Here is a 72,089-nt window from a genome sequence, read left to right as displayed (position 1 = left end):
CCCTGCCTCCAAAGACTTCTCCCCTGTCACGGGTTTTCATTGTGGGGAGGAGGGGGTGTAGGGAGTACCTGGCTATATCAGACGTGTGCACCACCCGGTCCGACCATCTCTGCTACCGTTCTCTGTGCACCTTTTATCTCATAGCGCTGTGAGGGAGCATTGACGCGCTATGTACGCATCTCAAAAACCCAAACAACTGCATTGTCACTGCTGGGTAATGTGAACCATCTTTGTGCACACGGTGACGTACAATGTTAATCACTTGAGTCTCTGTATGAACGGACGTGGTCTCCTTGTGTGTCCGGTCCTGGACCTGTGGAGGCTGCTCTGTAGGGGGCGGGGAGGGGGTGATATGAACTGTCCCAAACGGGGGGCGACCCCTAGGAGGTGTTTATTGTACTTAACCTCCAGGCTTTCCTGACTTCGGAAACAAAGGCAGTGAGTGGAGCCCCCTGCAGGGCCCAGGGCAGGCGTTACTTGAAGGGAACCCCCATCTCCAGCCCCCCAAAAGACTGAACTTCATAGTGGAAAAGTCAAGGTCATTATGGGGGATTCCAGCAGGACCCCCTCCTCGCAGACTCCGGGCCCCAGCATCAGAGGTATGACATCACAGGTTTCCAAAAAGAATCACTTCCTCTTACTGTTTAAAGCCGTTTCTTATTAAGAAGGCATTCCAACAATTAAACCACAGAAAAATATCAGTTGTTTTAATGTATTTCTGATGAAAAAAAATATGTATTTTTACCTCAAATTACGAGTGAGATTTGCGAGAGTTATTCAATTGTTCTTATGTGTCAATGTAACCGTTCGATTGTAACTAAAATTGCAGTTTCATTTATACATGCATATATGCTCAGATTTAGAAGTATACAGAAGAGGAGCTATACATCTCAGCGCGCGCACACGCCTTCTGACATCACCGTCACTATTATCTAAGTCCATCCGCCATCCTGGGAAGCCAGGGGAGGGCTCGCGGACACTTCCAAGCACTCTGGGATGTCTCCTGGGGTTTCCCACAGGCCCCTCCCCCACCTTTGTTCTTTTCTCCAGTATATGGACTGCAGGAATTTCCAAGAGGTCTTCCTGGTCTTTCCCAGAGGGTGATGCCTGGCCCAGGTTACACCTCGCCCCGCCCCTTTTAGTGATGTCACTACGTAGAGCTTTTCTAGGGGAGGTCACTTCCCGCTTAAGCGTATATAACCCCTGGCTGGAGAGAGACACAACACCTGTCAGCACTAGAGGCACAACCTGCCCCTTCCTGTCAGCACTGGAGAGAGAGCGAAGGACTGTCCCAGGACAGGGACAGGAAAGACCCCTCCCAGGTGGACAGAGAACATCTATCTCGAAAGACAGCGACTGATTGAGACCTCTCTTGGAAGTAAGACTGACTGCAGAGACAGAGGAGACCTCTCCAGAGACTGACTGACGCACCAGAGAAAACTTCACTTAGGACAGCAGCAGACATCAGTGCACAACATGCTTCAAGGCGCCTTCCAGGTGAGCCCCTGCTACAGCCATCGGGGTTTCGCAGCTGTAACCGCTGTATTTGTGTATTTTGCTTCAGTTTGGGGGCATCATTTGTTTCCATTGGTTGAACGCCTATCTCTAGATCTCGAAATTCAATTTGTTTTCATAGAGAGATTTATTTTAAAATAGAGCAGAGAGTGAATTCACTTATTAGAAGATGTGCATGGCCATAATACTCCTTTCACACGTTTACTCGTCTCTTATTTCACGTTAGCATTCTCGTAATTTTAAAATACTTTTTATACGGATATTTTTTTAATGCTTTTCCGTTTTTAAATGAACCTTTGTGAATAAAAGGATGGCACCTTTTATCCTTACCTCGTCATGTGATTTTCTATCGTGTGCTCTGAGTCCATTAGTCATGTGTTTCTGTGCTGTTCATGATATGAATGTGCATGTCTACCGTGAGCAGAACAGGAGCATTTTAGGTAATTAAGGTCTGTTGTAAGAGGGGTTTGGGACTGGATTGTAAGTTCTTCTTTCACAACGTGTAATAATGCACGTTACACAACGTTTTCAAATAGCCATTGTCTTCACAGGCAGCCCTGAGGGGAATTTTCAAAATAACACTGTACTTTAGCCGATCCGAAGTCTGTGCCAATAGATACATGGGGTCCCAGATGACATGGTTGTGCCATTTGGTAAACACTGGTGCTACACTGTGCCCTAGGGAACATTGTCCATTTTACGCCCATGACAGGAGCAAGATGAACAGTTTCATACTGTGCAAACTGATATCATAAGCACACTGTGCCGGTGCCAACATCTCACCAGAGTGCCTGCACCAGAACAAAAACCACCTCAAGTGCTGACATGATGTGCCAAGGTGCTGGCAACATCTCCCAGCGCGCTGGCGTCATAGGCCAGAAGACGAGCATCCTTTGTGAGAGTGCTGTGACCAGATGTATGCCAACTTAAGGTGCTGGCATAACACCCCAGTATGGTTCCTATAGTGCCGGGTACTTTCATTGTATACCAGTGTGCTGACTTCATTTGCCAAGGTGCTGGCATAATTTATCAGAGTGCTGACATCACATGTGTGTCCAGATGTTGGCATCATATGCCAGAGTGGTGCCTATAAATCCCAGGTGCTATTCAAAGCGCTAGCGGCGCTGTTTACATAGACCAGGTTTGATCCTTGAGACAGAGTGTCTACGGTGCCAGCCTGCAGCCAATATGCAAGTCTAGGGCTGTTTATAAACCAGGCGTTAACTGCTGATATGGCAGGCAGTGATGTCTTATGTGCCATGCTGGGAGAGGGCAGGTGCCCTCCTCGGATTGCTTTTATGCAAATCTGGGACTGCCCATGGGCCAGCCGGAAGTTTCTCATTTGCCAGTCTTGTACTGCAACTTGACAGACTGGTGCCTCTAACAGTGACCACCCTCAAATCTCCCCTCTGTTATTTCTCCTTCTCTGTCCTCTTTCCCTTCTCAGCCTCGTTGCCCTCTGCTCTTCTAGCCCTTTACTCTCCTTTCCATGTTCTGATGCACTGCAACAACTCAGCTAATGTCACTCTCTTTCTTCTTCCAGAAGCCACAGGCCATCCTCAGGGTGTCTAGGCGGGTGCACACAGCGGCAGTGGAAGGTAAGTGTCTCTGCACTCACAACCCCTGGTATGAGGTCTCTCTGTATTTTGTGCCCAGTTACTGGTTCTGGTGTCCGTCCCCCCGGTCTGAGACCTCTCTCTATGTCCTGGGTCCGGTTACAGGTTCTGATGTCACTGCCCCTGGTCTGAGACCTCTCTCTATGTCCTGGGTCCAATTACAGGTTCTGATGTCACTGCCCCTGGTCTGAGACCTCTCTTTATCTCCTGAGTCCAGGTACTGGTTCTGGTGTCACTCCTCCTGGCCTGAGACCACATTCTATGTCCTGAGTCCAGTAACTGGTTCTGGTTTCAACCCCCTGGTCTGATACCTCTCTCTATGTCCTGGGTCCAGTTACTGGTTCTGGTGTCACCCCCCCCCCCCGGCCTGAGACCTCTCTCTATGTCCTGGGTCCAGTTACTGGTTCTGGTGTCACCTCCCCCCCCCCACGGTCTCAGACCTCACTTTATGTCCTGGATCCAGTTACTAGTTCTGGTTTTACTCTCCCTGCTATGAGACCTCTCTCTATGCCCTGAGCCCAGTTGCTGGTTATGGTGTCACTCCCCCTGGTCTGAGACCTCTCTCTATGCCCTGAGCCCAGTTGCTGGTTCTGGTGTCACTCCCCCTGGTCTGAGACCTCTCTCTATATCCTGAGCCCAGTTGCTGGTTCTGGTGTCACTCCCCTGGTATGAGACCTCTCTCTCTGTCCTGAACCCAGTTGCTGGATCTGGTGTCACTCCCCCTGGTATGAGACCTCTCTCCATGTCCTGAGCCCAATTACTGGTTCTGGTCTCACTCTCCCTGCTCTGATGCCGCTCTGTATCACTTGGGCCCAGTAACAGGTTCTGGTGTCACTCACACTGGCTTGAGTCTTCTATGGGTCTACACTCCAAGGGTCCTGAGTAATGATTGTCCCATATACACATGATCTGGTTCTGGTCCGGACACGCTGGACCCTTGTCTCATGTCAACCCTGAGTGCCAGTAGTTCTGATCCTGTCTCTTCTTCTCATGTAGCGCTGGAGGGGAGCCCCCTGGAGAAGGCGGTCACCAGCAGCTTTGCTTCCTTCATACATGGAGTCCAGGCAGATCACCTGTCCCAAGCTGTGCGGCACCGAAGCAAGCGTATGATCCTGGACAGCATCGGGGTTGGACTGGTGGGAAGCACGACCCATGTGTTCAATATCGCCCTGGGATACTGCCAGGTAAGAAGAAACATGGAGCACACCAAGTAACATACCATGCAACACACGTCTGTTAAAACCCCCTCTAGAAAAACAGTGTGAAAATCAGCCTGGGATACAGCCAGGTAAGAGAGACATGCAACATACCAAGCAAGGCATTATGCAACACACATCCATAAAAACACTTAAAGGCCAACAGTGTGGCCATCGCCCTAGGATACTGCCAGACAAGAGGTGACATGGTACACATCAGGCAACACACGTTGCAACACACATCCATAAAAATCCCTTCTAGGACAACAGTGTGCACTATCTCCCTGTAATCCGGCCAGGTAGGAGGAGACATGGAAGACACCATAGACCACACCATGCAACACACAGCCATTAAAAAAACCTTTTTAGACCAAGAGTGTGACCATCTTCCTGTGATCCTGCCATGTAAGTGGCAACAAGTACCGCACCATGAAATACACCATAGAACTCCAAAGCAACAATCATCAATTAAACCCCTCTAGACCTATGCTGATCACCATCTCTCTCTGATCCAGCCTGAGACATGGGCCACAACAAGCACACCCACTATCCACCACCCAGCCATTAAAAACCAACTATGCCATAATGTCCTCGGGAGTCCATGTTTTAAAGGGAGGCAGGGTCCAAACCAGAAAGCACACCATGAAGTACATGTCCTCTAAAACCCCATATATCAGAAGAGGGGACCATCTGCCAAGGGCCCTCTCAGTTAAAGTGAGACTGGGAGCAAAACAAACACTACAACCTGTAACACACCACCATTAAAACATATTATCAGGACCCAGAAAGTTAGCATGACCTTGAGATACTCAAAAGGAAAAGGCAACTTCGACAAAAAACGCAACGTCTCATGAATCAAACCATCCCTTAATCAGAATCTCTTCAGAGTTTAGTTGTTCAGTATCACCATCAGATTTTACCTGCTTATCGGAGTCTTGGATCTAACCAAGCATCACACCATGGACTCCCCACCCATTAAAAGCCCTCCCACGGGTATTCATAGTACGGCCCGCGGGCCGCCTGCGGCCCGGTAAGCCTTCCTTGGCGGCCCGCGGACCTTTCAGACATCGTAACTGTGTGTTTTAAAAAAAATAATTAATGAGTGTTCCCAAACACTGTCAGTTGCACCAGCGCGACTCGGACTCTGCTCTGTGGGGGCCGGGCGGTTCCAGGGATAGTCAGAGTGGAGCTGCGGGGCCTAAGAAGAGGTGAAATACAACAAAGCCTCATTAACATGCAAATGGTCTTTTAAAGACCTGTGAAGTACTCAGGGGCGTTTGTGCCCGTCTCAGCCCCGGCTGACACCCGTGTGAGATGACAGAGGGAGGGAGACAGAGGGAGAGGGAGGGAGGGAGAGGGAGAGGGAGACGGAGGGAGAGGGAGACAGAAAGGGAGAGGGAGATAGAGACAGAGTGAGAGGGAGATAGAGACAGAGTGAGAGGGAGATAGAGACAGAGTGAGAGGGAGATAGAGACAGAGGGAGATAGAGACAGAGTGAGAGGGAGACAGAGACAGAGTGAGAGGGAGACAGAGTGAGAGGGAGACGGAGTGAGACAGTCAGAGGGAGAGGGAGGGAGGGAGACGGAGGGAGGGAGGGAGGGAGGGAGACGGAGGGAGGGAGGGAGGGAGATGGAGGGAGGGATACAGACAAAGGGAGGGAGGGAGGGAGACAGACAGAGGGAGGGAGGGAGACAGACAGAGGGAGGGAGACAGACAGAGGGAGAGAGGGAGACAGACAGAGGGAGGGAGGGAAACAGAGGGAGGGAGGGAGACAGACAGAGGGAGGGAGACAGACAGAGGGAGGAAGACAGACCGAGGGAGGGAGACAGACCGAGGGACGGAGGCAGACAGAGGGAGGGAGGGGGAGAGAGAGAGAGATGTGTGTATGCCGGGTCTGGTGGCTCAGTGGACGAAGGCGTCCGCTGCAGGGACCTGTGCTCAACCTCATGGTCACAGTTTTTTGTGGCTCCAGCCCTGCCCCCCTCCCCCACTGACCCCGCCCCACCCCGAGAGGAAGTTTGTGAGTACCCATGCTCTAAACCAACAGTGTGACCCGCTACCTGAAATAATAGGTAAGAAGAGAGAAAGACCAAGTCATAAAATCCATCTTGAGTTTTCACAAATCACACCCTAAGCTCCCTGCAGATGTTAAGAAGTTAATATCTCGAGAGAATACCAGGAGAGAGAGTATCATCTGGGGTAAGCAGATAAACATGGGGACCTCTGATCTCATACACAACTGTCCTTCAGGAACACTACTCCCTCTCATGGACATCCCTGACCTGCTCCTGTCTTTCTCCTAATACACCCCTCCAGGTATGAGATGTCCCATCCTGTGTTTAGACTTGAGTAACCCATCCTCTAACAAGCTACCTTCTTCCTCCACTAGGTGTCTAGGAGCACGGTTCATTCATCACTTTATTCTCTCTCCAACAGGACATGTTCTCCTTGTCTGCGATCAGCTCTGTGTACGGAAAGAAAAGAATGAGACTCCCTCCCACGCTGGCTGCATATGTCAATGGAGTGGCGGTAAGGAATTTGACAGCTGCTTATGAATGTATCTATCAATCGTAGACTAAAAGTGGTGACATTCTGAGAATTGTTTTAATGCTGTCTACTCCAGTGTTCAATCTTGTCTGTTTCCACTTCTGTAAAGAGACAGTATTGGGCAATTGTGCAGTCAATAAACAACATTTTAAAATATGGATCCTCCATGTCTGTAAATTGTTTCCATAGGTTGATGACACGATCTCTCTGTTTAACATCACTTCCTGGTCCTCTTCTTAAAGAACCTCCTAACCCTCTTCTCCTCTTCTACAGACTCACTCCATGGACTTCGATGACACTTGGCACCCTGCCACTCACCCCTCGGGGGCTGTGCTGCCGGCTCTCATGGCGGCTTCACAGATGCTCCCCGTGGGCTCCCGACCGAGTGGCTCAGACTTCCTGTTGGCATTCAACGTAGGCATTGAGGTGCAAGGAAGACTAATGCGTTTCTCCAATGAAGCCAGCAATATCCCCAAGAGGTATGTGTGATGCCCACAAAGGACATTAATACCCTATGACTAACACAGAATGCCCTCAGGGGGCTGCAGGATGTGAAGGCCATGGTTATGATGCTAACATAGGGTAGAAATAGCTCTTGAGTTATGAGTGAGATCCCTAGAGGGGGTAATGTTATGATCTGTGCCTGATGTGCACAGAGGGCAGAAATATCCAGAAGAAGAGCCTGTGATGCAAACAGATTCATGTATGTGTATAGCACACAATGTAAACATGGTAAAGATAATTTTTTTGTTCACTGTAACTGGATTATATATTTATGTTGAGTGCCTGATTAGATCTTAGCATATTGTCAATGCCTCCTCACTGCATGATGGCATTAATGGTACATGTCTGACATGCTCCTAGCATATTTCATTACTTCACACTTATTATTAGTACTATCCATAAAAAACTATCTTGCTATTGTCCTTATTCCATGTCTGACACTGTTCTTTGTATCTCCAAACAGATTCCACCCACCATCTGTTGTTGGCACCATGGGCAGTGCTGCCGCTATAGCGAAACTTCTTTCCTTGAATGCAGACCAATGTGCCCATGCTCTGGCGATCGCCGCCTCTCTGGCAGGGGCACCTATGGCCAATGCAGCGACTCTTGCCAAGCCTCTCCATATTGGCAACGCCACCCGCCTTGGCATGGAAGCAGCACTTTTAGCTGCCCGTGGAATGGAAGCCAACCCACTCATCTTGGACGATGTGCCCGGCTGCTCAGGGTTCAGTGCTTTCTATGGTGACTACCAGCCCTCGCCCCTGGCAGTACCAGATCAAGATTACAGCTTTCTGTTGGAGAAACAAGACATCGCCATCAAGAGGTTCCCAGCTCACTTGGGCATGCACTGGGTCGCAGACGCTGCCATCTCAGCCAGAAACCGAGTCATCAATATAATGGGCTCCTTCAACCCCGCTGCCATCCGCTCTATTCTTCTGAGGGTCCCAGTCTCCAAGTACATCAACAGACCCTTCCCAGAGTCTGAGCACCAGGCACGACACTCCTTCCAGTTCAACGCCTGCACAGCCCTCCTGGATGGGAATGTGGGCATCTCTTCCTTCAGTGAGGACAGCCTCAGGAGACCTGACCTCATCAACCTGCTGAAGAAGGTGGTGGTGGAGCACCCTGAGGACAATGTGGCTAACTTCGACAGGATGTACGGAGAAGTAGCGCTGCTCCTGGACAGCGGAGAGATCGTGACAGGAAGATGTGACACCTTCTATGGACACTGGAGAAAACCCCTCAGCCAAGAATCACTCCATGAGAAATTCCGCTCCAACGCTAGCTATGTGCTCCACCAAGACCAGGCAGAAGCCATTATTGAAGTGGTGGAGGAGATTGAGAGCCTGGAAGACAGTTCACAACTAGCATCTTCTCTGTTGTAAAGGTGTAGACAGCTCACATTTGGTAGCCTCCCTGCACTAAAAGTGTTTAATCAAAATACATCCCTCTCACAAACTTTAAATGACCTACCTGGTGCACTCATCTTTAACTTAAGTTGTTATACACAAAATTGAAAATCGCCTCAAGGAGAGGAACAGTACCTAAACATTGCATAAAACAATGAGTGACAGCCATGTACTCTCCTCTCATGAAAAGTGCTGTCATGTCTCACAGTACAACAAGGTCCTATTTTGATCCGTACAAACACAGAAGCATCTGGCTGGCCAAAAACAATAGGATTAATATTCCTAGAACCTCATTAGTACTTTCTAAGGACTGTAAAATGTCATTTTTATTTATTGTTATTTAATGTTTGTTTATTGTTTAATAATAAGCCCTGATCTCACTGAAATATCATCTCTGCTTCACAATGAATGATCCGCCCCATGGGGGCCAAAGTAAGGGTCAGCTGGATGTTCAATTTTATTCCAGTATTGAATTCCCCGTGTCCCGCTCTATCACGTGTACTTTTCTAAAGCCACGGGACAAATTAGGTCAATGCAAGGACTTTCTATTCGTCTCTCATGTTTTATTAGTGAAACATATTTTGTGCTTTCTGTTGTTATTTATTTAATTTTGAATAAACGCTCTGTATTTATTTTACAATGATTGTAATTTTTGATATAAAAATAAGTTGACATTTTAGATGCAACTTACAAGGGAGCAACAGCTTGGTGCAGAGAGAATGGAGCCTCTCACACAAACTCTCATTTCCAGCTGTTCCTCAGCATGCTGCCCCCTTGCTAGAGTTTCACAACCTGTACCAAAAAGCTTCCCCGTTGTAAGAAGCTTCCCTCACATGCACAACCACACAAATAACAGCTGAATATACACACCTGAACAAGTACTTAAGATTGATCAGGTCATGGCACAAACTTAAAATGTTAACATTCTTCGGCTGATGTCATCCAGTTTGCACCACTGTGGTCATTCTCCGCTCTCGACAATCTGCTACGTGCGCTGGAAAGCAGAGCATATTGTGAAGTAATCATACGTGTGGGAAATACCAAAGAGATCATAGATTTAACAGCCAATTCTGTTACCCACTCCACTTACTTAAATGCACCCACCATATTTAGAAACACCATTAGGGAAACCTACTTAGTAGAGTCTTTCGATATTAATTTATTGATGAAGATCAGTAAAAGTGACCATCCCACATCCTTTAGGATGCCATATATTCCCAAATAAAGAGCTGATTGAGTCTTGCAAGGGTTAGCAACTCCAGCTGGAATGTCAGGTTGAGCAAGACACTCTCCAAGTGCATGGTTTGTGGTCTGATGACACCAACCGCTCCCTGTATTTTGACCAAAGTCCACAGATATCTTTCCAAAGGAGAATGACATGATTTTGAGTCCTTCAAATAATCTGTGCACACATTTTAGGGTTTCAAGGAGCTTGATGCATTTTACAAATAAATCACACACTGATATCGCTTTTCATTCACAGAGGTTTGAACAAACGCTTTAGTGATTTTAGTGCTGTTTAATTAATATTAAAGGTCAGAGACCCCTCATTCAGAAATAGCCTGGTTTTGTGTCAGAGAACATAATAAACTCTGTTTCATTCAAATTGGAATATATTCCAATTAGTCCCCTGTTCCATTCTCAATGTATGTAAAGACAGGTCATTTTTGGTCATAAAAAACATAAATTCAAAATCAAGAATTCATATTGTAAGTAGGATATTTTGTGACAAGAGAAGGACATGGACATAAATGATAAGAATGAAAGGGTTTGTACCATGAATTAAGATAATTAAATCTGGAATCACTGACAGAATCTTGAAAGTCAGTCATTAGAAAAAAGGTTGAGCTTCGGGTTGGTGCTCGACATCCAGCTCTGGATGATGTGCGGGCAGTATCTGAGACGTTGGGTGTCTGAAGCAGACTTGACTTTCAAGCAGAGATGAGTGTCTTCATCATAGTGGTGAATCTTGATGCTGTTTTCTGTGAGTTGAGCACCAAGCAGCTCCATGTAAATGTTGAAGAGGAGAAGAGATAGTATGAAACTATGGGAGACTTTGCAGATAATTGGAATCTTTTGTGATTTGGAGGTGCCCGTGTGAACAAGCTGGAATCACTTGGAAAGGTAGAAGGAGAACCAGTGAAGTACATTGCTGGCGAATTCCAACGGGGCTCTAGAGTGTGTACGAGGGTGGGACAGTCTACTGCGTCAAATGCAGCTGAGCGGACCAGCAATATTTGGAGGAAGAGGTCATCTTTATCTTTGTTGTCCATCAATATCTGGAGGAGGTTCAGTTGTGGTCAAGAGGGAATCATCTACAATGTGTAATTAGGCATTCTCTGTGCCGCAGCGTGATCTGAAGCCAGACTGGTAGTCGAGCAGGAGATGGTTAGCTTTGATGTGATCTCGGAGCTCAACATATACTGCGTTTTGCATCTGAATACCTTTATTGAGATTTTTACATTAAACAAGTAATATATCCAATTTCAATCCAAGAGGATTCAGAGCCTGAATTACTCAGGTAGCACTGGCCCAATAGATAGATACAATACAATACAAACATTTTTAAAAGAGAAAATATTAGGAAAAAGAAGAAATGAGAGAGGTTAGGCTTGGTGACCCGAAAAATCAGCGATTTACTTTGCCAGCCTCTCCGTGGTCGGTCCAGTGGTCATAGCTGGCAGGGATTCCCAGAATGTGTAGCTGGAGAGGCCTGAATGAGCCACTGAAGAACAGTCATTAGAAGAGACGCAGTTATATGATCAGCTTATGTCACCTATAGATATGCATCACTCTTCCAGGGATATATATTCAAGTAAGCCCCCCAAATGTCTCCAAATACTTATAGCTGGTCATTCAGCTTATATATCTCTTGTTCATTGTATTGTACCAGTCGTCAGTATCTCATAGTAAGGGCTATTCACAGTGTCTTAGAATGCAAACCATTATAAAGGCTAATGCTGCATCAAGCCATCTTTTCTTGTGGTTTTTGATTCTTATGACATCCTGAGTGCTGTGTAACAGGGCAGGTTGAGCTGTTGACTCATCTAGCGGAGGTGTCACCATACTGACTCCCAGTATGATTGCAGTATGGACAAAGCCATAGGATGTGTATCATGTCTCCCTTGGGGAGTGTGCAACACCAGCATTCTGCAGTTCTGGCGAGTTTTGACCTGCAGTGTTTATAGGGAGACCTGTGCCATTGTTGCAAAATTTTGAAAAAGCTGAATTTCAGCTGTGCTTCTCATAAACATCTCTCATGAGCGCAAATCAGTTCTTTCCAATCCTCCTAATCATAATGCCTATCAAGATTTGATTGCTATCTGTTGTTGAGGTGCTCTGGTGTGTCTCTTGCACTGAAAGTCTTGTGCTCACACACGGGCAAGGATGATATTGCTGTGCTCCCATCTGGGTTCCCAGTAATGCAGCGATGCACACACAGTGTCTTCCACAGTTTCACGGGGCAGTTCTGGGTCAACCCTTGTCGCTTCGCGGTGACCCAAGCGTCACAGCTCAGATTTCTCAGGTGACGCCCCGATCCTCGCAACCACTTAAATATCGGCAGCCTCTCCTGGAATCCGGGGTTGCCACTAGGCTCCACACATGCTTTTGCCCTTCCAATCTGGCAGTAACTTGCACAGCGGTCCCTCCTGGCATTGGGGGTCACTGCCACAAGTGCCAGATGGCTTCACTTGACGTGCATGGTACTCCGCTTATGGCTATCTTCACAGCAGCCCCCTTCTAGCATACGGGGGTCGCTGCCTATTGCACTGGGAGTCCATTTGGCTGAGATCCCCACGGGGCCTCACTTTCTCCCCACTGGTCTTGGCAAGCAAACAGGTGCTGATGCTCCAGGCTCTACAACAGGTGGTCTTGGTTTCCCTTGGTAATGTCGCCTCAACCAGCAGGGAGACTAGCAGGCCTTGGCCCCAAATCCTTCTCTCAGATAGAAGTCTTACAGAGCTTCCCCTCCTCACACAGCCCTTCTGGCTGCTTGGCGGCTGACACATTTTGTGGTCTGAACCTCCTCTTCTTATAATCCATTTCCAGAAACCAAATGTTATTTAGGATATGGGTCTCTGAAGTTTTATGTTAAGGATTCTGCTTCTTTTCAAGTGTACACTTTTCTCTCTCGGGAAGCTGTCTGTCACAGCAGGAGAGACTCTGAAGTTGACACTCCCACAACACAGGCTATGGGAGTGACTAGAGTTCAGACCTCGATGTCAGCCACAGTCATACGTGCATCAAAAGGTTAATCCCTGGCTCACAGCCCTACTCTTTATGAATCCCTTATAAGCCCCATCTCCTTCCTGAGATGTGTTCAGGTCCTTCCCTCGTGATCTATCACCGAATCAAAGAGCCCCCCTTTGAAGTGTACAGGAGGAGTCTCTCTCTCCCTTCCTCCAGTGTGTCCCACTCAACTCTCAGCAATGCAGCACTACACAAATCTGTCTGGAGGGATTCCTCTACTCCTCATGTCTTCACCAGTCAGGCCTGGGTTTCCCAGGATCCTCCATGTAATGTATCTTTCCGACCATACTTGCACTTATTGGACATATACAGCACACACACTGTCCAGTATTGTCATCTCCATGTATCCTTTCTGTATTGTGCAATGGTGTGCTACATGCAAACACACCCATTGCTAGTACACATATTCCCCATACACGCAGTGCACAACACTTCACCCTTCATGTATTGTACTTCTCGCAAGCACACACACACCCAGCACATGCTTTCGCTGCACACACACCGCACTGCATCTCTCATGTAATATATTTCTCTCTGTTATACATACACCCAGTACATGCACTCACCATGCATGTACTGCTCTATACACTCCCCACACACACCCACAGCCCTCAGAGCCCAAGCTTAGTGTGGCCACAGAGTTTACCCATCTTAAAAATTACTAAAGTAGGTAGGGTTTGCCCCAGGAACTTTTACCTCATTTATTAAGCCATGTTCTGGAGTCATTCCCACAGACTAGCTCACGGCAGGCATAAATGTGGCATTGCCAGGCACCCACTACTGAACATTTTCCAGACCTGAGGACAGAAGAGGACTGGGCCCGTTATCTGCGACCTGAGACCATCTCTGAAGGACTGGACCTGCTCCCTCTTGTACCCAGCACAATAAGTGGACTCCAGGGGTCATAAGGCTGGCCTCCTGCTCAAGCTACAGGGATACAACAAGTCACAAGAGGCGGTGGGTGGGCGCACACTGCCTCACATCCCAGCATTTACTTTGCCCCGATGCATCATAGTAAATGCAGTGCATGATAACACTTAATTCGGTGCGTGGGCTTCAGTTTTTCACCCTTGTTGGTGCAGCCAGTGCTGTGTATCTCTAGACACGTGTTTCAGGATAGTTGTCCTTCTTCAGTAGAGAGCAACACATTCTTTTTGGGGGTGCTGCAAATGCTGGTACATCTTTTTTGCAACTGCCCAGCTGACCAGTGGCAACTGGACTTGGAATGGACCCTGCTGTTGGACCCTGTGAGTCTCTAAGTGCCTTCCCTGAGATCCTGGTTGGCTTTAGAAGTGTACTCCTGTGGTGGATTAGGACTTAAAGGACTTAGGGGCACATGCATCAAGTATTTTTGTCTTCGCAAATGGGCCGATTCCGCCCGTGTGCGAATGCAAAAAATGCTTTCCAGAGGCAGCAAACACTATTTCGTAATTTGGTGACCTGTTACCGAATCGCAAAATGGGTTTGCGATTCCGTATTAGGAAGGGGCGTGTTTAGGGCATACCTTTCTAATACCGAATCGCATCGTTATGTAGGAATGTTTTGTGACTGAAATGCGGTCGCAAAACATTCGCATTTTACCACCTACTTTAAGTAGTTGGTAACTCATTCGCAAAGGGACCCCTTCCCCTTTGTGAATGTTTGTAAAAGCATTTTTTAAGAGCAGGCAGTGGTCCCACCACTGCCTGCTCTTAAAAAATGAAAGGAAACTTTTATTTTTTATTTTTGTAAAGCATCCTGTTTTCCTTTAAGGAAAACGTGCTGATTTACAAAAAGAAAGATTACTTTATTTAAAAGCAATCACAGACATGGTGGTCTGCTGACCCCAGCAGGACACCATCTATGTGATTTTTGCGATTCCTAGGGGGTCGCAAATTGCGACCTACCTCATTATTATTCATGAGGTAGGTCATTTGCGATCCCCTAGGAATCACAAAAAGTGTTTAACACACTTTCATACATGCCGTATTGCGATTTCCTAATTGCGTATCGCAATGATTCGCAATTAGGGAATTGCAAAAAGGTGTATTGATGCATCTGGCCCTAAGTCATCAGAATGTAAAATATTTGACTGAGAAAAAACAGGTTGGTGTATCTCACCTGTGATAGATAGCGCCAGCCTCAAATAATGCCTAGGTCCCGTTAACGATGACTATTTACCATCATGATATCTCACAACAATGTCACAAGAGCTATCATGTAAAATAACTAGTTTCTATCATTCGTACAATACTATATATCAATATATTGTGTATATAAGTAAGTTACCAAAAATATATAGCCAACTATAATCCATAATACGTTATTTGGGGAGAGGATGTGGCCCTATGGCCAGAGCTGCCGACTTTGGAGCTGGGGAACCAGGTGCGAGTCTCAGTTTTGGCTCGGCATCTTGTGATTCTGGGAAAATCACTTGATCACCCCGTGCATACCAAAAATGAATGTGTCCTTGTGTAACCTAACTGGGGCCGTATTACAGATGACTGTGCCAGAGCTAATTGTCGCTGTGCACCAGAGTATGCGCCCGACGCCATTACAGAGGATCAGTCTGTAATACCATCGTGATGTTGCGCAGTCTTTGAACTTTGTGTTTATGTACGTTTGCGTCTGTGCGCATATTGTATTAGCGCGCAAATGCACATAAACACAGACATACTCTGGCGCACAGTGACACTTAGCGCTGGCGCAGTCATCTGTAACACGGCCCCTAGTGTTCATCTAAAGCGCTCCAATACCTTCGGGTCGAGTTTGCGCTATATAAATCTGCAAAAAAAAATTTGATATTTATCAATTATATCTATTTGTATATTTAAACTGTGGAAGGTCGAAATGCCATCAACAGATTTCCAGCTAAAAAAATATTTTATTGTGCAATGATTAACATATATGAACCTTCTCATCTATTTATTTTCATGCATAATATTGGACCATCGTTTCTTTTCACCATTGCCTTTGTTTTTGGGGTGTATCACTTTGCGCCATCCACTTCAATTTCACGAGCACTGTGTGTTCACTTTGCACATTGAACATTTTGCATTCACACTTGATGCTGCCATTAATCAAATACATATATAGATATAAATGAAAACTATTAGATAATACCTTCTGGATTATAGTTGGCTATATCTGTTTTGTAATTTACTTACATATGCAATATAGTGATTTATATTAATGTACAAACTATAGAAGCTGGCTATTTTAAATGATGTCCTTTGGGACATTGTTGTGAGATGTCACTATTACCCCGGTCCCTCTGGGTCTACGGGTTGCTCCTGTTGTCCATAATATATTCACTATCATGGGCATCTTGCGCTTCTTGGCGCCATTCCTACGTTAAACTTTATAAATTCATATCTCCAATTCCCCTTTTTGGAATTTTGTCCATGTGGTGTATTTTTGTTTATCAAATTGCGTGCTGTTTTTCTAATTCGATTTGGGATTTTTATTACTTTGCATTTTCACATTATTACTATGTTTGTACTCATTTGGGGTGGGGGTAGTAGTCCCCCACCCCAAATGATCATACAATTTCTTGCAATTGTTGATTACAGAAGCGTGCCTGTAGTTGCTGCAGTAGAGCAGGTCAGGTATGACTCTGATGTAGGCTCTATTGTAGGCATGAGGCATTTCCTCAGCAGACACTATTCCTCTGAACATTTTTCCTGGTGGAGAAGCTGTGAGTGGTGCTGTCAGCTTATAATATTCTGTGGGAAAGCAGTCTTCTCCTGGTGCTTGTCCTGTAGGCATATCACTGAAGGATGTCAGCACTTCGGCATCTATTGTTTCTTTATCTAGTTTTTCTCGTGTTAGTCGTTGTGTGCGAAGCCCTTTAAACTGTTGTTTTGCAGCCTCGTTTTCAGAGCCTCTGATGTGTACAGAGTAGCAAAGAAGAAGGCAGACTCCTTTGTAATGTCCCTGGGAGGGCTGAGTTGACATTCTTGGGGTTGATAATCCTCTGTTGTGCTTCACAATGTCTCACCTTCTTCTGACTGAAGAGCAAGCAACCTGCCCGCCTTTTCTCCTTGTTCATAGTGATGGCTCTTACTTCCCTGAGGACTTTCTTAACCTTCACCGTTAGGGGCGCGTTGAGTTTGTGTTTTGTTTACCATAAGTAAGCGGTGCATGGCATCGCCAGTTGTTTGTGAAATGTTTGTGTTGATTTTAGATTCCAGGTTTAGTTTTTCGCTTCAGCCACTTTGCCGGCCTCGATGAGTGTCTTATTGTTATGCCTCGAATGTATGGTTTTCCAGCGGCTCTCTGGGAGTGGGATGAGGCTACTGAGTTTTCTTGAAAGGCAAGTATTCCTGGAGGTAGCCAAGCCTCTTTTCCTTGGAGAATTTATATTTTTGTATGTCAATCCTCCAGGTCTTACCCCTAGGAACCTTTATTCTGAGATCTAATGGCAATGCAATCGGGGCGTGATTCGAATCCATTGGACACCTATGTCGCACCCTGTGATTGTATCCAATATCGCAGGACTCGTCAGAAAGTAGGAGATTATGCTCTCAGTTCCAAGGGGGCACGAGAAGAATGGATAGTCTTTGTGTGTCTGGTATATGAGCCTCCATGGATCAATAAGGGAGTGATCTGCCTCAAGATCCCACAATAGGCCTCTATCTTTGTTGAAACACTGGTCCGGGTGGCTGGATCCATCAAGGGTGGGGTCGAATGAGGGCTTACAGTCTTTGCCGATCACTAGCTGTGTAGGAACTGTCTCTGTTATCACACTGTTGAATTTGGGAAAGAATTCCAGTTTTCCAGCGTTTGGGGCTTAGATGGATCCAACAGCACAGGTGTGGCCCTGACACACCAGTTTTACAAGGACATATGAACCCTGTAGTTCGCACTATGGGGGATATTCTGAAGAACGTGTGATAATCATCGCCAAAATAGGTTAACACAATTTTTCATATCGCCCTCCATCGCGAAAAAATAACTCTGTTAACGTCGGATTCACAACACGTCGGTAACATGCAATAGCTTCCAGATAATGCGTCAAATGTCAGAGATAAAATCACCTGGACGGCGATAAAAATCTAAACCAAAACATGAAAAAACTTGCGATGGGCACAACTGCGATAAAAAATCCTGCAAGACGCAGCGCCAGACTTGCAAGTCCCACCAGTCGGGTGGCCAAAATTACTATAAAAGTGGCAACCAAAAACACAAACAAGACACAAACAACTTCGAAGCACCATGGAGGTAGCCAGAGCAAGTACAGAGGACAACCAGACCCCACAAGCCCCACGGAGGACCAGCCTGGGACCATCATTGGGGAGACAGTGGCAGGATTTGGGGGACCGGACACTGCACAACATGACATGAGCCAACAGCAACAGTGTGAGTAACGACCAAGGACTGAGGGGATGGGGGTAGATAGGCACAATGGCACACATGCACAATTAAGTATAGCACATCTGCGGACAAACCATGCCCAAGATCCACAACTCCGACCAAGAGCCCAAGTTACCCAAGTCAGCAACATCTCAGCACTGCATAAGCACAGACGTGAAAGGCTCACCGCCTGAAAGGGATAAAGGCCAGCCAAATCAGAGCTGAAGGGACTACTCACCCACAATGCAGCACACACACATAAGAATCAGAGCACCTCTACATTGACAACAATGTGGTACAAACTGCAACACTTTCACAACAGAACAGAGGACACAACTGCTGCTGCTTGTGTTTAGAAAATGGCCATTCGCATTTGGCATAGCAGGAAACTGCGAGATGACAATGTACAAGTACAACCTCAGATCCCTGATGGTGTAGAAATGTCAACTGTCCCGCTTCAAATAGGTATCTCCTCACAAACAGTCACAATGTACATTGCCATGCAGTCTGACAGTAAACTTGTACAATGCGTGAACATATATGTTGTAGGAAGGTGGAATCTGACTATATGGTTGCCCCCACTTTTTTCCTGGTGTTTGAATGGTTTTTGACTAGTCTGGCTGGGATCCTGCTATCCAGGACCCCAGCCTATCTGCTTACTCCCTTAAATGATTGGTGTGCATATTAGATGCACTAGTGATTGGATACTGTGGTACCTTATGAGCCCCTAGTATATGGTACCTTAGGTACCTAGAGCATTGGTACTTCACAGGCCTACCAGGGGCTGCAGCATGTATTATGCCACCCCTGGGAAGCATTCACAATCTGACACCACAGGCCTGCTACTGCAGCCTGTGTGAGGTAGTGTTAGCACTCCTCACTGAGGTATAGGTTCCTATATCTCACCATACACACACATATAAACCTATCAGTCACCCCTCTAGCAGGCCCTAACAATCCTGAGGGCAGGGTGCTTGGTTTACTATGTGAGGGGGTGCTTCTGCATGAGCAGGACCCCTCTGCAGCTGGCAGAGTCTATTCTCTGCTACTGTTTATGGATGCGGTTAAACCATATACTCTTAAGTGCATTATAACCTCGCGGTAAATGCTAACTTTGGAATGACTGCATCAAAACATGGTGTGTTTGGTGTCAAACAACTTGGAATCCTACACCCACACCAGTAACTGGTGTGGGTGTAGGATCCCACCCTTCCAGAGGGGACGACATGTACCCACTGTACTACACGGTAGAAATCTTCTAGAGCCCTAGCATCACAAAATGGATGCCACCAGCACAGACACCGGGCTGCCCTCCTGCTGCTGACCGAAACTCACAGTGGAGGGAGCCCAAAAAAGAGTTTCCTGTTACAGGGAGGTGTCACCACCTCCCAGACAGGATTTAGTGTATTGGAGCTGGGTGGGTGCACTCATAGAGTGCTTTGAAGTCCTGCACTGGGGGAGCAGTAGGCTCCTCTGTGCATATGCCAGCTCAAACCGGTTCAGGGGCTACCTGCCCCTGCTCTGGCGCGAAACTGGACAAAGGGAAGTGGGTGTAACCACCCACTACCCTGACCCTCCTAGAGGAGTGGTCATAAAGCTAGTCCCTCCCATCTTTTCACTATAAGATACCAAACATTGCCAATGCAACTTAGATTACACCTGGATGACGCTCTACAAAGAAGAATCATGGCCCTTCGATGTTCCACTATCTCTGGAAGACTGAAGAATCCCCTGCTTGGCAGGCACCAAAACTCTTCAACAACGGTTGCAAACTTTACCGCTCCCGCCGAAGCCCGAAGTCCCTGCATTCCCCTGAAGTGGATTTCCTGACCTCTCGACGGCCATTTTGAGTCCCCAGTGAATCTGTGGCATCTGGACCCCACGAGTGACGAGGAACAGCAATACCAGGGAACCGTGCACTGATTTCGAGTGCAAGCCCTAATCTACGTTCAACGAAGTTGTGCTTTGGACCATTTGTTGTCCAAGTCCCTAGCAGGTCTAGTACTAAAAATCAGCGGCCTACCCCGTCCTGAGTGACCGTGGGCTCCTGTGAAACTTTTCCTGCAAAGGCGTCTTTGCGGTTGCTTGCCCGTTGGCTAGTAACTCACCTGAAGACTTCCACATCAACTTCAAGGGCTCGCCTAGTTGCTCTGGGCCTGCCCTCACTTACCCTTGCTGGGTAAGTCCATCAGACCTTGCTGGTCTGCACCATTGACAATCTTTACTCCACACGAGACTTGCAGTTGCCAAAGCTTGTTGGCTCCAATCCGGGTGCCGACACTGTCGACAGCTGCAGATGTTGTGGGACCCTCCGAATCCAGCTGCTGGTCATTGTCGATCCCTCCTGGACCTCGTGAGCGAAGAGACAAAACACCATCATTGACCTGAAGAGACGCGACAGCTGTGGTCATCCATCTTGCTGGCCACCGGTTACTCGCAAGTGACTTTGAACTCTGTCCCCTCAATTTCTAGGTCTTCTGCAACTCCAATCCATCTTCGGATTCCAGCAGACACCTCTCCAGTCGTCACAAGCAGCAAGTCTTCATTGATCTCCATTGAAAACAGCATCGCGACCCGACACCAAAGGACACCTATGCACCCGGCTTCCCTGGGTGAGGTAACTCGTGCACTCCGGTGCCCAAGTGTGTGTTGGCCCTCGAAATACTTACCCTGTAAATTGCTTGCTTGTTGACTTTTGCGAAGTGCCCTCAAACTGTAAATTACAAACCGCGACATTTGCCATTGAAACGTATCGGAAACCCGCGTGTGTGTTTAGACACTGCATGCGTCTCCCGTGGGCTGATAACTTACCTGCTAACACTGCAGAAGTGAAGCCCCAGCGATTCCCAAGGCCCCTGGCCTCTTCATTTTGCAAGTCGAGTTTGTTACACCATTTTTTTAGTATATGGTCTGGTACGCCCCTAGGGCTACAGCCATATTTGTGCTTAATTTATTGAGAACTGTTGATCTTTTGAATGTTTACCTGGCTCTAATCTCATAAAGAGATTAGTAGAGTATATTTGGAAATAAATACATATATATTTGATATATATACCTGTGTGGTGTCTTTTCATTTGGTAATTCAATAGATTATAAGGTAAAACAAGCTGCTTTACATTCCTCAGAGACTTAGCCTAAAGGCTGCTCTCCACAGCTACCACTAGGATAGCTTTCTTTAAAAGGTTGTCTTAAACCTATCTACCAAGAGTCGAATTGGACTGGTGCAAGGTGGCCACTATAACTAGTGACCAGCATATGACAGGCCAACTTCTCACATTGGTGGGCAGCGTGTGGGATTCCAGCTTGCCATTGTTTTACCAGAAAATCTCTATTTTGAATTACTAACTGAAAACCACTAAAGGTACTCAAGGTACATATAAAAGTCAAGCTAGTATCAATAAGTTCTACTGAACTTAGAGCTGTTTGTGAAGGGATAAGCACACCCTTGCTACAGCTCAAGCTAGGTCCAGTAGGCCTCAACTGGTGTAGGTAGTACAACACTGCACAACACTAGTATGTCTCACCAAGGTGGAGCCAGTGGGTCCACCCCCTCTCAGTACAAAGATATAGCCTACACTGAACTGAAGGCCTTATGCTTTGAAAGACAACTGAGGGTGGGCAAGAGTCCCTCATCACAACACCTGATAGATCTGTTAGTAGCAGATGACCTGAGACAAGCTCTAGGAGCAAGTGGGTCTGCATCAGGGAGTGGGTCAACCATAGTCTCTGGGTCTGATGATGAAAATCAAGATGACCTGGAGTCTGTGATTGAAGGGCCAGACCCAGAAGGGTCTGAAAAGAACAGAGGAATTCTCCCTAAGAGAACTGACAAAGTGGGAGAAAGGCCTAGGTCCCTTTCAAGGGACTCTGACCATTCATACCACTCTGGAAGAGAATCTGTTCACCAGAGGAACTCCAACTTTCCCAGGGAGTCCACCTCTGAAAGAAGGTTCAAGATGCTCCAGTATGAGGAAGCTAGGCTTGCCCTCAGAACCAAGCAATTGGCCTTAGATAGGGAAGCCTTCGAGCTCCATAGAGCTTCTAAGAAGGAGGGGTTAGATACCCCTGGTGGCAGCAACAGTGTCCCTAGAGGCAGAGATTACATTCCAAACCATAGGAACCTGTCCAAGGTTGTTCCTCCCTACCAGAGTGGGGATGATATCCACAAATGGATAACTGCTATGGAGAGGGCCTGTAAAGTTCAACAGGTCCCCCAGAAAAAGTGGGCAGCAATCTTGTGGCTCTCCTTTTCAGATAAAGGGAGAGACAAGCTCCTCACTGTTAGAGAAGAGGATGCTAATGACTATGAATCCCTGAAGAGTGCATTAATAGATGGGTTTGGCTTAACCACTGAACAGTACAGGTTCAAGTTCAGAGATACCCAGAAAGCACAGACTCAGGATTGGGTGGACTTTGTAGATTGTGCTACCAAGGCTCTGGAGGGTTGGATAGTTGGCAGTAGAGTCACTGACTTTAAAGGATTGTATAATTTGATTATGAGAGAGCAGATCCTTAATAATTGTCAAAACCAACTCTTACACCAGTACCTGGTGGACTCTGATCTGACCTCACCCCAAGAATTGGGAAAGAAGGCAGACAAATGGGTCAGAACCAGGGTTAGGCCCAAGAACCAAGGTGGTGACCAGAAGAAAGATTCCACTAAGCCCAAAGAGAAAGGTGGGGATAATAAAACAAAAAAGTCCTCTGAAGGGCCCCAAAAACCCAGTTCTGGGGGTGGGTCCCAAAATCCTTCCTCTTCCAATAAGAAACCATATTGCCATGTGTGCAAGCAACCTGGACACTGGAAAACTGACTCCAGCTGTCCAAAGAATGGCAATAAAGAAAATGTTCCTCCCACTGTAGCTCCAACACCTCCTGTTACTACCAGTAGTAATCCCCCAGGTGGTGGGAGTGCACCCAAAAACTTAGTTGGGTTTTCTTGGGGAACTCAGGGGGACTCTGGCCTAACCAGGTCCCCTACACAAGCAACTTTAGTCTGTGATGGTGGCATGGGGTTTGCCAACTTTACCATGAGTCCCAATATCTTGGGCAGGTACAGACAAGAGCCCATGATCAATGGTCAGAAGGCTATGGCCTACAGGGACGCAGGGGCTAGTGTCACCATGGTGACAAAGACACTAGTGCCCCTAGAACAGCTTTTACCTGAGTTTAGCTACCAGGTGACCAATATTGATGGAATTAGGACAGACCATCCCATGGCAGTGGTAAATATCAGCTGGGGAGGGGTCACTGGCCCAAAGAGAGTGGCAGTGTCCCCAACCTTGCCTGTGGATTGTCTACTGGGGAATGATCTGGAAATCTCAGCCTGGGCTGAGGTAGACCAAAATGCCCATTTAAGAATGTTAGGCATCCCTGAGAGAGTGAATGAGACCCTGAGGGCCTCACCTCCACCCCAGGAGAAAGTAAGGGGAGTGAAGCCTGAAACTATGGATCACTCCACACAAACAGAGAGCATATGGGGTGAGGAACAGTCCTCCCCCCACCAGACTAAAGGTAAGGGTCAGCTTTCTAAGGGAACTGCCCCTGCCCCTTGTGAAGTAACTGCCCCAGAAGTGGTCAGGCATGTCTTGGCCACAACTCTGATGGCAGGGGATACTTCCAAGGTGGCACCCAGTCTGGAGCAGGTACCCTGCCCCTCTCTACCCTGCCTCAGTCAGCCCAGGGCTGCAGAGGTCAGGGAGGTCAGTGGACCCTTAATGGGCCCCTGTCCAGAGGAACCCCCTCATCAGCAGATTAGGGACACCCAGCAGAGTAGTTCTAGCCAGGTGAATATTCCTCTACAAACTGAGGAATCCCCCTTACCCCTAGGTACAGGTACCCCCCAGATGGATTTTGTTGGGCACAGGGAAACCTGGGGCATAGTTGTCCCAAACATTCCAATGCCCCCCACTACTCCAACCAGAGGGACCCAACCCCCAGCTGTAGGCAGCCAGAGGTTGACCCTTAGGGCCAGATATGACACAGTCATGGACAGAAAGGCTTCCATGGTGACCAGTGTGCTGAGGAAGTTGAGACAACCCCAAATAGGGCCTCACTTCCAGACTCAGACACCCCACCAGCCCACTTCTGTACCAGGAAACAATACAGGTAATTTCCCTAGACTTTGGAGAAACTCCAAAACCCCTTGGGGTAGGATTTCCCAAGTGGACCATGAGACAGGGAGCAACCATGCTAGTGCAGGTTCTTCCTTATATGGCCACTCAGGAAATAAAGGCTTAACTGGGCAAGGTTAGCCTTATCTCCTTTCGTTTGGGGGGGGAGGGGGGGATTATGTAGGAAGGTGGAATCTGACTATATGGTTGCCCCCACTTTTTTCCTGGTGTTTGAATGGTTTTTGACTAGTCTGGCTGGGATCCTGCTATCCAGGACCCCAACCTATCTGCTCACTCCCTTAAATGATTGGTGTGCATATTAGATGCACTAGTGATTGGATACTGTGGTACCTTATGAGCCCCTAGTATATGGTACCATAGGTACCTAGGGCATTGGTACTTCACAGGCCTACCAGGGGCTGCAGCATGTATTATGCCACCCCTGGGAAGCATTCACAATCTGACACCACAGGCCTGCTACTGCAGCCTGTGTGAGGTAGTGTTAGCACTCCTCACTGAGATATAGGTTCCTATATCTCACCATTCACACACATATAAACCTCTCAGTCACCCCTCTAGCAGGCCCTAACAATCCTGAGGGCAGGGTGCTTGGTTTACTATGTGAGGGGGTGCTTCTGCATGAGCAGGACCCCTCTGCAGCTGGCAGAGTCTACTCTCTGCTACTGTTTGTGGATGCGGTTAAACCATATACTCTTAAGTGCATTATAACCTCACGGTAAATGCTAACTTTGGAATGACTGCATCAAAACATGTTGTGTTTGGTGTCAAACAACTTGGAATCCTACTCCCACACCAGTAACTGGTGTGGAAGTAGGATCCCACCCTTCTAGAGGGGACGACATGTACCCACTGTACTACACGGTAGAAATCTTCTAGAGCCCTGGCATCACAAAATGGATGCCACCAGCACAGACACCGGACTGCCCTCCTGCTGCTGACCGAAACTCGCAGTGGAGGGAGCCCAACAAAGGGTTTCCTGTCACAGGGAGGTGTCACCACCTCCCAGACAGGATTTAGTGTATTGGAGCTGGGTGGGTGCACTCTTAGAGTGCTTTGAAGTCCTGCACTGGGGGAACAGTAGGCTCCTCTGTGCATATGCCAGCTCAAACCAGTTCAGGGGCTACCTGCCCCTGCTCTGGCGCGAAACTGGACAAAGGGAAGTGGGTGTAACCACCCACTACCCTGACCCTCCTAGAGGAGTGGTCATAGAGCTAGTCCCTCCCATCTTTTCACTATAAGATACCAAACATTGCCAATGCAACTTAGATTACACCTGGACGACGCTCTACAAAGAAGAATCCTGGCCCTTCGACGTTCCACTATCTCTGGAAGACTGAAGAATCTCCCTTGGAGTCAAGGAGTGACTCCCCTGCTTGGCAGGCACCAAAACTCTTCAACAACAGTTGCAAACTTTACCGCTCCCGCCGGAGTCCGAAGTCCCTGTGTCCCCTGAAGTGGATTTCCTGACCTCTTGACAGCCATTTTGAGTCCCCAGCGAAGCTGTGCCATCTGAACCCCACGAGTGCCGAGGAACAGCAATACCAGGGAACCGTGCACTGATTTCGAGTGCAAGCCCTAATCTATGTTCAACAAAGTTGTGCTTTGGACCATTTGTTGTCCAAGTCCCTAGCAGGTCCAGTACTAAAAATCAGTGGCCTACCCCATCCCGAGTGACCGTGGGCTCCTGTGAAACTTTTCCTGCAAAGGTGTCTTTGCGGTTGCTTGCCCGTTGGCTAGTAACTCACCTGAAGACTTCCACATCAACTTGAAGGGTTTGCCTGGTTGCTCTGGGCCTGCGCTCACTTACCTTCGCTGGGTAAGTCCATCAGACCTTGCTGGTCTGCACCATTGACAATCTTCACTCCACACAAGACTTGCAGTTGCCAAGGCTTGTTGGCTCCAATCCGGATGCCGACACCGTCGACAGCTGCAGACGTTGTATGAAGCCTCCGAATCCAGCTGCTGGTTATCGTCGATCCCTCCTGGACCTCCTGAGCGAAGAGACAAAACACCGTAATCGACCTGAAGAGACGCGACAGCTGTGGTCATCCATCTTGCTGGCCACCGGTCACTGGCAAGCGACTCTGAACTCTGTCCCCTCAATTTCTAGGTCTTCTGCAACTCCAATCTATCGTCGGATTTGAACGGACACCTCTCCAGTCATCACAAGCAGCAAGTCTTCAGTGATCTCCATTGAAAACAGCATCGCGACCCGACACCAAAGGACACCTATGCACCCGGCTTCCCTGGGTAAAGTAACGCGTGCACTCCGGTGCCCAAGTGTATGTTGGCCCTCGAAATACTTACCCTGTAAGTTGCTTGCTTGTTGACTTTTGCGAAGTGCCCTAAAACTGTAAATTACAAACCGCGACATTTGCCATTGAAACGTATAGGAAACCCGCGTGTGTGTTTAGACACTGCATGCGTCTCCCGTGGGCTGATTACTTACCTGCTAACACTGCAGAAGTGAAGCCCCAGTGATTCCCAAGGCCCCTGGCCTCTTCATTTTGCAAATCGAGTTTGTTTTTTTTAGTATATGGTCTGGTACGCCCCTAGGGCTACAGCCATATTTGTGCTTAATTTATTGAGAACTGTTGATCTTTTGAATGTTTACCTGGCTCTAATCTCATAAAGAGATTAGTAGAGTACATTTAGAAATAAATACATATATATTTGATATATATACCTGTGTGGTGTCTTTTCATTTGGTAATTCAAGAGATTATAAGGTAAAACAAGCTGCTTTACATTCCTCAGAGACTTCGCCTAAAGGCTGCTCTCCACAGCTACCACTAGGATAGCTTTCTTTAAAAGGTTGTCTTAAACCTATCTACCAAGAGTCGAATTGGACTGGTGCAAGGTGGCCACTATAACTAGTGACCAGCATATGACAGGCCAACTTCTCACATATGTGAACACAATGTCAATCTGCATCTCCCCTTCACATTGCAGAGGGAGAATCAACACCTCCTGCAGGGCAAACCCAACAACACAGCACTGATGATGAAGAGGACCTCCCCAACATCTACACCGACGCACTCCAACAGCTACCCCTACGCTGGACTGGCGTACGCCGGCCCAGCCCACTCCGCTCACGCTTACAGAGGGGGACGACAAAGCTACATGTCCAAGGTCTTAGCCACTGCCTGAGGTGACATTGTTGCATCCACTGTCCACAGCACAGTGTAATGTGGTAGGGCCCGGGGCCATCATGCATATATAAAGACCGCACAGGCACACTAGATAGATAGTGGAACTGGCAACGGGCACGTGCGCCGGGCCCCTTTTTATTACCAGGGTCACATGTCCAGTGACGCCTGTGCTGGATGGGTGTGGGGTGAGTGTAAGCCAGTCCTCAGGGAGTGGTTGGTGCTGGCAACAACTGGAACAGTGATCTTCGGATCACACACACAGAAGATTCAATCATAAAGGGTCCATGACTTGCAGTGCACTGAGGTAGGGAAAGCAGAACTGGAATCACACACAGAAGATTCAATAATATAAAGGGTCCATGACTTGCAGTGCACTGAGGTAGGGACAGCAGGACTGGAATCACACACAGAAGACTCCAACATAAAGGGTCCATGACTTGTGGTGCACTGAGTTAGGGGCACCAGAGATGTGCGTGCTCATGTGAAGTAATTGTTAATGTGCGTGTCCCTTCGGGAGATTCTTGCTGCAGCTGCAGTGAGGTGTGGTACACCTGCCTCAGCTTCATCATCATTGTCCCAGGTCTTCCCCACTGCCTGACGAGACATTGTTGCATCAGCTGTCCACAGCACCAAACTCAATCATAAAGTCTTGCGGTGCACAGAGTCAGTGGCACCTGAAGAACTCAGCATGTGCACATCCTGCGATGATGCATCGTCCGGGCGGGCCGCACTGGAAGCACTGTCTGTTACCTACTGGCCTGCACCATAAATAAATCAAGACTGGATTCGAATTGTGAGCCCAGCTGACCGCAGTGTAGGCTAGAGGCAGTGGTCAGCAAGGGCCCACAGCCACGTGGCGTTGACTTGAGCTCCACAGAGTTAGTGGCACCTGATGAGCTCAGCCTGTGCGCAGCCAGCGGTGATGTGTCGTCCGGGCGGGCCGCACTGGAAGCAATGTCTGTGGCCTACTTGACTCTGCCATAAAAAAATCAAGACTCAATTTGAATTGGGGGACCTGCTGACCACAGTGTAGGCCGAAGGCTGTAGTTGGCACACACATGACTCCACCGTGCTGTCCCTGAATGCGCTGGGGGCCTATGTCACGAAGGCCAGCGATTGGCTGAGGATGCTGGTGGTCAAGGCGGAGGATTCGTGGCAGGGTGAGGTGCGCCGCCCGGACAGACGAGTTGGCCATACTGGAAGTGAACCACGCCCAGAGCCCCAGCCCATTTATTCATGCTCCTACGCAGGACTGACGTACGCCGGACCAGCCCACTCCGCTTAGGCTTACAGGGGGGGACGACAACGCTACATGACCGAGGTCTTCCCCACTGCCTGAGGTAACATGGTGGCGTCCACTGTCCGCAACACTACAAACACCATCAGTATTTGTCCACATTTACATGTCTGTGCTCTGCATACGGAAGTCTGACCAGCACATTACCGCCACACTTGGCATTGTGTACATTGTTGTTCATGGGTGACTTGCCTCCTTGACACATACTTGGTTCCCACCTCTCCCCAAATTCTGCAATTGTGTGGCTGAGGGGCCATGCCGTTTTGGGAAGGTCAGCTGTCTGCACTGCCTGGGTGGTAATCCGGGGGTGGGGCCTGGGGGTGATGGAGGTGGGTGATGTGGCCCTCTTGGGTCTCCGAGCTGCATGATCAGTAGCTCCATGACATGTGTTGGTCTTCAGATGTGACTCTGGGCTGGGCTCCCTTTCATACTGCAGGTTGTCGTCTCGCTTAACACCAGTAAAAGGCAGGAGTTAGATCCCTGCTTATAACGCGCCTTATCGCCTGTTTTTGGTTCACATCGCAGATCTGGCTGATTGTTGTGAATGTCGCGCAGTGGTGTTTTCCTGTGTTTTTGCACGGGAACACCTACTCTGCATATCATTAGCGTTAGCTATCGCTCTCATCCGAGGCAATGTTTTTTGTGGCAGCTATTGCTGGAAATCTGGGGATATGGGCAGTTTGCACCAGCTTGGGAATAGTGCGACAAACCCATTGCCACCTTTGCGACGCTAAAGTGCAGATACATCGGCGATAAGTACTTGAGAATATGCCCCCATGTTTTTGCAGCTTTATGTCTAGTGCCTTTAGCAAGAGGTTAGCCACACTGCCTTCCCTGTAAGGTGGGCGAACCGTGTTGGGGAAATCAGGGGGAGGCATCCAAGACTGATGCTGCCACCACCTGTACGACCCACCCTCCTTTAAGCTTAGCTACTTCTATGATATATAAATGAGATTCTTGCAGTAAGACAATGTCTGACTTCTGGGAACTTTGGTAAGAAACTACCATTTTCCATCATATGTCGGTTGTAAAATCATTGACGACGAAAGATCAGCCTCTCGTTGAGTGCATCTTTGGTGAATTTTAGGGGGTTCGTTTTCACACTGTCTGTCTACATTCTGAAATTCTTGTTTGCCACAAGTGATGTGGCCGGATATCTCCAGCTGCGCTGGGTGTAACCCATGGGCAATGGTATATAGTTGGGAGGTCTTGCTATGCATACAAAGAGAAAGGGAAACGTGTTCAGGCGATCTAGCACAAGTCTGCGGGGAACTGCCTCGGTGTTTATATGGGTGAACAACCAACTGATCACACTGTGGGTCGCTCCCACTCCTAAATAGTAAATAATGAAGTGGGCAACTTGATTGTAGACTCTGGGCTTTGAGGGGGATCATGATTTATATCTGTTTCTTAAGAAGTGGCCTTTCTGTGATTTGCCTCTGAGGAGAGGATTCCTGGAGGACACAGAGGCTGGTGTACTAGATATTTCAGCGATAGAGTCTAACGCGTGGGACCATGATGATTCCTCACTTAGGAGAGGGGATGTTACCACTTCCATTTAAGTTTTCTCCAGTGTTTCCAATCGGTCTTCGGGTTCTTTTGGGTCATAGTATTCCCATGTTTTGACGAGTATCATAACTAGCATACTTACAGGATCAGGTATGTCATACTTGATTTTTATTTTTTATTTTAGGTGCGCATCGTAGGAGAAGTCACCAGCAAAGTAGAATGTTCTCTGTTTATAGATATTGGGGCTGTGTTGCTCGACTTGTCTGAAGAGTCGTTTTGGCATGGTGTGGCATAATAAATACATCATTACTGGGCAAGATCGGTCAGTAGAGATTAGTCACTTAATTCTCAATCAATTAGCTCTCTGGAGCTCTATGGCTAAGCCAAAGTCACTAGTCATAAGTTTAGGCAGGAATGTGGTAGGTTGTCCCCCTCACAACTTCAGGCAAGCCATATAAGTGGTTGTTGTCCCTCCTACTTCTGTCCTCGGGGTTAGTGACCGTCTGTCATTACTTCCATATTTCAGACCCGAATAAGAAGCTTCTGAACCATTTTTTTTAGTTCTGGTAGTCATGTTTAGGAGGTGTTTAATTGTAGCATGAAGCCAGAAATTTCAGATTGTATAACTTTCGATTCACATACAGTTTCAGCAGTGGCTTGCTACACTGAATGTATTGAGGTTTTAATTTCCTTAAGTTCATGCATTAGAGTGTGTAAAATAATGGAGAAAATTATGTGATTTGAAGGCGTAGCTTGCGCATATTTTTATATTAAATATTAAAGTAAATTTATTTCATGTATTTACTCTAAATGTAGAGAAAGACAGAAAAAATACTACATATTTATTAAATTAATATTCAGTTAAAACTTAATCAATTGAAATATATTAAATTAAATTACAATTACTTTTCCATAATTCAAATTGAAAAATCAATTCCCACCTGAAGAAGAATTTTTTTTTAATGTGCATTAATAATTATTAAAATTGAATTAATTACAATTAAAGCGCTGAAGGACCAGAACCTTTTGGGCCTGGCGGCGCAGGGTACGCCTTAATCTCCTGGGCTCTCCTGCTCAGCTACACAGAGACACGGGACACTCTGTTAGGCGTTAGAAGATCAGATTTATTAGCTGCAGCTAGTACAGTTATCCCAGAAGTACACAACAGGTAACATATACAGTAACCAAATACACACCCAGAATATACAAGAAAAAGCCAATAAGAAACGTTGGAAAACAGGACAGAACCAATAGGAAAGGTTTGAAAACAAAGTGTCAGATGACTCGAAGAAACCTCTCCTCCAACTATGTTTGTCACCCCTCCCTCAAACTAATTCATTAACGGATTCGTAACTAACTTGCAGGTGGCGAGATACGTTTGTGTGTGTTGGAGGACAGTTGTGAAACGAGAGAATGCTAGCAGAGGACAGTGAAGGCCAGACGATAAGATAAAGTCAGAAAAGAATAGTGTGAACTAACAGATAGTTGAGACGGGGATTAGAAAAACCAGACAGGGATTAGTGTACTCGGCCAGTCCTAACACCAGTTTTGCAAATAGAGGCAGAAGGGTTATTCCAACACGAAGCTGCAGAAAAAGCAGAATAGACTTTGTTCGCCGTGCTGCCTGAGCGATGGCAACACAAAATGGCGGCGGAGCACAAAATGTCGGGTCGATACGATCATGATCAAAAATCGAAGTTCCTCAGACCCTCCTTTTGCCAGAACTCAGGCAAGATAGACTCATGTTAATCTGAGTCAATGTCGATAGCCATGAGGTCATCGAGCTGTTGCTGTAACATCATTCTTATGTTTTCTGTTCTTGGTGATTTGGGTTTAGGGATGCACATAGTAGCACAAAGGTCACAGATGGCGGGACCACAGTGCATACAAAGGCAACAAGAGAAAATAATGGTCAAAATGATTCCAAGGAATGTCAATGCTTTCCAACCCCATTTGGACAGTAGTCCCCAAAACCACCCTGAAAAGGACCAATCTCCTTCGTCCTGATGAATCGACTCAGAGATTATATGCAACTTGGAGATAGCTTGGTATACTGTCGGAGCGTCATTAGGTATGAAAATACAGCAACTTGACCCGATCAATTTGCACACTCCACCACGATCTGCAAGAACAAAATCTAAGGCAACTCGATTTTGTAAGGTCATAAGACGGTCCGCCTGTAGTTCTGCCGTGATATTACTTAAGGCTCCTACAGTGATGTCTATTGTGGTCTCTACGACACGGACCAGTTGCCTTATATTTCTGCTGTTGGCCATTGGACCCCAAAAAGGAAGAAATCCTTTGAGGAAATCTCCTCCCTCTTGTCCTGCTGTGTCTTTCGAATCAATAATCCCTCTGCCATATCTGTTCCGATGATAGTTTGCAGAAGCGGTGTATGTAGGGGGAAGAAGGAAAGCTATATAGCAGGTACCAGAAAAACCCGTTGGTAACCATGTGTAAGCTCTATTGTGGCAGATAAAATACGTGCCTTGAGATGGCACTAGAGGAGGCGAGTTCTGAGAGGAATAAACGTATGTGTGGGAACAGTTATTTCTTTGTATGGTGTCAGAAGAGCGATCATTTATCTGCAGACCGAAATTTCCCTGATGAGGAATCGTCCAAATTGATGGAGATTTTCTTTGTTTAACCTTATCACTAAGGCTAGTGACATAATGGGTGACGTTCCAGTTTGTATACGCTTTCCTTTCATCAACGGAAATCTTACTATTTTCCATGATTTTAGCCATAGCTACCATTCCCTTTATCAATGAGCTATGACTAAAATCTGGACCACCAATATATGAACTAACGGATCGTTTGAACTTGCTTTGGTAGGCATTGGAGAAAATCACAAAATAAGCCCAAGCAGAACCCTCATAAGAAAACGGGAGAACTAAATATGGCATTCCTTTCTCAGTGGTATGTGGCATAAGTCCACACACCCAACAATCAGTCATATTGACCACTAGCTGGTGTTGATGTAATAACTGGACAAAGGAATTGTTATAATATTCAGTTCTTATAATGAGTTCATGTTGAGGAAGGGTATGAAATAGATGTGGAGAGACAGTAGAAGAAGACGAAGAGGAAGAAGGAGAGACAACTTTTTGCGGCAGAGCATAAATAATCCAACCTATAGACGCCAAAACAATACACAATAATATAATAACACATAAGGTTATATTAAAACGACTGTACATTAATTTACAGGATTCTTTCTTCATTTTATCCTTTCTCTCTCTTTTGCCTAGTGTAGTCTCCATCTTTCTAATCGATGCTCACGGCAATCTTCCTCGATCACTCAATTATGATTATCTGCCGTCCTATGACACTGCAAGTCCTGCAGGCCTATTGCCACTACTCAGGTCACAATCAAGACTCCTACCGTGACCCTGCAACCGGGACAGAATACTACACAAGAGAGAAAAAATCTTAAGTGTTCTTTGGTCTAGGTCTCAAATTATAATGTTCTTTGTTTGGTACAGTCTGGTCTTGGAAGAATGTTCATGGATTTGTTGTATCTAAGCGACGATGTGGTGTTATCGCTTCCTGCAGAATGTCGTCGTCCTCTTTCTCAGACAATGTCCCATTCAGGCGTGCATCACTAAAAGGTACGAATCGTGGAACCTTCTCACTCTCAGAGTCACCAATGCCCCTGCGCACCCATTGATCGTAGGGTAAAGGCAAAGGCACTTTCTTAAAATGCACGCCGTGAATCCAATTTTTCTTTCCTTCAACTCTGACTGCTGTTCTCATGGTCAAAAGCACCAAACGAGGCTCCCTCCACCTGGGCTCCAAATTTCGCGTCCTTTGGAAATTCTTGGTGCAGACCCAATCACCTGGTCGGATGGAATGACCTGGGTCTGTGGAAGCCTCTGGTAAAGCACTCTGAACCTGTTGATGGAGAACACGCAATTTAGTCGTAAGATCATGCAGGTAGTCAATCAACATTGGATATGGCTAGTCTGAGTATTTCTTAGGGCGAGGGACTCCCCATATATTAGCCGGGCGTCCAAAAACCACTTCGTAAGGGCTAAGTCCCAAACGAGAGTGTACTGCAGTTCTGGTGGACAGCAGAGCCAATGGTAAAGCATCGGGCCAATTGAGTCCTGTACTAGCCTGAGCTTTTGCTAGTTTTAACTTTAATGTACCGTTGTAGCATTCTACTAAACCCGCTGACTGTGGATGATTTGCCGCATGGAACTTTTGCTTGATACCAAGACCCGCACAAACGTTTTGCATGACTTAGCCAACAAATTCGCTCCCATTGTCACTCCAGACAATATGCGGCGAACCAAACCTGGGGAAAAATTATTTTAGTAAAGCTTTAGCTGTGGATAAGGCTGTGTTGTCTTTTAAAGGGTATGCTTCTATCCATCTTGAAAAGGCGCATACTACCACCAGAACGTATTTAAGGTTGTTGCATCGCTCCATATGAATATAATCGATCTGCAACACCTCAAATGGATATGTTGGAGGAGCAAAGTGACCCGCTGGAGTTGGGGTTCCTTTTCCCGGATTGTACATTAAACAAACAATACAATGTTTCACTACATTGTCTGCACATTTTGGGAATCCTTCATTTTGCCACACTGGAGCCAGAAATTTGCATATACCTTTTGCACTTAAGTGGGCTGGACCATGCGCCATAGTAACCACTGGGAGTACATAGGCATCTGGTAACAGCCAACGTTGATGTTCAGATAATTCCACCCAACAACCCATTTCATCTAACATTCCCGTGCTTTCTTTCCACCTACTTAATTCCTTCTCTGTAGCCTCTTCCTGAATTGATTTTACACTTTCTACTGTATTCTCATACATTCCTCTCTCTCTGACCCAATTCGCAGGACCCGCCACATACATTCGACTTGTAACATCTCTCGCTGTCTTTTTCGCTACTTCATCTGCAAATGCATTTCCTCGGCCAACATCATCTGTAATCTTTTTGTGTGCACTACACTTCACAATCGCTATTTGGGTGGGTAAGGCAAGTGATTCAAGGAGATCAGTCACTAACTGACCATGTTGTATTTTAGGGCCATGTGAAGTGAGGAATCCCCTTTCCTTCCAAAGACGCCCAAAGTTGAACGCTACACCAAAGGCATATTGGCTGTAGGTGTACACGTTCACTCTTTTCCCTTTTGACAATATACATGCTCTCGTTAAAGCTATCAGTTCTGCTGCTTGAGCTGAATTGTGTCTGATACGTGCTGTTTCCACAACTGTATGTAAAGTAGTTACAGCATAGGCTGAAACTGTATCTCCATTAGGCATTTTAAAGCAAGAACCATCTACCCATAGAGTTCCATCCGGATTCTCTACCGGTGTGTCTTTCAAATCAATTCTTCCTTTTGTCTCTTACTCAGTTTGAAAGAAACAATCATGTTGCTCCTCAACACTTTTCTCATCTGGAAGGGGCAACAGAGTAGCTGGATTTAGGGTATTACATTGTTTGATGTGTACGTGACTAGATAAAAGCGTCAGCTCGTATCCAGTTAGACGAGCACTCGTAAGATGCTGCGTTTTCGTTCTGTTTAGTAAGGTATCCACTATCCACTGCATGAGGTACCATGACAATGAGAGTTTTATCCAACACCACTCCAGCAGATTGTCGAATAGAAATTGCTGCTGCTGCTGTCGCTTTGAGGCAACTGGGCAATGCTTTAGCTACTGGGTCTAACGTAGCTGAAAAATAGGCACATGGCCGCTGTTTGTCCCCAAATTGCTGTGTTAAAACTGATAACGCACAACCTTCTCTCTCATGAACATAGAGCGTAAAAGGCTTACTGTAATCAGGAGTACCCAATACAGGAGCAGAACACAGAGCAGTACGTAAGTCAGAAAATCTCCTTTGGCACTCATCAGTCCAAGGAAGGGGCTGAGGCGTATCTTTCAAAGTGAGTGCCAACAAAGGCTTGGCCAACAGAGAGAAGTTAGGGATCCACTGCCTACAATAAGAGGTGATACCCAGAAAGGCATGTACCTCCCTTTGTGTGGATGGCACAGACATTTGCGTAATCGCCTGAATTCGTTCTGGTGTTAATCGTCGTCCCTCCTTTGATAGGAGATGACCCAAGTAGGTAACCTCTCGACGGACATATTGTAGTTTGGAAGGTGAAACCTTATGATTCAGATTAAACAAATGGCGTAACAATGCAACAGTGACATTTTTGCAAATATCTTCTGAATTAGCAGCGATCAACAAGTCATCCATATATTGGATAAGGGCAGCACCAGACGGCAAATGAAAAGTATCAAGATGACATTTTAAAGCTTGACTGTAAATGGAGGGACTTTCACAATAGCCCTGAGGTGCGCGCTTAAACCGGAAGCTTCGGCCTCCAGAAAGAAGCCAAAAATGTCCCTACTCTCTTCTGCAATGGGAATACTAAAGAAGGCATTCTTTAGATCGATAACAGAGAACCAAGTCGCTGTGGAAGGTATCATTGTCAACAGAGCAGTGATATCTGGAACAACAGGAAATTGTGGTACAACAATTTTGTTTACCTCCCGAAGATCAATTACGAAATGATATACAGGTGGCTGAGAAAGATCAGTGCGTTTAAGAACAGGAAGAATAGGACTATTGCATGTGTTACCTCTCATTTCTTCAACCACACCCTTCTGAATCAAATCATGAATGATTTCCAAAAGCGCTTTTTCACCTTCAGTGGAAATTCTATACTGCTGGATGCGCGGTAATTCAACATTGGGCTTGAGAGTGACAACATAAGGTGGAATTTCGAGACAGCCCACATCATTCGGACCCGTGGCCCAAAGCGTTGCTGGAAGAGAAAGCAATTCAGGTGGAAACTGATCTTTGGACAAATACATTGGAGAAGTCAATTTCTGTCCTAAAGTAAGATGTACACCAGAAGGAGAACAATATATCGTAGCTTGCATTCTTTTCAATAGGTCCAAACCCAACAGATTCTCACCGCAACCATTCATCAAAAGAAGTGGAGCTTCCAAATCATAAGGGCCAATTGAAATAGGCAACGGGCAAGAAACCGGATTGCGAACGGGGGCGCCAGAAAATCCTACAGATACATTCGTTAAGCCAGACAAAGGTGCCCCAGGGAGTTTAGAATGAATGATAGAACTTCTCATCGCCCCAGTATGTAGAAGAAATGGCTCTCAAACACCCATTGTAGTGACGTTAACATAAGGACCACTCTGTTCTACTGGAACCGACACAACTCCCTTACTTTGTCCACGGCTGTCCTTGTTGGCATGAAGACTTTCATTTCCGTTTTCAATATAATGATCTTCATTGTAGTACTGAGCAGACTTAACATTTTGCTGATCAAAGTAGTTCATGGAATTGGGAGAAGGAAGGGCACGTTGTTCTTGAGTCAACACACCTCGACCTCTACCTCTGTTTGCTGACTGGAGGCCAGTACGACCTCGTGGAGCAGACAACGCTCCATTGCGCTGCAATAAAACCGGACAACTATTCTTAAAATTACCTTCCTCTCTACAATAGGCACATTGATTAGGTCCTAACAAAGGTCGCGGAATGTATGGCTCAGGTTTTTGATACAACCTCTGAAACTGCGAAGGCTGTTGAAATTGAGGCTGAGGAGGATAGGCTTGTTGCAAGAGAACCTTCGTTTTTAATTCTTTCGTCTTTTTCTCTTGCTTTTCTTTTTCTTCTTTATCTCTGTTTTCATAATATTGTGCAGTAGCCAATATTTGGGCAGAAGAAGAAACAGCCCATGAATTTTCATAATCTTTCAATTTGTGTGACAGCTCAGGAAGCAAATTAAATACGAATTTGTCCACAAATAATCGCTGTCCACCCTCTGTAGCCATATCTTGACCACTGTAATCGATAAATGTCTCCTCGAAACGAGTAAAGAAATCAGAGACACTCTCATCTTTCTTTTGTTTGCATGATGCTAGTTTATCCCAATTAACTCTCAATGCAGGCATCATCGTTTTCATTAATGTAATAATCCTACCAGGGAGTTCTGAAATCAAAGCATCAGGCTTTGCACCACCCACTTGGTCTCTATCTGTGGCAATTATAACATCCCAGTTAGCACCTAATTCCTGTGCGTGATTCTCCTTACGAATCTTAGCCCATATTGTCTGTGGAACTACATTTCCCATCAACATATCGATATCGGCTAAATTCATGATGCAAGCTTCAACTATTTGTGATAATTCTTTATAATAACCCGCAGGGTTTTTTTGAGGATCCGGTAGAGTCTGTTTAAGGGCCAAAACTTCAGATCTCTTGCAAGGGACATGTACCCATATACGCTGAAAATGAGCGGGAATAGCTGGATTAGCACCTGCTGCTGCAACCTCTTCCTTCCATACTGGAGGAACCTCTCTCATGGGATAATTTTTCAGTGTCAGTTTAACCGACGGATCAGAATCAAGGAAAGTCTGAGAGGATAATACATTTCTAAAGGAAATACGTGTCCTTACAGCATTTTCAACTTTAGGACCCACTACAAGTCCTTTACGAAAGTCAGCCTGAACATCTAACAGACCCTGAGGAACCGAATTTAAATTAACATCCTCCCAGTCTTTAATGAGAGTATCACACATTATATCAAAAATATATCTCTGTGTAGGTGCATTCCATTGTGAGAAGGTAGGCATAATATCGGGCACACTGTATTGGGGACGCTTTTTGATCCATCTATGTGCAAGAGATTCCAACCTCTCTCGTTCTTCCGAATCTGGGAACTGACTACGAGACTGTCTTCGAGCAAAAGCCGGAGACACATTTAAAGCTTCAAAGAAAGGAGATAGAATACTAGTGACAGTGTCCGTAAGTCGCTTACGCATGGACGGAGAATTGGACATGAGAATAGGAGACAAAGTATTAGGCGAACTGACAGGAGGAGAACCGATAATTGCAGGAGGTGCAGAAGGCAAAGGGATCGAAGATCAGGAGATGAGGGTAAAGAAGTCGAAGTTAATGGTAAAACTGGCAAAGGCGGTAATGCTGGAGGAGGCACATGCGGAAAAGCCGGAACAGGCGGAGGTACCGCTGGTGGCTGAACAGGCTGTAACAATTGGGGTGCATTGGCATTTTGTGCATAGGGCGGAGGCAATCTCAATAAGTGAGACATTAGGGGATCTTCTTCTAAATCTTTCTTTTTTTCGGAAGGGGAAACTGGCAACACCGGATAGCATTTCTCTATCGCGATACGATGCTGTCTCTCTGAAATCACAGTCGCATTATTAATTTCATCATCTTTAAATTGTTGGGCAGCCTGTATAATTGTCATACTCTGCGCTTTTCTATCTCATTTTGCTTGCTTAATTTCTTTCTGGTTGGCTTCCTTACGCCAAAGGCGGAAAGAGTCAAACATTGCCGGCCGGGCTTTTCTTTTGAATAGAACTGCTTCTAAATTAACTAGCACATCAGGCTCAAAGCTACCATTTTCTGGCCATTTTAGAACACCATCTTTCTTTGTGTATCGGGTCCATGCCTCGTTAAAGGCAATGGGGCCGATACCATGTTTCGAATAGTGCTCATATGTGGGAGTTCCAACCGAAGGAATCGGACAAGAGTCCTCAAGCCGGGAATCCCTTTTACAACCAAAGCAACAAAATTTTCCAAACTTAGTCAGACCAGGCATCTCGTGATATCACCGGACTGTTCACAAACTTCAAGGGGGTAAAACTCAGTTAACGCAGCACAAATGCACTTACCCCTCGGCTTCGGCTATTGCAATAGTCGAATCTAAGGACCAAGAGGTACTAAGGAACAAAGGACAAAAATTGTGGGCACGACCCACGAAATACTTAACTAAGGACGTCTTCTTACCCCAACAGAGGCCCGTCTATCATCTCGCCTTACCATACATCACCAAAGGAAGGGCCAAGGTAGGGCGGCAGTCAGGGCAGCGGTCGACAGTAGCCGTCAGGAAGGAGTAACCGCGCTGCAAAGGACCTTCGGACCACTTTCGACATACAGGGGTCGCTTGACGTGGCTCTCGAATCCTCCGGAATTTTCTTGCGGGGTTCCTCACGACCTTCAGGCAGAACTGGTACCACTGAAACCGGCCTACGTTGGGCGCCAGTTGAAGAACCAGAACCTTTTGGGCCTGGCGTGTTAAGCTCCTCTTTGACTGCTCCAGTGCTGAAGCTATTGAATTATTGAGCCTGTTGCTTCGACGCTTTCAGATGTGCTTAGTCAATGGCATAGAGCAGATCAACGGCAAAGGCTGTGTTGTCAGTCCAAGTGTTGTGGATTGTAGCAAAGGAGGCTGGTCAAGGAGGAGTAAATGAATTCCTGGAAGTTACCATTATGAGGTGATGAGCTCCACAATAGGAAGTCTGGGGGGCTACAGTCTAAATGAGTTGTCCACTGTTTCGAAGGGATGTGGCCCGAGGCAGGGTGGGGTATGGCACGGACGAGACATGGTCAGCAGAGGTGAAACACCTGTCAGAGGGCGGAGCTAAGGCAGGAAGTTACAAGGTGTCACTCGAGTTATATTGTTTCCCTGTTCAATTGCATCTGAACTTTGGAGGATGACTTTTGGCGAAATGCATCCACAGAAATGAAGACATATATTGGTGGGATTGTTAATTAGGGTGAGAAGAGTTTTATAGGGATTAATGGGTAAAAGGTTGGTACTGCATACACTTAAATTATTCTCATGTTCTTGTGTGACAAGGTCTGATTAGTAAATTCAACGTAAGTTTTATATGGAGAAATCAGAACAGAAGCGTTCAGCGGAATATCGTGTGCAGATCATGTTTGCTGTATTTTGCATAAGTCAGTAAAAGTCTAACATATTACTATTTTTTGTTTTATATTGAGCTTCATCTTGCTTTTCTGCCAAACCTAGATGCTGTACATAACATAACCAGCATTACTATTGCAATATTTTCTTGTCACTCCTTAAACCACGTGTCCAAAGGCTGAGTGGTTTATAAATGTCGCCAGTACTCCGAGGTGGCAATACAGCAAATCTATATATGTCAGTAATGGAACATATTACAAGTCACCTGTTATGCATTCTTTAGTTTTTATGTTTTCTATGGGGTAATTAGCTGGCAAAAACCTGTTCTCTTAATGGGCACCGATTGGAATTAGAATGTTTAGGGTTTGTTTCCCTTTCATTAATAATAACTCATAAAATAATGGGCAACGGCGAAGGGTTTTGGATTTATGTGATTCTGTGGCTGCAGCGTTTACTGCGTAATTTATCACATTTAACACATAATTTGCGGATTTCAACAGAACCTATTGTGTCTACCTCAAATGGATAAAAATAATATTTTCAGAGAATGTGCTACATAATTTGCCTTTTATTTCCTTAGTTTTGATAGCCATGACACATATTTTTGTTCTCCCTTGAGCCTAATTCTAGTAGCCCAGACAATGGTAAAGGTCTGATGCAGAGTGCTTTTTGGGGCTGTGATTATGATGATGAAACCCATATTTCAATGAACACTATTAAATATTTCCCAAACTTCATGGTAAATATTGGCTTTATACCACTGAATTTTGCACAATTATTGCACACACACACTCACACATACATGACACCTTTCTTTCACAGCTGCATCACAGGAGGATTCATGGTAAAGTATACCCCTGACAGCAAAGAGAAAAGACAGTTTCTATTTAAGGGCAATTTTATTTCAATAAATACAAACTCCAATATATTAAATAAGTTAAATACTATGTGTAGGTCCCTAAAACTCAAAATCTTCTATCAGGGATCCTTGAAGCTCCTCTCGGTTGGGTGGCCGGCACCATCCAGTGAAGCCAATAGTTCTGGTTGCAACAATATGGGATGTCTGGATCTGACAGTATTCTGTCACACGAACCTGGTGAGAGGTCTGACAGGACCAGACATCCTAAGAGTAACAAAATAAATAGAATTTTTCAACAACATCGGTATCAGCTATAAATTAAAATTCCTTTAGGGCAGAGGGTAAAAAAAATACATTTATGGTATAATGCGAGTATTTACCAGTGGATGCATTGTTATGTTATATTTTGCAGCTTAAATAGCTAAAACATGACGGACATCAAAGTATGATTGTGCGTCTATCATTTAAATAGATATGGAAATGCACAGTTTTATAACTTCATTTACACGTAAAACACAAAATACATTTGGATAAATACAGATAGAATGTCCCAAAAATAAATACGGATAAATACAGATGGAAATGGTCAAAAAATAAATACCATAAAACCGGGAACCTTAAATATAATGTACAAGCAAAGAACACAAATAGAATGCAACAGTATATATACATTAGATCTGTGCCCCTGCATCCTGAGGGGCGTGGAATCGAGGATCTGTCACTGTACACATCACCAAGCGCTGACTTTCAGGTCCATGCCCTGTTGGAGTGTGAAGGGTAGAAAATATCTGCAAATCAATCAAACTGAAGCATCCTGACAAAAAAGTATTGTGAGCTGTCTGTAAGAATGTCCGACTCCACTGCCGTCTGTAAGTCTATTCTGGCAATGTCTTCCCTTCAGCTCAGGCTCGACACGGATATCCGGCCTCAGATTGTGATACTTCTATTTCCGGTTAATAAAGTGCAAATGGCAGCTGGCTCAGGTCTTGTGCAGATGCTGCTGTGGTCAGTAGAACAATACTTGTCGTGGCAAATGGTAGCCTCACACCTGCAAGTTCTTCACCCTCTCGAATGTCTGCATGATGTGGCTGGTGGGGACGCAGCCCTCCCTCACGATGCTCAGGATCCCTGGAAAGGAAGAAGCACAACAGCATGAGATTGAGAGGGCTTAGAGGGTTCTGAGGTCTGTGAGCAGCAGAGGGAAGGGAAGAGACAAGCATAATGAGCACAGTAGGGATTGGCTCCTCAGCATCCAATGGGTGATGGAGTCCAGGAGGGAACCGCCCTCTCACATGACATATACTGACTGGAGAAAGCGTGGGGTCTGCGCCCTCAAGGAGACATTGAATGACTGGGGCAGGGTGGGATATCATGGAAGCAACAAACTGCTAAAATACAGACTCGAAATCTTTCACTGCCAAAATATCTACCACAAACAACAATCCCCCTGCAAAAATGTCGACCCACAGTAAACTCACTATCAAGCACTTGGCCAATAAATTCAGACAGGAGATGGAATAGTAACTCTGTATTTTAATAATTATGGAGTGAGTCTCACTGGAATTAGGAACTTTTATCTGGTCTAATGCTCTTTAAATAGACATTTGTGTATATTTGTGTATGGTCAATATTTTGTAAATTTGCATGTAAGAATCTGTGATTCTGAGGTCTCTATTTTCAGATGGGACTAGAGTAAGGACCTTCAGGCATTGGGTAACTTGGGCGGGTGGAATTGTCCCTGAGAAAGAACAATGGCTTTGGGGAAAAAATAAAAGATCCCGCCTTGGGGAATATTCTCTTACTGAAGGAGGTTCTGGGTCCATGTGCTAACTAAGTCTGAGTGAATTTGTAAGCACTATTACTAAATTTGATGAATTTGCAGTATGCAATTTGCATCATTTCTCCTTTATTAGAGATGGTTTTGAGCATAAAATGCCTCCGTAAGAGACATTTTTTGCTGATTAAGTCTTCTGCCAGTATCTATCATGACTTTTTAATGTGCGGTATATGCTACCATGAAAATTTCATGCAAGATAAAGGCGAACTGAATTTCACACCGGTCACGTAATTTTAGCAAATTTTGTGAAACAAATTATGCAAGATGGTACACCAATAGTGCAGACTAATGATAAAGAGAAATGCTTGTAAAGTTGAAAGTAGGGGTCAGGATTTGGCAGAGGTAAGAAACCTCCGGTGGCATCCCTGCAAACTGAACACGCGCTTGGAGTTTTCCTCAGGGGCTCAATAAAGTGCATCTCTTTGTTACGCATTCATCTTAGCCCCTTTAATGCTTCAGCTGTCCATTCATTCTGGGCTTTGTAAGTCTGTATGCCTTGGACACCAGGAATCCACTGGATCCGGACTGTTTTTTCCCAAATCTCATGGCAGGTGGGAAGGGATGGGGGGTGCAGAGCCCCCTGTTCATATCCAAGGATGCAACTGATCTAGTTTGGGAATCGCAGGGGACAGAGATGAAACAGAAACAAGCATTGGTTAAGACCCACCTTCGTCTATTCTCAGACAGTTCACCACCGTTGAGCCCACCATCTCGTAGGAGTCCCCATCACACAGCACCCCCTCCAGCTTGTGCCATAGACGCCTGAAACACAGAGCAGAAATACAAAATCACTCATTTAAAGAAATAATCGACAAAGGCTCAGGTGCTAGGGATTAAGGGAAAGTCGGAGGAAGGCAAACATCTACCTGACCTCAATCTCAACTAGTCAAACACACCTGTGTTTAATGCACCCACATATAGGCTTATGCCAACCATCTCAAATACCCTAAAACATATGCGTGAGATATCATCAACACCCTTTTCCCTTCTTTCACCTTTCAGTAGCACCAGTCTAGTCATATGGTTAAAAAAGCCTAAACTCATTCAAAATAGCTCACCGCCCATCGATACTCCAACACTCTTCCATTCACCTTTCAAAATCTTCAGCTCACGGCCTTCCACAATCCTTGCCCCTGCCCTCAGCTCCTAGCAGCCATCTAGTAACTCTCAAACCCCAGGCACCATCTCTTATGCAGAAGGCCCAATCACAACCTTTTCCTGATTTCAGCCCCTGTTCTGAATGAGTACTCACGAGATGACCATGTCATGGTGGGTGCTGTCACACTCCCCACTGGGATTGGCAGAAGTGATGGCCAGAGGGCCGGTCATGTCGGTGAGGTGGGCAGAGATAGTGTGGTCCGGCACTCGGATCATGATGGAGTCTTTGGTGCCCACAATGTCATAAGCTGGTCCAACTCCTACAGAAGGAGAACATAAAAAAATGAATCAGCAACAAGTCAGGTGTGAGTGATTGAGCATTTGATTTTGACTGTATTTATTTTCTCAGCATCATGAACAGAGTTGCTGTACAGTGGTGCCTTCATTTGGTTGTGCTTAATCTGAGCAGATGTTTGAATGGTCTAGCCTCAGAACATAAAGAGTTGATGAAGGTCCTTGAAGACGCGATTGCTCTAGTTGTGCAGTGGGCACACATTGTCCATTTAGTGTGAAAGAAGCTCTTCTAAAGCATTTCAAACAGCCACGGTCCGTGCATGAAACAGTGGTGGGGCCACGTTGGGGGGGTTTCGAGGGACGATGCAGAGGGGAAATTAAATAAAAAAATAATTTTCCCTCTGCATTGTCCCTCGATATCCCCCCCCAACGCGGCCCCACCGCCCCACCGCTGTTACCTGCACGGACTGCGGCTGATTAAAAAACTGTGAAAGGCATGCACACATTTGTTTGTTATATCTTGAGAGGCCATATATATGTAATATGTACATGCAATGGGTACATGAGATGGGGGGGTCTGTGTGCTTTAGGGGTGAATGTGCATGTAATACCTGCATGAGATTGAGGTCGCTACACATTAAAGGGGGGACTGCACCCTAATATGTATATGCAATAGCTCCATGTGATAGGGACCTCTACAGAGAATGGGGGTCACTGGACCCTGATATGCACATGCAATAGCTATATGAGATGGGGATCTGTAAACATCAGGAGGGTGAATGTACATGCAATGCCTGCATGAGATGGGGTTCTGTAGACATCAGGGGGTCCATGTGCATGTGATACCTCCATGAGATGGGGGTCTGTAGATATCAAGGGGTGAACGTGCAGGTAATATCTGCATGAACTGGGGTATGCATATATTACGGGGGGCTAAATGAACTCTGATATGTACATACAATAGGACCTGAGATGGGGGGTCTGCAGACATTAAGGGGTGAATAGACCCTGATCTGTACATACATTAGCTACATGAGATGGTGGTCTATAGACATTGGCGGGGTGAAGTAATTCCTGCAAGAGATGGGGGTCGGTACACATGGGGGGGTGAATAAAGCATGATCTAGACAAGCAGCATATACATGAAGTGAGCACACCCCTGAATTTCCGCAGGCACAATTTCTGGCATTTGTAGCCCTCACCCCTCTAGCCTCCCCAGCCCACCTTTCTTTGACAAAGAAACAGCCCATGCAGAAGAGGTCACACGTACCCATCCTCTTCAGCCACTCCCCCTTCTGGACAATGCAGCTGATACCCCCAGGGTAGACGCTCCCCATGAAGTCCCACAACAGGGGGCTGAACGGGGGTCTCACGGCCCGCAGCTGGTCCAGGTGGGAGATGCAGATACAGATGGGCTTCTCCAGGGGTCGGTCCTGCAGCGGATGGAAGAGAGGGAAGTAATGAATGGTTTAGAGAGAGATGGGGGAGGGCAGGGCCTTCAGACATTATGTGCAGGATCACGTGATACCTAAGTGACCTTAGACCCAATCACACCACCTCTGTAAATAAACTATGTCTCTATGTCTCTAGTGCTAGCCAACAGATTGTACAAGTTAAAAGCATGTATGGCCTTCTAATGACACTTACACCGTGACTCCTGATGTATGATGATTTATGTTGAACACGAGTTGTCTTTTGGCATTGTGACTGTTCTAAATATGTATCATTAATCTCAGATATTGATGCAAATTCCTGAGGTCTGGAAATCTGTTGATTTCCATACCCGTCACATTACCCACTGGACTGTCAATGTTATTGTTCCTTTTTACTGCATGTTTAAATAAATACAATCCTTTCCATTTGTAAGTACCACACAGCTCTAATTGTAGTTCTGTGTTTATACACTTATGTTGTTTGGTAGGGACCTATGTCTCGCAATACACTATTACCCTCGGTCCCTCTTGACACACAGGGTTCCCTTATTCTTTGTTACTCTCTTTCTAATGTCCTATAGCAGACAGACACTGGCCACAGAGTTCAATGCAATGGAATCTGCACAGTCTGAGAATGCAGACTCACTGTGTAATCTGGGGCATTAGTCTCTTTCTTGTGCATGTGATAGCATCTCGCTGGGATCTTCTGCCCCTAAAGCAGGGTTCTCTCCTGCGACTATGTGTGGACTGGAGCCCACACTTCCCTTATCACCCCCATTTTGCACTCCCCCCCAAAGTATGACAAGCTACCCTTTAACCTGGCTGCTTTCCTTTTTTTTTAAGTTTTGGAGTTGGAACTTTCGAGGCAGATATTACCATGAAAACCCTCACCTGCAGAATGGTTTTACCCTGTCATTTCCCTGCCAATATATCCAACTATACATACTCCAGGCTGGTATCACTATGGTAATCACACCTCTGCAGAATAGTTTTACCCTGTAATTTCCATGTCAATATATCCAACTGTACATACTCCAGGCTGGTATCACCACGGTAATCACACAGAATGGTTTTACCCTGACGTTTCCATGACAATGTCCCCACCCACAGGGTGACTTCTAACTGTTCTAGTAAAAGGCATCCCTTATTCTTGAATGACAGAGCATCTGTCTCGGCCTCGGGTAAATTCCGCCGGAAGTTTACTCCTCGGTGCTCACCTTGATGGTGTAAATCTTCTGGATGGCCTCGGGGTGTTTGCAGGAGGCTGCCAGAGCGTAGACAGTGTCTGTGGGGACCCCGCACACCCCACCCTGGTCCAGCAGGGCAGCGATGGTCCTTAGACTGCTGGTGCGATAGGAATCGGGGCACATGCAGGAGTCCGACGCCTCAACTTTTTCCTCTGACTTCGTTTCCTAAAAGTGCAAAGAGCAGACAAGGGGTGAGACAGCGCCACCTACAGCTGTCCTTGAGCAGCACATGCACATCCCAAAGTTAGAGAACTAAGATGGACTGGTTATTTGAGAGACACATTTATCGAACTGAGTGTTAATTTAAGAATAGTTATCGTAACATATTGCATGTACTTATCACTGTACCTTGAAGAGAGGTGGTCCCATGGGAATTAGATCCTTGCTGAAAATGCAGTTTCCAAGAGATGCCGCCGCTCCGTAGATACAGACGACACTGAAGACGGACAATACTGTGACTGAAAAAACACACAAAGACGGGAAAATTAGACTTTAAGTTTAATATTATCAACAAAAAAAGAGGCGCGTGCTGATCACGTTGATGTTAAACCAAGACAGGGGTTCCTTCAGGAGGGATTTAAAAAAGGTAAATGCCACCCAAGACGATAAAATATAAACATAAAACATAGATTAATTTTTCACTCTACTTCGGTCTGTATGAAATTAAGTGTGGTAATGCATTTAAACTGGTACATGAACCCCTGTCTTGGTTTATACTTAATTGCCCTGGTTCCTAGGGTTATGGGGCTCACCCCAACTCTTCGTATTATAACAAGGAGATGTTAAGGCAGAAGTGGAGAGACAGATAAAAAACACTAAGAAATGTGGAGGTCTGGCAGAGAACCAGACACATGTCAGGGTTGTAACTGACTCCATTCGAGCCAGGCTTGTCAGGCACACTCCAGTCCTTTCTACAGACCACTTCCCTTTAGCCCCCAACACATTACAGGTGGACTCGGGATGGCACTTGATAGGAATTGCCTGTTTATCATGAATTAACCCTTTGGAGATCACTGACATGCATTAACACACAAGAGGAACCCACAGTGGAAGGTGTCCACTTACTCTTGAGCGCGAGGGGCAGGCATTCCAAGGTGAAGAGCAGGAAACAGACCATCACCGCCTCCATCAGCAGGGCGAGCAGCACCAGCACCACGTTGGCATAGGCGACTGTGGAACAAGCAGAACAGGATGGCGTCAGATGTCGGAAATTACATATTTCATAGGTCAGTGGGGGTCACAGTTGCTCAAGTCTTTAGATGAGGACACTATGATGCCCCAGAACTATGGACCTATGGTGCATATGGACCATCGAGTGACAGACACCGGCCCGAGCCCACTACAGCCGGAAGCAGCTGCTGTCTGTCAGGGCACCTGGGCCTCAAGTATTCAACAGAGGGATGACTGGACATCAGTATCCGGAGAGACTTACCCAAGGACATCAGGAAGACATTGATGACCAGGAAGGTGACGGCACCAACAGTGAATGCACCATAACTGGCGACGTGGATATTCAGCAGGGGACCTGGAGAGGGTAGAGAAGGAGGAGCAGAGGGTTAGTCATGGATGAAACAGAACATAGGAAGGAGCTTTTCCTTCAAAGGCAGGAGATGGCTAGGAGTAGAGACAAGGGATGAAGGAGGACCATATACTGTCCAACACCTCACTTATCTAACAGCCAATCATGGTGCTAGATATTGGCTTCTGATGATGTGTAAAACTGTATCTTCCACCTCATCCTAAACAGATGCGCCCTGATTTGGTGAAACACACTTCTCGAAACACCTAATCCCAGTTTAAGTTGTTTTCTCGCATGTGTCAGAAGACAAGGGATAATTTAATTCTGGTAAATATGCCCCCGGGTACATTTTGCACATTGTAAAGAATAAGATTAAGAGATCACAAGTTACCTGCAAGTCGTAGCCATGCCCATGTGGCCCATACAGCAGCATAACAGAATGGTAGGACCGACCCAAATCTTCGACCTCTCTGGACCACGATCCTGCAGACGTACAACTGGAAGAGAGCGCCAGGGATCAGCACCCAAGGGATGGAGAGGTGGGCTCTGGTAGGGTCATCGAGGGACCCCTGGATGGCAGAGAGTGAGGCCAAGCCATTGCAGATGAAGAAGAGGGCATCAGGGAGCTGGCATCTGGTAGTGCTGACCTCCTGGCCCTCCTTAGACCTGCTGGTGACGCGCTTCAGGCACAGCAGCAAGTCCTGGAGCATAGCTGATGACATCGCTTGGGGTCCAGTAGAGATCAACGACTTGTCAGCGATGGAGTTAATGAGGCTGGCAAAAGTGGCGTAGAGGGAGGTGGCTGTGTAAATGCTGCAGGCCACTCCGAAGAAGATATGGGATCCCTGGAGTGGAATCTGTTGGATGGTGGAGACAGTGAGGAGGAGGGAGCATGAATTCTGCAGCACCTCCAGGAGGTCTCTGTTGAGGGACATCATGCAGAGGATGCAAGCGGCGACCAGAAAGAACCAGCCCCCCACCATGCCCGCTCGGCTCTTGTCCACATTGTCCCCTGAGAGGAGCCCCATGAGGATGAACTCTTCCCAGGACATCAGCAACCAGAACAGGCTGTGGAGTCCAAGCTTGGTGGTGTGGTAGACGTCTTCTCTCAAGTAACTGTAGTAGCTGGCGCAGAGCTGGGACAGCGCAATGATGCTGACCCAGATGGCACCAATGTAGAAGGTCTTCATGTACCCAAAGCAATAAAAGGCAAAGATGAGCGAGGCCACCGCGTCAGCGATGTGTCCCAAGGCCATGGGCTCCGCGTACTTGGAGTTCTTCTTGGTCTCCTCCCCGATGCCACTGGAAGAGGTGCTGTTGGCCGAGCCCAGAAGCAAGACGCTGAACATGGGGTTCCCGAAGCCTGGAAGGACATTCCTCTGGGTCAGGCCCTTCAGGAGCAGGGCAGTGGCGCCATAGAACCCAAACAACACAATGAGCAGCTCCAGGGTCCCCGAGACCACCAGCGCCCACTGTCCGAAGAGCCCCACTGCCTCGAAGACCAGTGTGAGGGTGATGGCGCCAAACACGAAGGGCATGACGTAGTTAACAGTGGCCGAGCAGAAGGAGAGGATGAAGGCGACGGCGGTGTATGCCACCAGCCCTGGTACTGCGCTCTCGCTGACCGGAAGAGGGTAGTCGGCCATGATGGTCTGGCTGTTAGAAATGTTCAGGGCTTGTGTGCTGTTGTGGATGGTGGGATACGCTCCCAGGACGACACGTGTAGCCCCGTAGCTGCTCCAGAGGGCCGCGAATGCCACAAAGGCGGTGCTTCCAAGGTGATCGTACTTCCGGAAGCACAGGAAGCCAGCAATGAGTTGTGTCAGTCCTCCAATCAGGATGAGATGGACCCCTGCAAGAGATAACACAGGAATTGAGCAACACGTGCGTGTGTGTGTCTGTGTGTACGAGTGTGTACCCCCTCCCTCCAAGTGTTTTCTGCACGTTATCCCAGCGCCACCTGTAACCCTTTGTGTGATCTGTGGCTGCAACACTCACCTGCCAGGATGTTCTCCACACCTTCAGCGTTCACTTTGGTGTGGAAGGAAAAGAAGTTCTGTAGGGCCACCAGGAAGGCGCTGATGACGTTGGCGAGGAAGCCCATGACGGATGGTTCACTGTAGTACACAGAGGCGAAGCCTTCCATGGTGAGTGGCAGACCTGGGGGAGGGGAGAGAGGTCAATAGATAAGAAATTAGCCACAGGTGAGAGTGGGACAGGAGGTGAGATTGGGACAGGAGGTAAGAGGGGCAGGAGGTAAGAATGAGATGGAAGACGGGTAGCTGGGAAAGACTCAGATTAGATTGGTGCACGAGGTTAGATGGGGAACAGGAGGTGAGACAGGAGCCAGAGGCCTAATATCAAACAGAGGTGAGAGGGGAAGAGGATGTGAGAGTGGGACAGTGAGTGAGATGGAAGTCGTGAGAGTGGGACAGTGAGTGAGATGGAAGTCGTGAGAGTGGGACAGTGAGTGGGATGGAAGTCATGAGAGTGGGACAGTGGGTGAGATGAAAGACACGTGAGTGGGAAAGTAGGTGAGATGGAGGAGACATTTGTGAGTGGGACAGAGAGTGAGATGGAAGAGACATGCCAGAGTGGGACAGTGAGTGAGATGGAAGAGACGTGAGAGTGGGACAGTGGGTGAGATGGAAGACAAATGAGAGTGGGACAGTGGGTGAGATTGAAGGCATTTGAGAGAGGGACAGTGGGTGAGACGGAAGACATGCGAGAGTGGGACAGTGAGTGAGATGGAAGGCGTGAGAGTGGGACAGTAGGTGAGATGGAAGGCACATGACAGTGGGACAGTGAGTGAGATGGAAGGCAGGTGAGAAAGGGGCATTGGGTGAGATGGAAGACATGTGAGAGTGGGACAGTGAGTGTGATGGAAGACGTGAGAGTGGGACAGTGAGTGTGATGGAAGATGTGAGAGTGGGACAGTGAGTGTGAGGGAAGACAGGTGAGAGTGGGACAGTGGGTGTGATTGAAGGAGTGAGAGTGGGACAGTGAGTAAGATGAAGACGTGAGTGGGACAGAAGGTGAGATGGAAGACACATGAGAGTGGGACAGTGAGTGAGATGGGAGAGACATGAGTGAGACAGTGTGTGAGATCAAAGACTCTTGGAGGAGTGGGACAGTGGGCAAAATTCGAGCCAGAATTCAGATAGGAACCGGGTGTGGGGGGGGGGGGGTTGAGGGACAGGTAGTAAAATGAGAACAGACACTGAAATCGGTGCAGGGGATGAGATGGGGCTGGGCAGTGAAACTAAGACTAGGGCAGGAGATAAAATGGAGCTTAGAGGAGAGAACAGGAGCTGAAATTTGGTGAAAGTTTACGAGGTGAGACGAGTTAAAGTTAAATGTGAACCAAAGGTGAGATGCACAGAGAGACGGGCAGGTGGAGATCGGACAGGTGTAAGTAAAGTGAGAGCCAGGCAGCCTGTCGATCAGTGTAAAGCGCCACACTGTGCAGTGTGGAGAGACAAGGACAGGTTGCTCACGCTAAACGGTGTAGGCGTGGGCAGGTTGTTCACAAAAGGAAAGTATCACAGAGGGACGAAAGTTTGTACATACCGAGGGACGGGAGATCTGTTTTCCGTCACGGGCCGCGCCTCCGTTGTCTTTGAGGGACCCTTGGGTGAGGGTCGTCTAGCTTCCTGTATCCGAGGGACTCTCCTTGAGGATATGGTCTGGAAAGACGCCCTGTGACGACCGGTCCTATTTCTGAGGTGTACTCTGTGAGGGTAGGACTTGCCTCTTGGGGTGACCTATGAGGGCCGGTCCTGCCTCCGAGAAGGTGTCTTTGAGGGTTGATGGGTCTCTTCTGTTTTTGAGGGATGATCTCTGGAGGGCCGGTGTGCCTCTTCTGTCTCTTAAGAGTCCTGTGAGGGAAGGTCTCGTCTCTGAGGAGTCCGCTGTGAGAGTCGTTCTTGTTTGGGGGTGCTGTGAGGGTCGTTCTTGTTTGGGGGGTGCTGTGAGGGTCGTTCTTGTTTGGGGGTGCTCTGTGAGGTCCTGACCCTTCAGACAGCAGCTGCTCCTCTTCTGTCTGTTCCCTGCTCGGGCAGGTTTTATACACAGAAGGTGGGAGGGGCTGATGATGGTGGTGGGGGGGGGGGGGGGGGGGCGAGCCCTCGAAGGTGTGCGGAATTTCCCCCTCGTCGCTCTCCATCCTACTCCGTCACCTCAACCTGTCCCTCCTCCGAGCTCCTCCCACTCCAGGGGGCCGAGAATGACCCGTAACTTTTATTTATCTTGAAACAAAGTTTAAAATACAGAGATTTCTCTTCCTAGGACAAAGGTCACCGAAGACAGAGCGGAATATAATACAACTAGAGGAAACACATGACGGTGGAGCTCGAGAGATGAATTAATATTTAGTTTGAGAAATGTATATTTAGAAGTTATTTTTTGTAATAAAGATGATGGTGGTTATTAATATTATTATATCCAAGGCAGGTCTGGGCGACGACTCCGCAGGGGCGGCTCTAGGCTCATGGTGGCCCTGTGCAGGGAGCGCAGGTAGGGGGCCACGGAAGAGGGGGTCCGGGCGGGGCGGAGCTCAGGAAGGTGTTTTAATAAAACGTCCAGAAAAGGCGTTAGATGACCAGTAACATGGTAACAGAAAAACGACGTTTACTTTTTGAGTGCTCATCACTTGGATACTTTGTTTTAGAATCTGGGTCTCTGGAGGGACCCCTTTCAACAAGAAAAACACGTTGCGCGTCCATAAGAGAGTTCGGCCACAAAGTAGGATCCCTCCAATCACATAAATCATATTCAGAACACGGGTCTGTAACATGGTCTTGCTCTTTGGCTTCCTCTTCAATACCAGCATCATCCGTCTGTAAACTCTGAACCTCCTTCAGAATGCCAGATGAATGATGTTTCAGTTTCTCTGTCTGAGGGTCTTTTGTAATAATCCTCATCCTGAGTTGATAATTGCTGCATATTTGTATCAATTTCAGAGTCACCTTGTTCATTTTCATTGGTCTGCTCATGAGTATCATTCTGCTCATGGATATCATCATTTTTTTGTTCTTTATGGTCGTCAGCGCCTGTTTTACCTAGTGCATCAGCAGTACTCTGGCCAGAGGATTCTTCATCTTTAGGTTTCCCTTGGGTGATAAAGTTCAGGATTGCTCCTTCCTGTGACACTACGAAAGCCTGCTGAGCCACCTTTCTCTTTCGTTTCGAATAACCAGATTTGTGTACTCGAATTCTCTTCATTTTGCTTGCAATGCAGCGGGCGAGGCTAGCAGTGGGTAGGGAAAAAAAGAAGACAATCAGCAGTGGCGGCTGCTGAAAGATTTTAATGTGTCATTTTTATTTTCTTGCAAAAACAACAGTTGATGGACAGAATGCAGAACAATGTCATACATTCACCCCAGTACAGAGATCTGGGCCTAAATCCATCGTTTTTTTGCTCACCACACCACCCCAGTCCAGACATGGCCATATGCAAATCAGCCTTGACGCTGTGCCTCATGGGAACAGTCCAGCCCGAACTGCCAAGCCATGTCTTCCCTGGACTACAACCAAAACCCTCAGTGGTAGGGACAATTGCGCAGAGAAATGATGAATCAATACAGTATATCAATACAAACCCTTGCTACAGGTTAACAATACGACGACCACCAACATCGTAATATAGGCTAACAAAGGTTAACCACAAGCATAAACAAGTTTGGAAACCGAGCAAAAGGGTCTCTAAAGGTCAACAAGCATGTAAAAGTGCGAGTGCACATTAAACGAAATATTTCAAATTAAATTTCAGGTTTGCATATTTTGTCTTTATTTCTTGATAGAGACTTCTTCGATGCAAGACCACTGCCAGCCTCTTTTTCCCAGAGGAGAAGTAAGTCCTCCTCGAGGTCGTCATATGTTGGGAAGATAGTAGATCTCAAACCTCGTGGGATTCTTTCCAATCTAATGTATTCTTTAAGTGTGGCTCCATCCCACCATTTGCCTATTTCAGTTTTTTTAAGTCTTTCCAATCGCATAAATTTAGCTTTTAATCCTTCATTAACCTTTACATTGCCTTGCGAGACAGCTTTGTTAATAGAAATTCCTGCGTGAAGGTTTTTAAACAGTTCCTCAGCAATTTTACTTCTGTCACTTCTAGCACTCATGATAATAATAGTGTCTAAGCTAAGTAGCTCACTTCCCGCAGCAATCCCAAATATGAAACAACCAAAACCCTCAGTGGTAGGGACAATTGCGCAGAGAAATGATGAATCAATACAGTATATCAATACAAACCCTTGCTACAGGTTAACAATACGACGACCACCAACATCGTAATATAGGCTAACAAAGGTTAACCACAAGCATAAACAAGTTTGGAAACCGAGCAAAAGGGTCTCTAAAGGTCAACAAGCATGTAAAAGTGCGAGTGCACATTAAACGAAATATTTCAAATTAAATTTCAGGTTTGCATATTTTGTCTTTATTTCTTGATAGAGACTTCTTCGATGCAAGACCACTGCCAGCCTCTTTTTCCCAGAGGAGAAGTAAGTCCTCCTCGAGGTCGTCATATGTTGGGAAGATAGTAGATCTCAAACCTCGTGGGATTCTTTCCAATCTAATGTATTCTTTAAGTGTGGCTCCATCCCACCATTTGCCTATTTCAGTTTTTTTAAGTCTTTCCAATCGCATAAATTTAGCTTTTAATCCTTCATTAACCTTTACATTGCCTTGCGAGACAGCTTTGTTAATAGAAATTCCTGCGTGAAGGTTTTTAAACAGTTCCTCAGCAATTTTACTTCTGTCACTTCTAGCACTCATGATAATAATAGTGTCTAAGCTAAGTAGCTCACTTCCCGCAGCAATCCCAAATATGAAACAACCAAAACCCTCAGTGGTAGGGACAATTGCGCAGAGAAATGATGAATCAATACAGTATATCAATACAAACCCTTGCTACAGGTTAACAATACGACGACCACCAACATCGTAATATAGGCTAACAAAGGTTAACCACAAGCATAAACAAGTTTGGAAACCGAGCAAAAGGGTCTCTAAAGGTCAACAAGCATGTAAAAGTGCGAGTGCACATTAAACGAAATATTTCAAATTAAATTTCAGGTTTGCATATTTTGTCTTTATTTCTTGATAGAGACTTCTTCGATGCAAGACCACTGCCAGCCTCTTTTTCCCAGAGGAGAAGTAAGTCCTCCTCGAGGTCGTCATATGTTGGGAAGATAGTAGATCTCAAACCTCGTGGGATTCTTTCCAATCTAATGTATTCTTTAAGTGTGGCTCCATCCCACCATTTGCCTATTTCAGTTTTTTTAAGTCTTTCCAATCGCATAAATTTAGCTTTTAATCCTTCATTAACCTTTACATTGCCTTGCGAGACAGCTTTGTTAATAGAAATTCCTGCGTGAAGGTTTTTAAACAGTTCCTCAGCAATTTTACTTCTGTCACTTCTAGCACTCATGATAATAATAGTGTCTAAGCTAAGTAGCTCACTTCCCGCAGCAATCCCAAATATGAAACAACCAAAACCCTCAGTGGTAGGGACAATTGCGCAGAGAAATGATGAATCAATACAGTATATCAATACAAACCCTTGCTACAGGTTAACAATACGACGACCACCAACATCGTAATATAGGCTAACAAAGGTTAACCACAAGCATAAACAAGTTTGGAAACCGAGCAAAAGGGTCTCTAAAGGTCAACAAGCATGTAAAAGTGCGAGTGCACATTAAACGAAATATTTCAAATTAAATTTCAGGTTTGCATATTTTGTCTTTATTTCTTGATAGAGACTTCTTCGATGCAAGACCACTGCCAGCCTCTTTTTCCCAGAGGAGAAGTAAGTCCTCCTCGAGGTCGTCATATGTTGGGAAGATAGTAGATCTCAAACCTCGTGGGATTCTTTCCAATCTAATGTATTCTTTAAGTGTGGCTCCATCCCACCATTTGCCTATTTCAGTTTTTTTAAGTCTTTCCAATCGCATAAATTTAGCTTTTAATCCTTCATTAACCTTTACATTGCCTTGCGAGACAGCTTTGTTAATAGAAATTCCTGCGTGAAGGTTTTTAAACAGTTCCTCAGCAATTTTACTTCTGTCACTTCTAGCACTCATGATAATAATAGTGTCTAAGCTAAGTAGCTCACTTCCCGCAGCAATCCCAAATATGAAACAACCAAAACCCTCAGTGGTAGGGACGATTGCGCAGAGAAATGATGAATCAATACAGTATATCAATACAAACCCTTGCTACAGGTTAACAATACGACGACCATCAACATCGTGATATAGGCTAACAAAGGTTAACCACAAGCATAAACAAGTTTGGAAACCGAGCAAAAGGGTCTCTAAAGGTCAACAAGCATGTAAAAGTGCGAGTGCACATTAAACGAAATATTTCAAATTACATTTCAGGTTTGCATATTTTGTCTTTATTTCTTGATAGAGACTTCTTCGATGCAAGACCACTGCCAGCCTCTTTTTCCCAGAGGAGAAGTAAGTCCTCCTCGAGATCGTCATATGTTGGGAAGATAGTAGATCTCAAACCTCGTGGGATTCTTTCCAATCTAATGTATTCTTTAAGTGTGGCTCCATCCCACCATTTGCCTATTTCAGTTTTTTTAAGTCTTTCCAATCGCATAAATTTAGCTTTTAATCCTTCATTAACCTTTACATTGCCTTGCGAGACAGCTTTGTTAATAGAAATTCCTGCGTGAAGGTTTTTAAACAGTTCCTCAGCAATTTTACTTCTGTCACTTCTAGCACTCATGATAATAATAGTGTCTAAGCTAAGTAGCTCACTTCCCGCAGCAATCCCAAATATGAAACAACCAAAACCCTCAGTGGTAGGGACAATTGCGCAGAGAAATGATGAATATCAATACAAACCCTTGCTACAGGTTAACAATACGACGACCACCAACATCGTAATATAGGCTAACAAAGGTTAACCACAAGCATAAACAAGTTTGGAAACCGAGCAAAAGGGTCTCTAAAGGTCAACAAGCATGTAAAAGTGCGAGTGCACATTAAACGAAATATTTCAAATTTCTTCCCTGGACTACACAATGAAGGACCAGCATACCTTAATGAACAAGTGAATTTCCACCAACCTACCAGGAAAATATGTTCCAGAACCATCTCCCTAGCAGCCACCCAATGCAGCCGCTGATAAAACAGTGGAGGCCGCTACTTCTCCCACCTGGCAGTGAAGACCTGAAAACCCTCCCCCTGCACCTCAGAGCCTCACCATCGCTCCAGCAGTTCAGGAAGGACCACAAGACCTCGCTGTTCAACCAACAAGCAGCATGATCCAGCAGCATGAATCCCACACCGCCTCGAGACCCTTATGTGTGAAGCAGCTGAGCTTTACAAACCCTGACTGATTGATAGTAATTACCCTTCCCACTACATGTATGACACATTATGAGGACTAGCCACACACGGAAGGTTTATTTGAAGAGTGTTATAAAACTATAGGGTAGATCATGTGACTTGGCATACAAGGTCTGTTTTCTCAGTCCACTGAGAACAGTAGAGCCTGGAGAATAGTTCATGATCTATTTGGGAAGTGACCTTAGCAGGAAGAGAGTAAGCTACCTTGAAATCATGGCACACAGAGACCTGTCTCAGTACGTCACTAACTGATCCTGAAGACAGCCTACAGATAACCAAAGACTCGTCCACTCTACCACATTGTCAAAAGACAAAATACAATATATTTAATTAAGGTTTCTTGTATAGTGCCATATTCCAGCAACCAGTTCTGCTCGCTTTACAGAGCACCTATTAAACAAGGATTAATTACAGTGAGTCCTAAGGCTATGACAAGGCACTAGAGGTTCACTGAAGCAAAATTAATGTGCAAGGAACATCCAGTCAGGAGACAACTTTCAAGCAGACGTACGAATCACTAGCACAGCGTACCAACGACCCCATGGGCCGTGGCATAAGCAAGGAAAATGGCCCCTTTGGCTGCTGCTCAGGAAGAAAAATATAGCAATTATCAGGGTTCAATGGGCCCCTGAGGGTTTTGGGTCTCAGTACCACTGTACTTGCTGAACCAATGGTAACTATGCCCCTAGTATGGACAGAGAAGGCTGCTTTACCAATTGCAAACTGAGGACTAGTTAAACTAGTTTTCTCTGCTAGTCACATGACAAGCACTGGAATGTAATTAAAGAAATGATCAAGAAGCCAGTCTCCTACCAAGGTCTCTGCAAAAGGGCATTAGATTGAGTTAACATGGGTAGGCACTGCCATCCTATTCCAGGCGGCAATCCAAAGGTGCTTGTATTTCATGTCTGCCTCAACACCATATAAACAGACATAACCAAATGTCAAGTACATTCGAACACTCGATGTTTTAAAAGATTTGTGCAGGCAGATCCACTCATTAGATCACAAGTATCAACTTCATACTATGTTTTCATGATTGTTGATAAGTAATTGTAATCATTTTAATGAATCCTTAACATTACGTCTAACACCTCGTACCCTGCTCTCCTCTTCCCCCCAATACGACCGTGCCTCCCAAGTTACACCTCCAAAAGTCACCATGCCTCCCCTCAGCCACAAGTAAACACCGCCCCTGCACTCCTGACTCACTTTTCCCTCAACATACAGCGCCGATCTGTACCACTCCCTACCCCTGGCGCACAGTGACCACCTCTCCGACCGCGCCCTCTCAGAGATGAATCGTGAGAGAGAGGCTCTCTCTCACGATTCATCATGCCCTCCCTTCCCATGACCACCAGAATACCTCCAGCTCGCCACCTCACATGGCTTACCTCCACCCAGACCCAAAGCACACACCATCTACAATAACATCCTCACCCAACCTTCCCCACGCCCCCGGCTCCTCACCCCCACGGGCTGGGATACATTCCTATGCCTGATCTGCCCTCCTACCCAGGGCTCCCCACACCCTCGTCCAATGGCTCACCTTCCCTCGGGTTCACTCTGCAGTGGCGCACGCTGACCTCCTCACTCCCCCTCCCCATGCCCTGACCCTCGGGCTGCTCACCTCGCAGCTGGCACCAAAGGTTGCACACTGGCATGCTATCCTCTGCAAGGCGGCTTTTCTTGCCCAGGGTCTCTAGGCGCGCCGGTGCATGGCCTCGGCCGGTCTCGGTGCTGCTCGCTGCACGCCGGGCACGGGTGCTGCCACCCCTCCTGCCGCCAGTGATGCATGGTGCTTCTGTAACCCCTTCGCTGCAGGACTCGCGGGCACTGCGCATGCGCGCGCATGCGAGCCTCCGGAGGTGCCAGATCTGGACTATTAAAACAAGCTCGATTCTCCTGAAAAAAAAGTTCTAAACAAGCACAAGACCTACCAGAAGAGCCCGAAACAAGGCAGACCCCACACAAAGACGAGACTGGGTTAGAAAGGAAAAGAGTATAAGAACAACCATTCAGCGTGCATCACATTAGATTTAGCACGCCTCAGTCGTTCATGCGCCAAATCCCTGCCAGGGGCCGCCACGAATATGTATTGTATCCGATTCCTCATGGTGGCCCCTGGGGTTTGGTGGCCCTGTGCAGGTGCACAGCTTGCACATGCCTAAGGCCGCCCCTGCGACGAGACGCAGTTCCCACAAGGACAAAGTCTGCGCGTGGATTGTCCCCCGCACGCGCTGCCGCGCGCAGGGGTTTCCTCGTGAATACTCGTGGCAGCGCCGTAAGGAAGTGAGTCTGATTGTGAGAGAGGGAGTAAAAGAGAAGCTGGCTCATCCTTTCACAAGAAGCTCCCAGTGGTGACTTCCCGGCTCAAGCAGAGGACCCACGCCCAGAATCAGACTTGTGCAGTATCATGGTGTTGGCACCAGGGCTGGGTGTTGTGCTGAGACCTTCGCCCTGATCACTCATTCACAAGGGGGTAATTGTGGTGACTTAAGGGTGCAGGGAGTGAACCCTCCTCAGGAAGACACCTTGTGCAATCAGATCAGAGTGGCTGTACCAGGAGGGTAGGTAGTGGTACAGGGTCTGGTGCCTGGGTCACACATTCAGAAGGACCTCACTGTGGTAGCTTAGGGGGTGCCCCCCCCCCCCCCCCCCCAGGAACAAACTTGTACAATGAGATCAGAGAGGTTACACCAGGAGGGCAGGGAGTGGGACAGGGACCAGTGCTTTTTTTTTTTACATTGTTTTATTTAGCGCGAACTTGACGAGCACCAGTTGCGTTACATTTTTGTTAGGCGGGGGAGATTAAGTGATTTGCCCAGAATCACAAGAGTTGATCGTCCCTGCCAAGACTCGATTAGAGGTCGACAGTCCTTGCTGTTGGGCCAACTCCTCTCCTGCTTGGGTCACACATTCACAGGGAGCTTCACTGGTGCCCTCAGGTGTGTGGGAAGTGGTGCCCAGGTATGTCTTTCACGAGAAGCTCAGTGTGGTGACATCACGAGTGGGGGAAGTAGTGCCCAGGTATGTTGTTAACGAAATGCACTGTGTGGGAAACTCGGAGTGCAGAGAGAGGTGCAGGCTCCAGCTATGCCTTTCACAAGGAGCTCAGCTCACTCTGGTGACATCAGCAGTGCAGAGAGAGGTGCAGGACCCAGATATGCCTTTCACAAGGGGCTCAGCTCACTCTGGTGACATCAGGAGTGCAGAGAGAGGTGCAGGACCCAGCTATGCCTTTCACAAGGGGCTCAGCTCACTCTGGTGACATCAGGAGTGCAGAGAGAGGTGCAGGACCCAGATATGCCTTTCACAAGGGGCTCAGCTCACTCTGGTGACATCAGGAGTGCAGAGAGAGGTGCGGGACCCAGCTATGCCTTTCACAAGGAGCTCAGCTCACTCTGGTGACAGGAGTGCAGAGAGAGGTGCAGGACCCAGCTATGCCTTTCACAAGGGGTCAGCTCCATGTGGTGACACCAGGAGTACAGGGAGTGGAACAGGGCCTTGGCTCACCTATCTAAGGAGTACTTGTGGTTCAACCGATGCTGAGGAATTGAAGTAGATCCTATACATGTCTTTCACAAAGAGGTCTGCACGGTGACAGCAAGGGACACAGGGAGTGGTCCAGGGCCCACGAATGTCTTTCACAAGCAGCTCCATATGGTGAGACCAAGGGTGCAGGGAGTGGTGCAGGCCCAGGTATGTCCACGATAAGGAGCTCCATGGGGTGAGACCAAGGGTGCGGGGAGTGGTGCAGGGCCCATGAATGTCTTTCACAAACAGCTCCATATGGTGAGACCAAGGGTGCAGGGAGTGGTGCAGGCCCAGGTATGTCCACGATAAGGAGCTCTATGGGGTGAGACCAAGGGTGCGGGGAGTGGTTCAGGGCCACAAATGCCTTTCACAATAGTGAGACCAAGAGTGCAGGGAGTGGTGCAGGGCCTTGGCACGCCTATCTAAGGAGCTCATGTGGTTCCACCGAGGATGAGGAGGTGATACAGGTCCTGGGCATGTCTTTACAAAGAGCTGCATGAGGTAACATTAGGAGTCAAAGCACTGGGGAAGTCCCACATGTGTGTTTCACAAGGAGCTCCATGTGGTGACATTCAAGTTGAGGGAAGTACTGGAGGTACAAAGAACTCTGTATGATGAAACTAAGGGGTGCAGGAGTTGTGCACTGCCCAGCAATGTCTTTCACAAGGAGCTCCATGTGTCACACCAGAGCTAGATACGGTGACGTCAGGAGTGCAGGTACTGGGCCACGTCTAGGTATGTGTTTCACAAGGAGCTCCATGTGTCACACCAGAGCTAGATGTGGTGACACCAGGAGTGCAAGGAGTGGGCCACATCCAGGTACGTGTTTCACAAAGAACTCCATGTGTCACACCAGAGCTAGGCATAGTGACATCAGGAGTGCAGGGACTGTGCAACGTCCAGGTATGTGTTAGACAAAGAGCTCCATGTGTCGCACCAGAGCTAGATGTGGTGACACCAGGAGTGCAAGGAGTGGGCCACATCCAGGTACGTGTTTCACAAAGAACTCCATGTGTCACACCAGAGCTAGGCATAGTGACATCAGGAGTGCAGGGACTGGGCCACGGTCAGGTATGTGTTGCACAAGGACATCCATATGTTACACAAGAGCTAGATACGGGGACATCTGGAGTGCAGGGACCGGGCCACAGCCAGGTATGTGTTGCACAAGGACATCCATATGTTACACAAGAGCTAGATACGGGGACATCTGGAGTGCAGGGACTGGGCCACAGCCAGGTACGTGTTTCACAAAGCGCTCCATGTGTCACACCAAAGCTAGGTATAGTGTCATCAAGAGTGCAGGGACTGGGCCACGGGCAGGTGTGTGTTTCACAAAGAGCTCCATGTGTCACACCGGAGCTAGATATGGTGACACCAGGAGTGCAGGGACGGGGCCACGGCCAGGTGTGTTTCACACATAGAGCTCCATATTGTGACATCTGGAGTGTAGGGGGCATGGTCTCGTACAGCATCCCTGCAAAAGATCACTCTGGGTGTCCCTCCTTTCCATTCTGAATCTCCTGATTTTATCACAAATATGCAATAGATTTTTACTGTAAAAAAATTCACCCCTTTCTTAGGGTTCATGTGAGGTGAGATCTCCGAAGCCGAGGGGCGCAGACGGGAAGATGGGGCTCACTCCGGGAATTCCCCATAACTTTCAGCTCCCTTTGGGAAGTTTCATCTCTTCTGGGGGCGGAGGGGTGTTGAAGCAGCACGGGACTGACATCTCGGCTCCGCAGGGGACCTCTACTCAAGGCCTTTGTTTCGGGACAGAAAAGACTCCGTCAATTAACATATGACCTCTTCATTTAATTATTTTAAAAGAGGGGGCACGTCATTGCCGACGTCAGTGCGCTTAAATATCTGGTAGCGTATAATAATTACAAGCAAGATAGACTGCCGAAAGATAAGAAAAGACAAAGCGATATTTGACAGTAGCTCCTTCCGAGAGTTATTGTTATAGCGGGGCAGCCCCTCTCTCCACCCCCCTTAGACACAGCTCATACCCTTCTGACCCCCTCTCCTCCTACCACCGGACTGCAGAATACAACAGGTTCAGAGGGGGCTTTCAGTCAAAACTGGCAGCACGTCTGTCAGAGACAGTCTCAAGGAGACTTTTTATTTATTTTTTGCTGTCTAATGTGGCGCGAGCTTGGCCCAAGGATATTATTCCGCTTTACATAAGCATCAGATTACATTATATACGGTCAGTTTCGTTTTATTCTTTTGTTTTTCTGGGAACGGGAAGATCAAGTGATTTGCCTAGAATCACAGGATGGTGAACAGGCGCTGAGATCCAAACCTGGTTCCCCAGTCTCATAGTCGACGGCTGTGTTCAGCCACATCTTCTAGAACCTCAGCAGCTGCAGGACACACGGCTAACTCTAGCATGGGTTACAGCTGGGAAGTGTTTCACATTTTACACAGACTGCCCTGCTGAGCCGGGTGTCATGTGTGCCCCGTATATATTGACATGTGTGTAGTTTGTCGTGCTCACAGTCAGAGCCAGGGCTGCGATGGGCACAATGAAAAATAGCTAATGTCTTAGATCTGCACTTTCTTCTGAAATTGACTTGGGCCCCTGCCATTATTTGCTGAGTCTGAGCGCATGCGCTGCCGCATGTTTGGAGAAAGAGGAAAACACCTGAGTCCTGTCCATCTTCGAACCCCTGACGTCACTCTCGGTGTCTGAAGCCTGTATCGGAAGCAGGCCCGGCTCCAGGAATTTTTATTTGGGTGGGCCAAGGGTGCATTTGGGTGGGCCACTGTGGGCTCGATTTATCGCATATATGTCTGGGCAGGCCTGCTTCAGGGCCCTCCTTTATCTCTTCTTAGTCTTACAGGCCCAGTAAAACGCACTCTTTTCCAAATCTCTGTCTAAATATTATCACTCTCAAAAAGTGTTTTTTCCATGTAATGTCCCTTTGATGGGAAGAGGAGGTTTCTGAGGTGGGAGTATCAGGCAAGTGACACTTCTCGGGCTCCCTCTGTGCGAGCCTTCAGGGAGAATCCCTCTTCATTACCACCTCCACCTGACCCCGGACTCTCCAACGCACTCCCTTACAGGCTCCCTCTGTGCGAGCCTTCAGGGAGAATCCCTCTTCATTACTACCTCCACCTGACCCCGGACTCTCCAACGCACTCCCTTACAGGCTCCCTCTGTGCGAGCCTTCAGGGAGAATCCCTCTTCATTACCACCTCCACCTGACCCCGGACTCTGCAACGCACTCCCTTACAGGCTCCCTCTGTGCGGGCCTTCAGGGAGAATCCCTCTTCATTACTACCTCCACCTGACCCTGGACTCTGCAACGCACTCCCTTACAGGCTCCCTCTGTGCGAGCCTTCAGGGAGAATCCCTCTTCATTGCTACCTCCACCTGACCCCGGACTCTGCAACGCACTCCCTTGCAGGCTTGATTATCCACTACTCCTCTCCAGTGCACCTTATCTCACAGCTGACCTTGGGCCCCAGCCCCATATCAGGCACCATCAGGCTCCACTTTCATTTTTCCCAGTAAAAACATTAGTAAAATCCACTTCAAACTTAAAACATTGAATATAGCAGTAAATATAATTAGCACACACTTTAAAGTATGTTCCACAGTGGCCCCTATGACCCAACTGCTAATTAAATAAACAAAAACCGAAAGGCCATGACAGGGCCGGCTTTAGCGCTGATGCGAAAGTCTTTTTTGGTGCTGCACCAATAACCTCTTTCTCCGTAAATAATCTTTACTACCACCTTCCAACAGTGCCCCTCATCCCTCCATGGCCCCCCTATTGACCTCCTCCTCGGATTCCCTCACTGCCACACACCACAAGTGCCCCTCATCTCTCCGTAGCCCCTCCCCCTCATGACCTACTCCTCAGACTCCCTCACTACCACCCTACACCAGTGCCCCTCATCTCTCCCTATCTCCCCCCTCCACCCCTCCACCCCATGGCCTCTTCCTGGGATTCCCTCACTGCCACCCTCCAGCAGTGCCCCTCATCTCTCCCTAGCTCCCCCCTCCACCTCATGACCTCTTCCTCGGATTCCCTCAGTGCCACCCTCCAGCAGTGCCCCTCATCACTCCATAGCCCCTCCCCCTATAGACCTCCTCCTCGGATTCCCTCACTGCCACCCTCCAACAGTGCCACTCATCTTTACGTAGCCCCTCTCTCATATGCATTTCATTTGTTGTACAGCGCTACTCATATCAGTGTAGTGTGTGTCAGTACTTTACACCACGCACACATTATACAGAGACAACGAATCATACAAGTATGTAAATCAGTCTACAGGGAATGTCACATAAGCCAATGAGGATTACAAGGTGTATGAATCACGTCATCCATACTGGTGAGCAGTATATTTTAAGAGGGTTTGGTCTGGAGAAGCACAAACTCGGGATTTAGAGAGTACTCCAGTGGTTGCGGGTTGGCTTTACTGATAAAAATGTATACCTGCCCAAACATACTCATTTTAGAAACTTTAGAATAATAAAAGACTGAGGAAGTTCTAACTATATCACAAAACAAAAAAAGCGAAATTCTAACTATACCATTCAGGATTGCATGCAGCTCTTTGATGACAGTTCATTGGTCACTGTCCTATGTTAGGATTATAACTTCTGAACTGCAAGTAACACAATGATATCTGTGACAAAGGCAGTAACCCACTGAGCTATCCACATAAAATACTGTTCATCTGCATTTAAAAACTACTAACAGACAAATGATTGCTCCCAGCAGGATTATTAATCACCAGCGTTATCTGGGCATTTTTTATTGTCTTATTGTTGTCCTGCATCGGCCATGATAATGGTACAAACTGTTTATATGAAGCACACACGAAGTATGTGTCCTGCTGGGCCTGTGCAGATTTTAAAAAGAAAAACAAATAGTAACACATTCTCTTACCTACTCCATTAGTCAAACTTTGTGTCACAGCCTGATGTGATAAGCATCTGCCGGGGTCAGGAAAGGTGAATAGGAATAAACAAACTTATTTTCTCCTGCACTGCATAGAAAAAGAAATATCCACGCAGCAGGACAGTAGGCAAAGGTTACCCTTGTCAAACAAAGGATATGTCCCTTTCGCCATGTGGAGATGAAGGGATGAAAAAATAAACAAAGCCTCGATAACATGTAAATGGTCTTTTAAAGACCTGTGAAGTACTCGGGTGCGGCTGCGATAATCTCAAAAACTGTCTGTGTGTGTGTGTGCGCCCCAAAGCTGTCTCAGCCGGGCTGACACGCACGACGGGGCGGGGGGTTGAAGCCCTTTGAGCGCTATGGCATTGCGCGCCTGCAAGCCCTCGCTGTGAGGGCCAAGGCTCAAGTTTGGGTGGGCCAGGCTCATGTTTGGGTGGGCCTGGCCCACCCGGCCCACCTGCTTGAACCGGGCCTGATCGGAAGTCTCATGCGGAGACTGTAAATGTCCCAACCAATGCATTCTGGGCCTCATTTACAATATTTTGTTGTAGGGCAGCGCTGCAAGCCTTCCTGCTGCACTGCCCTACAGTAAAAGGAAAGGGCAGGAATGCGCCATATCTATCAGATACAGCGCATTCCTGTCCTCTTTCCCCACCCTGGAGCTCCATTGGCTGCCATGCGCCAACACATGGTCACAGGCACCCTTGCACCAACCATGGTCACAGGCACCCTTGCACCAACCATGGTCACAGACACTCTTGCACCAACCATGGTCACAGACACTCTCGCACCAACCATGGTCACAGGCACCCTTGCATCAACCATGGTCACAGCACCCTTGCACCAACCATGGTCACAGGCACCCTTGCACCAACCATGGTCACAGACACTCTTGCACCAACCATGGTCAAAGGCACCCTTGCATCAACCATGGTCACAGAACCCTTGCACCAACCATGGTCAGAGGCACCCTTGCACCAACCATGGTCACAGCACCCTTGCACCAACCATGGTCACAGACACTTTTGCACCAACCATGGTCACAGACACTCTTGCACCAACCATGGTCACAGGCACCCATGCGCCAACCATGGTCACAGGCACCCTTGCACCAACCATGGTCACAGACACTTTTGCACCAACCATGGTCACAGACACTCTTGCATCAACCATGGTCACAGGCATCCTTGCACCAACCATGGTGCAAGGGTGTCTGCGTTTTGCAGGTTGGTTTTTTTTTCCGAAAAAGTATTGTCAGCTAGAGAACTCAGTCACTGCACCACCTAAGGTAATCACAAATGCAAGACTGCATAGACATTGCCCAACCTCAAACGTTCAGCTTCCAGATGGTCATACATGAAGCATTTAGAAACACACAAAATGAGAGGCAAATGAAAAACTCAAAGTCTCATCTAAATTTGTTGCTGAAGTATGCAATGAGTCGGTTTATGCTTGATTTTCCTTTTATTTCTTTTCTTTCTTCTCAAAGACAGAAAAGCATACGCAGCCAACGTGTTTCTCCCAACACATGGGCTTCTTCAGGGCAGTGTGATTCTAGCAAGAGTAGTGCAGTGGATGATTGACAGCGTCCTATCGGAGATTTACATCATACGTTACATGCTAATTGCTTGGCCCTGGAAGCTAGAAAAAGTCAGCAAATCTTGGCTGTCCAGAAAATCACGATTCCTTCTGAGTGAATCTTGTTTCTAGTGCAGGTAATATTTAAAGCAATATACCATGTTTGGCAAGGCACTCCGACCTTCCGTGTCTATTTCCACGCGCAGGAAAAAAAGAAATATTAAATATATAGCGTGAACCCGACCCAAAGGTATTCAAGAGGCTACATGAGCACCAGCTATATTACAGAAGGACACATTAATTTTTTTTGTAGGCATGTGGAGATTAAGTAATTTGCTCAGAATCACGGGAGGCTGAGCCGACAACGAGACTCTAACCTGGTTGTCAGCTCTATCCATTAGGCCACATCCTCTTCGCTGTAGATATGATTGTTTTTGTGCAGGAAGGATCACATTCCTGCACAAAAACAATCAATGGAGGCAATTTTCTCCTTCTACGTAAGCTGCTGAAAGCACCACACATAGAAAGAGGAACAAACGAGGAGAAATAAAGTTATTTCCCCTCGTTCCGCTTCACCTACGTAGCCTTTTGATGCATTCCCAGGTTTACCGAAGGAAGTAAATAAAGTGTCCTCTCAACAGACGTTTGCTGTTTATTTAATTGCCTGCATTACAACAACTTTTTGGCGACAAGTGAAGGGATCCTGAACCTCCCCTTTCAACATCCGTCAGGCTGCTGTCATTGTTGCTGGTTGGGTACGCAGTTGCCGAGAACTGTTTGCAGAATCTGGTTGCAGCGAGGCGAGTATGATCACAGTGATGCAAATTGTGTGTTTAGGCGATGCTGCAACTGCTGACTTTGGCCTTCCCATGCTTGAAGGAGTTGCCAGGGACCATGAGGTGAGAGGCAGGCTTGTCAGAAAGGATTTTGAAAAGGCCACCTCCTACGTCCTCATTTTCCAGATGCTCCATGATCAGTACGGCGGTTCAAACCTCGTTTTCTCATGGAGGCCGCCAATTTAATTTGCAGTGCTTGGCCATTGATCCATGCATTCCAGCCACAATGCAGCCATTTTGAATTATATAATTTACCTCGACAATGCCGGTTTGGCTAGAGACTGTTGCTAATGGACCTGCCTCATTTCAGGAGGCAGTGGAGATAGTTACATTGGGAGAAAACATTGACATTTTAAAAATATGCTGGATCAAACAAGAATGGTTGCCACTTTATACCATGAGTTACCATACCTGCTTCAGATTTTCAGCAGAGGAGATATGTTTTGATATTACTGGTGCAAAACTGGTGCAAGACTGAACAGTTTATTGAGCAAAGTACATTTACCTGTCAACTTTTGCACGCTACAGCTTTCTGCTGCATCTCTAGTTACATTCATTATCACAGGTGAAGAGCAAACCTTGAATTCTTGCTCTTTATTTGTTAACAAAGCCAGTCAACACGAATACAGTTACTATTGTCAAACTCTTTACTTATTGTATTAGCATGACAACAACATCATGCAATTTGATCTACCTCTCAAATTATTACTGACGAAGGGAGCTCCACCAGTTGAGTGTAAAAGGTGGAAGGAAAAGTTTACTACCTCTCTTACAGCCATAGATGCGTACAATATGCCTGCTGAAAGGAAAAAGTGCATCTTACTCTACCTACTAGGCTCAGAAGGTCAAGAAATCTTTAGATCGCTACCCAAAGTACAATCGCCGAATGAAGATTCAGATGAATTCGAGAAGGCTATGCTGAGACTAGAAATAAGGTTCAAGCCTACTAGAAGTACCACTTCTCCACCAGGAGGTAAAGGGAAAATGAGTGTTTCAATGAATTCTTGACAGCCTTGAGAAGCCTTTCCACCGCCTGCAAATTTGGTACAAAGACCGCTGAAATGATCACGGTCCAACTGATAGCGAATACCAATATAAGGAAGATTCAAGAACATTCGTGGGTTATGGGTGAACCGTCGCCAGAAGAAGTGGTGAAATTACCAAAAGCCACTTAGCAATCTATGTCCTGGGTTAAGGAAGTTAATGAAGTCAAAGAACAGAAGAAGGATGTAGAAGCATGTTTTATTAAGGAGAAGAAATTTGGCAACCAAAGCCACCTACAAAAAGAGAATAGGGCAGGATCCAAAATGGAATGTTACAGATGTGGAAGCCTATCTCATATCGCTAACTTCAAAGGATGCCCTGCCATGAACAAGGAGTGAAGTGCCTGTCATCGGCGGGGCCACTTTGCAAAGGTATGCAGAGAAGCAAAACAGGGCAATACTAAGGTTGTCCAAATATCTGAAGAAGAAATCTGTGAAATTAATGCGAGAAGGGAGAAAGAAAACACTAATCTAGTATTGATGATTAGACCAGATGAAAACAATGACAATGAGAATTTAAAACCTCCCAGATGCGTCCTCTAACTGATGGAGGCAGAGTTAACATTCCTAGCGGAATCAAGATCACCAGTATAATAGCTAGAGACATTATGGAGGCAACTTGATCAACAGATCACATATCATTGCTCCCAGCTGATATCCAAGCAGTGACGTTCGATGGACACAGGATAAGTCTGATTGGACATTTCTGCACCAAAGTGTCCTTCAAGAGTAGATCAGCAGAAGCAAAACTATACATTGCCCATACAGGAGTCTGTTTGTTGGCTCGGAGAGACCAAAGTCTCTTAAAGATAATATTGAATCCTTATGCTTCTGAACTAGTCATGGTCATCAATGAAGATGATCCAGGAATGCAATTTCATCCATTGTTTCCAGAAGTTATCTGTGATAGGATTGGAAAAGATAAGGATGATATCAACGAAGAAATAGAATTATCTAATTGGATATCTCCAGTAGTACTAACCAAGAAGTCTGATAGAAACAGGAGGTTATGTGTAGACCTCAGAGCTGTCAATGCATGTTTCATAGCAGATAGTCATCCCCTGCCTGGGATCAATGATCTCCTTTCACTGTTGAATGGTGCAACTATCTTTTGCACTCTGGAATTACACCATGCATATTATCAGAATGAATTGTCAAAGAAGTCCTGTCACTTGATAGCTTTCATTACCCCTTTCAGACTATTGCAGTGTGTAGGAAGGTGGATATCTGACTATGGTTACCCCCAAATTTTTGCCTAGTGTCTAGCTGGTTTTTCGACTTAGTTGGCCTGAGATCCTGCCATTCAGGATCTCAGCCTGGCTGTTCTCTCTTTA

General features: G+C 46.7%; 2 protein-coding genes across 2 annotated transcripts; one reads left to right on the top strand and one right to left on the bottom strand.

The window, feature by feature from the left end:
* The first annotated feature begins 1,220 nt into the window (after nucleotides 1-1,220).
* Nucleotides 1,221-9,402, top strand: LOC146789096 (cis-aconitate decarboxylase-like). Its single transcript, XM_085629996.1, has 6 exons — nucleotides 1,221-1,497; nucleotides 3,059-3,113; nucleotides 4,128-4,315; nucleotides 6,764-6,856; nucleotides 7,148-7,353; nucleotides 7,842-9,402. Exons 1-6 carry the CDS (start codon nucleotides 1,477-1,479, stop codon nucleotides 8,761-8,763), a joined length of 1,485 nt encoding a protein of 494 aa, XP_085486122.1. The 5' UTR covers nucleotides 1,221-1,476; the 3' UTR covers nucleotides 8,764-9,402.
* A 33,680-nt stretch (nucleotides 9,403-43,082) lies between these two features.
* On the bottom strand, nucleotides 43,083-51,614 carry LOC146789095 (uncharacterized). The gene is made up of 10 exons (XM_085629995.1): nucleotides 51,467-51,614; nucleotides 49,860-51,320; nucleotides 49,382-49,474; nucleotides 49,015-49,119; nucleotides 48,298-48,407; nucleotides 47,920-48,114; nucleotides 46,540-46,702; nucleotides 45,130-45,295; nucleotides 44,545-44,639; nucleotides 43,083-43,168 (listed from the first exon to the last, which is right to left on the bottom strand). Exons 1-10 carry the CDS (start codon nucleotides 51,612-51,614, stop codon nucleotides 43,083-43,085), a joined length of 2,622 nt encoding a protein of 873 aa, XP_085486121.1.
* Nucleotides 51,615-72,089: the final 20,475 nt, after the last annotated feature.

Source organism: Triturus cristatus, chromosome 10 (genome assembly GCF_964204655.1).
Source record: "Triturus cristatus chromosome 10, aTriCri1.1, whole genome shotgun sequence".
NCBI classification, from domain to species: Eukaryota; Metazoa; Chordata; class Amphibia; order Caudata; family Salamandridae; genus Triturus; species Triturus cristatus.
This window is presented reverse-complemented; position numbering and strand designations above follow the sequence as displayed.

What these genes read in the sequence shown, in the direction of transcription:
- LOC146789096 (XM_085629996.1), top strand. Translation starts at nt 1,477, where the DNA reads ATGCTTCAAGGCGCCTTCCAG. An exon ending in GCACACAGCGGCAGTGGAAG is followed by an intron (nt 3,114 to 4,127) that starts GTAAGTGTCTCT and finishes CTTCTCATGTAG; the next exon opens with CGCTGGAGGGGAGCCCCCTG. An exon ending in GCCAGCAATATCCCCAAGAG is followed by an intron (nt 7,354 to 7,841) that starts GTATGTGTGATG and finishes ATCTCCAAACAG; the next exon opens with ATTCCACCCACCATCTGTTG.
- LOC146789095 (XM_085629995.1), bottom strand. Translation starts at nt 51,614, where the DNA reads ATGGAAGGCTTCGCCTCTGTGTACTACAGTGAACCATCCGTCATGGGC. An exon ending in GGCATGGCTACGACTTGCAG is followed by an intron (nt 49,475 to 49,859) that starts GTAACTTGTGAT and finishes TACCCTCTCCAG; the next exon opens with GTCCCCTGCTGAATATCCAC. An exon ending in TGTCTTCCTGATGTCCTTGG is followed by an intron (nt 49,120 to 49,381) that starts GTAAGTCTCTCC and finishes CTTGTTCCACAG; the next exon opens with TCGCCTATGCCAACGTGGTG.